At 36.0% G+C, this 72,089-nt stretch overlaps 3 protein-coding genes across 5 annotated transcripts; 2 read left to right on the top strand and 1 right to left on the bottom strand.

The window, feature by feature from the left end:
• Nucleotides 1-18,670: 18,670 nt before the first annotated feature.
• LOC141685828 (uncharacterized) lies at nucleotides 18,671-35,581 on the bottom strand. Its single transcript, XM_074490908.1, has 4 exons — nucleotides 34,354-35,581; nucleotides 33,634-33,793; nucleotides 20,169-20,194; nucleotides 18,671-19,444 (listed from the first exon to the last, which is right to left on the bottom strand). Exons 1-4 carry the CDS (start codon nucleotides 35,506-35,508, stop codon nucleotides 18,860-18,862), a joined length of 1,926 nt encoding a protein of 641 aa, XP_074347009.1. The 5' UTR covers nucleotides 35,509-35,581; the 3' UTR covers nucleotides 18,671-18,859.
• Nucleotides 35,582-55,489: 19,908 nt separating this feature from the next.
• Nucleotides 55,490-58,789, top strand: LOC141686739 (F-box protein At5g03100-like). Of its 3 annotated transcripts, none has more exons than XM_074491789.1 (4): nucleotides 55,490-56,782; nucleotides 57,221-57,388; nucleotides 57,689-57,919; nucleotides 58,178-58,789. In XM_074491789.1, the coding sequence occupies exons 1-4, from the start codon at nucleotides 55,634-55,636 to the stop codon at nucleotides 58,478-58,480; spliced, it is 1,851 nt and encodes a 616-aa protein (XP_074347890.1). In that variant the 5' UTR covers nucleotides 55,490-55,633; the 3' UTR covers nucleotides 58,481-58,789. The 3 variants fall into 3 exon arrangements, with proteins under 3 accessions (XP_074347890.1, XP_074347891.1, XP_074347889.1); XM_074491790.1 differs by having other exon boundaries at nucleotides 58,156-58,320; XM_074491788.1 differs by having other exon boundaries at nucleotides 57,689-58,789.
• A 1,068-nt stretch (nucleotides 58,790-59,857) lies between these two features.
• Nucleotides 59,858-64,994, top strand: LOC141687382 (uncharacterized). The gene is made up of 3 exons (XM_074492631.1): nucleotides 59,858-59,945; nucleotides 63,450-63,617; nucleotides 63,917-64,994. Exons 1-3 carry the CDS (start codon nucleotides 59,901-59,903, stop codon nucleotides 64,157-64,159), a joined length of 456 nt encoding a protein of 151 aa, XP_074348732.1. The 5' UTR covers nucleotides 59,858-59,900; the 3' UTR covers nucleotides 64,160-64,994.
• Nucleotides 64,995-72,089: the final 7,095 nt, after the last annotated feature.

Genomic DNA, 72,089 nt, shown 5'->3' on the forward strand with positions numbered 1-72,089 from the left:
TCAATCAGGAATCAAGAATTTGAGAAGAGAAACAATTCAGAAGGAATACAAGAATTTTTCTTTCGTTTTCGCCTCATATAATTTATCAACAGAAGAAGCTCATACGTATTCAAGAATTAAGAAAAACATATACTATCGTATTAGAAGAAGGAATGTCAATATTGATCACCTTCCACGCTCCGCCTACATCTGCCTTTAGGATCGTTCGAATACAGGTTCACGATTCAAGTCGCATCATTGCTTCGAAATGATGTCTGGAAATGCCTTCACACCAAATGCTTCAATAATTTGATCTTAATTGCGTCGTTCTGAGATCTAAAATCACTGCTTCAGATCTTATTTATGTCACGTAAAATACCCATCGATCACATAACGCCTCAATTTCGTCGATAGAAATACGATTCTTCTCCAACCATCTAGAAGATTCTTTCATTTTCTTCAATCACCCTCTAACCGCTCGAATCGCGAATTGCGTTAAATTTTTAACAATTTCTATGAATTGAGTAAATAATGTTTTAACATGTTGATTTAATTATTGATATTATTCAACAAAGTTCACTTTCATCCTTCACAAAAAACTTTAAACATTCTTCCTGCCAATGGTTCTACTTGGTCCTCCGAAATAGCAACACTGAGTCTAAATCCATTATCTTTTTAGGTCATTTTCTTTTTTTAATAACAAGAACATAAATAGTAATTCGACAACCAAATTGTAAAACTTATTTCGTGCATAAATTTTCCGAAAGTTTATTAAGAAAATCCTTTTCGAAAACTCATTTTAAAATTTTGAAAGTTAAATATTTGGCCGTCATTACTATATGAGTTACTTGCTATTTTCCTGATTTACCAATGAAATATCTAATTAAAAGAATGCCCATATAAGGGTCTCTCCACTTTGGTACCTTTTCTACTTTTCCCTGGGTTTCGTTCACATTTATTAGTCGACGAAACTTCATTTACCGTTGTATATCATTTTATTCGCAATTCCACCGTAACGCTGACATCTAGTACTGTCTTTGACATTCTTGTTATCGTCCTTGACGTTATGCTTACAACCACGCATGCGATTCGACGTTCTGTCTGTAGATAGGGTCGCACTTCCTTCCTAAACTTTCCTATATCTAGGAAGGTAGATATCATTCCTCGCGCAACGCCCACTATGTGATAAGAATTTTCTTGCAACGATGATGCCTTCGAAATGTGCAACGTTGGTTCTTCATCAGCTTCCATCAACCGGTTGCCTCTGACGTGGAGCTCGTCCTATTACCTAATTTTAAGTTAAATCATACCCAAAACTCACGAAGTTCTCACAAGACTCAATCGTATTTTCTTTAAAACCATATGAAAATAGGGTAACTACCCAATCTCCGTCGATCTGTCGATTCCTCATTACTGTAGGATCTAAGAACTCACTATACCTATAGCGTTGCGATATTCGCTTTACACTTTCTCAACAATCCTATCTTACCAACTCCATATCGGATCTGCTAACCCTAATTCACACTCAACTCATCTTAACATGAGTATGCCTAGGGTCTTTCCTATCTTGTACGGCCTACCACTCCTATCTTACTCTCACCTATTCTTATTTCAGTGACCAATAACCTGCAGCTCTGATGCCAACTTATAACAACCCAAATCCGGGGTCAAAATTTGGTGTCACGAAACAATCTTTACATAAAAGTAAAAAAATATTCAATTAACCCCTTGAATCCGGATCGTCTATAGGTTATGGTATTAAACAAGAATCTAACATTCTACAACTTACAATAACTAGAATACACGTGAAAATACCTTTGTCCTAATGTTCTTGTCATATTCTTCTAACTTCTTCAACTTCTCGCAGCGGAGATTTCTCTAACTTCTGTTGTCTATCAAAGCTATTCACTTTTATCCTTATCTGTTTCTGGCAGAAATAAGAATTTACAAAGCAAGAGTGAGGCAAAAATGCCCAGCAAGTATATAATTTGAGTTTCAAGCATTAATACCAAAGGAAAAACTTCCGGACAAAATCTCAAAATAATTTTAAACAATTCTATTTATTTGAGTGAGTTGCGCGAATAAACGTTGGTTGTCACCAGCCTCTAACTATAAATCCAAAAATGAGAAGCGATTCCCAGATTCTTCTCCAGAATCAGGGTTTTGTCTAGTTTTGGAATCATGAAAACCTTTCGAGAGAGAATGCCGTTAATGGCGATTAAAAACAAATTAGACTGGACACTAGTTCGCATCTATATCCTGCTGATCAGACAGGATACAGTGCAGATCTATACCTACCTGTATAGATCCAGTCAGGTCCCCAGGCTCTACGACCCATCTCAAGGCACCGGTCATGTCCCGGCCCTTAGGATTAAGTAAAACTCAATCCCCAAAATATCACTATCCAGCCCGTGGAGTATTTTGATATCAAATCATTTTGAATTCAAAACATCCCAATTCAGGGTTTGCAAATAACCCAAAAGAATGGGTATTTGCTCAAGAGAGCAATCGAATTATAGGAACAATAATGAAAAAGAATTGGCATAATAAGAGTAATTGCAGCGAAATGTAAAATATTTAACTATTCTAAACTTAGAATAGGAACAAAGAAATAATTGCAGTATTTTAAAAAGGAAAATCAGGAATACTTGCCTCAATAAACTTTAATCGCTAAAACTGGTTGACTTTGGTTCGATTTGAACGTTCGGCTTTACCGTCAAACTACTATCCCATTTTGGAAATGATCCCAACACTCAGGCCCTTCAATTTGAACTTCATTGATCTCCACGTCTAATCACTAGATCATTCCTAGTCCGATGTCGATACTCGGGTTTTCCGTCTAGGACCTACAGGGTTGAAATGCCCTTATTCAGATAACCGCTTAAGCTTAACATCAAATCGCTATCATATTCTACCCATAAGATTTCATAACCATACTCATATTTATATGTATTATTGAAATACATATAGCAATTATGGTTCACATCTTCGAAACTCGGTTCGGTATTTATTTTCGGAAAATATATATATATATATATATATATATATATTCGTCATTTTGAAAAAAACAGGGCAATCGATTATTTGTAAATTATTTTGTCTCAATCACACTTAAGTTTGTATAATATAACTATATATATGGTTATTCGACGTCTCCGATAATTATAGGTTACGTTCCCGTAATTTCGGTATTAATTTCCCGAAAATCGGGCAGCGTCTCCTTTGTTTATCGGCCTACCCGTTGAAATCAAATCGACGTCAAATCACAAAAAACAACCACAACACAATCCAATCCACAATCCAATTACCAATTCCAACCACCGATATGAATTCAATCATAATTTACTGTTATTCTTATCTTATTTTTCATTTCGTTTCGAAATTAATTTCTCAACTAATTTTATTTATTTATAATTTAGGACTCAGAATTAATTCATCACAGTCCACTGTTGACTCGTTAAAAGTTATCGTCAACAGCGGCAAAATTTATTGGTGCTGGATAAAATTCGGGTTTCCAAATAAATTCCGCCGATAATTTCAATCATTTCCCGCATGAATTTTTATTTCATGAATCGCAATCAATAATTTCTGCAGAAAATTATAGGAATTAAATGAATGAAATTTTCCTAAACCATTAATTCAATTCGAATTACTTCGAATTGAGCAAATACACAGCAAATCAACACAGTTGAATCAGAACTCACAAACACAGCCACAACGCGCACACGCGCCGCACCCGAACCAGAACGGACTAACCAGGAACGCAGGCAGCACAGAACAGGGGGGAATACACCATGACACACACACACAGACCACAATAACACACACACAGTCGATACACAGACACACACACAATCGATACACAGATACACACACAGTACAACACGTACACGGGCCACCTAGCCGAAGGAAAATTACGGCGGCGGCCGGAGAAGAAATCAAGGAGGCATAGTGGAATTACCGAAACAAAAGGAAGAGAACAGCGGAATAAATCACAGGACGCCACACAAAAAGAAAATAGGAGAGAAAGGAGAGATTAATCGAATAAGAGAGATACAAAGAAGAGAGATGAGAGTCTGAGAGGAGAGATTAGAGAGGGAGATCGAAGAGAAGGGATTACCCGAGAGATTGAACCTGAAAGAGAAAGTAATATGCGGGGAAGGGGGTGCAGGGGTTTTGTTTTATATTTTATTTTCGTTGTATCCCGTTTTTATTAATTTCCGACTCGTTTTTCGCAAATTAATGAAGTAATTGTGTGCCCAAAATTTGTCGGAAAAATTTACAATTATATTCCAGAAATATCAGAATATTCAAAAGTTATCAAAATAAAGTTTTCAAAATTTTCTTTTTAAATAAATTTAGAACGCGTATCAAACCCGCATTTAACGTATTAACGAACAAATGCGCGGGTGAATAAAAACTAGAAATTTCTCGAAACAATTTTAAAATTCTCGAAATATTTAAAAGTTAATAAAATAAAATTTTCAGGATTTTTGAAATATTTTGGAATTAAATACTAATTTTACGATTTAATGAAATCAGAAAATCATTTAAAGATAAATAATTAATAAAATATTGATTTCTAAATTTTATAAACCTCTAAAAATAATTAATAAAATTATGGAACAACAAAAATAATTTTAGAGACAACTTTAACATTTTTAAGAATAAATATTCAATATATTCACTTTAAAAATGAATTAAGTTCATACAACTCGATAATTAATTACAAAATTAATCTCCGCATTCAACAAATCACAAACAATTAATAATACAGCAACTCATAGCTGACAGAACCATCACACATTTTATTTATTAATAACTCAATAATTACATTTACATATCGGATCCGAAAATAGGTTTCTTAGCCGCTAAGTAACTAAAAAGACGATACGATTTTAATACCAGAATTGGATAATTATTAAAACAGAGCTTCCTATAAAACACTTTATACGAAAATAAGGTGATAATATCTCGCCTTTTGAAATTATGGAGTTTATCGATCTATAAAATGATTTCCGTATCGAAAATTTCACACCGGGACTCGTACAGGTCAAACCGTACCCCGGATCGAAAAAGTCAAAACATGAAAAGTGTTCAGAATTATCAGATTAGGTTAGGAAGGAGTTTTCAGAAAGTTTCAGGTTGTAAAAACGCAAAAAAATTGAAGTGGGACGATTTCTGATTCCAAAAAGTAATTTTATAATTATGTAAAAATAATCAATAATAATTCTATAAATTCTTATAAGATCATATAATAATCCAAAAATTACCAGAAAAATACCAAAATTATCTATATTTAATTCTGGATAATTAAAAATTAAAATATCATAATTTTATCAGAAATAAACATCCAAATATTAATATCAACCATCAAATAATTCACCAAAATTCATGTAAAATCACATAATAATTATTTATTGATAAAAATAATTACATAATATTTCCCAGATGTTATAATTGGCTTGTGACCCCCAAATCTAGACCCCGGGTTTGGAGGGCGTCACATTTATTTTAGCCCGAACACCGTCCATATCTACCCAATTACCGTCTCATACTCGCCTACAGTTGTTATATATAATTTTATTTTAGGGATTTCATAATTTTTATCGATAATATTACATAAGATAATTATGTCAAAATAATAAATTATTAAGTAAGGGAAATTAGGTTATTTTAGTAAGTATTGACCGACTATCAAATTTTTAATGCTTAGTCTAAACTCGTGCAATGCGTGGTTGTTTTAAATAATTGTAATCTCAATGTTAATATTTTATTAATTATGTTTGTCAAAACTGTAAGTATGTCAGAATAAGTAAAGTATAATATATCTTTTATTATATTATAATACCTATTTTATGATAATTAGGTTTTAGAAAAAGATAATTTAATAAACTTGCTCGAAAATATAGGTTCAATTCTCATCCGTAACAATTTCATATCAATGTTGGAGAACTATTCCTGGAAAAATATGTTTAGTTCAATCTTTGTTGTTGATTTGGTTTATCAACATTAGTTTTAGAGTTGTGAACAGGAATCTTATCTAATTCATGATAAAACTCTCTTTTTTCCGTCTATTTTTTTGTAATATTATAGAAGATAATTATATTAAAATAATAAATTAATTAAGTTGGGAACTTAGTAATTTTAGCGAGTACCGAACGACTACCAAACTTATTTTATTTCGTCTATTATAATATAGTATAGATTGTTAGATAGATAATTAGTATATATTAAAAAGAATTATTGTTCATAATATTTTTAGAGAAAGATTTGTTTTATTTGGAGAAAAAAAAAAAGCAACATGTTTTACTTAAAAAAAGGTATGGATTAAAAAGAAGAGAATTTACCAAAAATACTAAGTTTTCTAAGTTTATTTGCGTTTTTACTATCTTCTTTTTTTTTGTAAATATACGGAATAAACGAAAATCAACCAGATATGCAACTAGTTGAATAAAAAAATTTGGTTGATTTGAGGTTGCATGTAGTTGCATAAACTCGTCAAAAGTTGCATATAGTTGATTCCAGTTGCCAAAAAATCGTATTTTTGTAATTTTTTTTGAAAAAAATAGTATTTTTGCAAATTAAATAGTATTTTTGCAATTGTTTTTTAAAAAATAACAGTATTTTTGCAAAAATATTTTTAGACTTGGGTATATTTCAAAGAAGCCCTAAAAAGAATTGTCTAAAATATTCGTAGAGAATGAGTTGTTTTAGTTGGTGAAAATAAAAAAGATAACGTATTTTACTTATACAGATAATTTGTTATATATTAATTAAGTAATGACAATTGAGTAAAATATAAAAAAAATTAAAGGAAAGACAATTATGTAATTGAAGGAAGTACCATACCAATCAAATTTTTAATATTTCATCTATTATAGAATAGTATAAATTTGTTATATATTAATTAAGTAATGGCAATTGCGTAAAATATTGAAATTTTTTAAGGAAGAGCAATTATGTAATTAAAGGAAGGACCGTACCAACCAAATTTTAATGTTTCGTCTATTGCGTAATAGTATAAATTATTGCTAAATTAAGACAACTCTCGACTCAACAAATCTTGACAGAAATCAGTATTATAAAAAAATATTAAAAAAATTATTTTATATAATATTATAAATTTTTCACTCGAGTTAATTTTCTAAAATAGTGTATATTGCCGCCACAAAGCCAGCCTTAGTTAAGTAGTTAATATTTAAAGTTAGTGTAGTGGAATAAATTGATGAATATAATTAATTTTTATGTAAAAAACTTTATTATTTTGTGAATTTATGAAATGTATATCCAAAAAAGCAAAATGTACAAAAATGAAATGAATGCCAAAGATATCTAAAACGGTTAGTTAAAACATGATTAGCAAAAATTTTATTGAACCTATAAGCATTTTCACTACAACGGAAGTAGCTATAATTATTTTCACTACAAAGGAAGTAGTTATAATCATTAGGTATATTCATAATATTATTATTTTTATTAATTTTAAATATATAAATGAAAAAGTTTAATTATTTTTTTTGAAAAGGAGTTTAATTAATTATGTTTTATATTAGTGGAAAATAAAATAATATATTTAGTAAAAAGATATTTATTATAATATTATAACTTTTTTATATTTATATCAATATTTTAAGTAAATATTATAAAATAAAAATGAGTAATTATTATGAACATTACTTACATATAAAATAAAATAAAATATATGACTGAAACATATACTAATATATTAGAATTTTTATAAATTTAGTTAACAATAAAATAATTTTATCACACTTAATATTACATAACATTATTTTTTTTATAAATAAAAATACAAGAAATACGTCTATACATCTATAGATATAATAACTATGAAGATATATAAATATGAGATGACGTGTAATATTATAGATGATGGCTAACAATCAACAAATGTGGCGTGTGTGTTTGTTGGAATCTCTAACCGTTTTAGAGGCATAAATGTTGGTCTTTTAATTCGAGTGTTCCTTCCACTGACCTTATTTTTCCAACACGCTGATTTTCATTACCACAAATTAAGCAACTCGTATGGTTGCCTATTGAACATCCTCTTGCTTAATGAATAAATTAAGCAAGAGGACTGGTATATCTGCATGAGAAATGCAGGGAATGTATCATACATTGTGATATAAAACCTGAAAACATTCTTCTGGATACAAATATGTGCCCCAAGCTTGCAGATTTTGGTCTAGCAAAGTTGGCTGGTCATGAATTTAGTAGGGTTTTGACAACAATAAGAGGGACTAGAGGCTACCTTGCACCTGAATGGATATCTGGCGCATCTATTACAGTAAAAGCAGATGTGTACAGCTATGGAATGATGTTGTTTGAGTTTGTATATGGTAGGAGAAATTTGGAGCAAACTAGAGATGGGAAGGTAAACTTGTTTCGGGCAAGTGCTGCAGATGTGATAATAAATGGAGGCGACATCCTCACTGTTGGACCTTGGAAGGAGCCCAAAATAGATTAGATTATAATATCTTGTAATAGGCCCAAGAAGCCCACTTTGTAATAAATAGCCCATTTGGGACATGGTATAAATATAAGACAACAACCTCATTTGAAGAGGTTGGCTAATTAAGCAAAGAAGATCATCTCCTAAAACTATAGTCTAATAATAATAATATTATTGGCACATCATTTGGCGCTAGAAGGAGCTTTGCTTTAACAAGATCCAACCAGAAGATGATTGTAGAAGAGCTTGATCCGGGAACCGCCGGACCGACTCAGGTAAAGGAGTTGACGGCAGAAGTTGAAGCCGAAGTGTTTGTTCCCTCCACCTGAGGCTCCTCCAGAAGATCAATTTCTAGGATTGAAGGACTCACTCCAAAGGGACAGAAAAAGAAAAACTGTGTCAGATCAACGTTTTAGAGTTCAAACATCTAAAGGAAAAAAAGTTCTCTCGAGCGACGTTCGGCTGCATTTGGAAAAGAAAGAAAGGCTAAAAGCCCAAAACCAAGAAAATCCAAAAGATTCGCTTGATTCAGATGAAGAACTCGAGTTTCTAGAGCGCGAAGCTCAGAGATTGCAGGCTAAACTTGAGCGAAAACGCGAGATTCACCGTCTCCGTCGAGAGCTCCAACAAACTACAATTCAAAATGATGGACAAGACGATGAATTTTATGACGAGGATGATGCGGAGTATGAATATGAACCGTCGGCGGAGTCGACATATTCGCAACCTCGCGAACGTCGACAGAGGACAGTGTCATCTGCCGATGTCTCACATCAGACAGAATCCAAAGAATCTATATCTCACGAGGAGTTCGCTAAAATGCAGGAGGAAATCGCCCAGATGCGTACCTTGATGAGAAATCAGGCAGGGTTTGAAGCCGTTTCCGAGAGTCCCCTATCATTAGTGCTTGAGAAGGCGCGCATCGACAAGACGCTGAAAACGCCTGCTCTCGATCATTTCGACGGATCCTCGGACCCATTAGCATTTCTAAATACGTTTGATGGTCGCATGGCTTTCTTCGGCCACTCGTAGATCGCTAGGTGTCAGTTCTTCTCCACTTGCCTTCAAGGCACGGCTCTCCGATGGTACAGTAACTTGCCGCCTCGGTCAATCGACTCGTGGACAACTCTGAAAAACAAGTTTCAAGCCCGATTTTCCAGCAACTACAAAGGAATCAAAGTTACTGCATCCTTGATGACAATGCATCAACGCTCCGGCGAAAGTCTCAGGAGTTTTCTAACCCGGTTCAGAGAAGAGATAGCAGAAATCCAGACTTAATAGAACAGATGGCAGTCAATTTCCTGACAGCGGGCATCGATAAGTCTAGGCATGGCCTCCTTTTAGAAGAGATCTTTGAAAAAAGGCCGAAAACCCTACAGGCCGCGTTCCGGATTATAGAACACCGCATGATGCTTCAAGAAGCGGTAAGCTATATACAATCTCCACGGAGGTCGTCAAAATATGAACGACGCCGAAGCTACAGTCCATGATCCCCTGCGAGGGAAAGGCGCCGAGAGCGCCGTAGGTCGCCACCGCCTCGCACATCGGACCTTCCTCCGAGGGATAGAAGAGAAAGAGATTGGCAGCCCCACAATCGATCTGAAAAAGAGTTCACTAAACTCAACACCGAAAAAACGACAATTTTGGCGGTGTTAAAAACAAAACCGGATTATCGCCCTCCAAGGCCCATGAAACCAGGAAGACCCCCAAGCTCCAGATATTGTGAATATCATGAAGATACTGGCCATACAACAGAGCAATGTTTTCAACTTAGCAATCTCATCGAAGGAAAAATTCATCGAGGACAACTAGTCCACTATGTGCAGCACGATGATGAACCCAGACGTCACCATCGAGGCGAGGATGATCGTGTAATCGACGTTATTTTTGGTGGTATAGCTGCCGGGGGTCTCTCCCACAACTCTCGCAAGATTTATGCTCGAGTAGAATTTAATGTCAATCCCTCGGCAGCTAAACGCCCTCGAGCGAATTCCTCCCCAGTCATCTCTTTCTCCGACGATGATTATCGTCCCGATCTCATCGAAGGCCATCAAGATGCTCTCGTCATCACAACACGTGTGGGAAACAACACGGTTAAGAAAATGTTGGTCGATAATGGTAGCTCTGTCGACGTGTTATATCACCATGCTTTTTCCCGAATGGACATAGGGGATCGAAGACTCGAGAACTCCCGAACCCCGTTATACGGGTTTACAGGCAATGAGGTTCATGTGGTAGGAACCATCGACATGCCAGTGCTTTTCGGTTCCCCACCCTGTCAGATTTGGAAAATGGTCAAATTCCATGTGATTAGTGCTTCCTCAAGCTTCAACGCTATTTTGGGACGAACAACGATCACCGCACTCCGAGCTATAACATCTATCTCCGACTTGAAAATGAAATTTCCCACGGATTTCGGCGTGGGAGAAATGATTGGTGATCAAGTAACAGCAAGACAATGCTACCTAACCACTGTATCTCCAAGAAAAAAGGTTGACGAAGAATTTGATGTTAACCAGGTGCTTGACATCGACCCCAGAGACCTTGTGGAACCACCCACTAGCAATTCTTGCTCTCCCGCCGAAGAAACTGAAGAAATAGAAGTGATCGAAGGAAATCCTGAGAAAACCACAAGGCTCGGCAAGAATCTCCATGATCAATTAAAGAAAGATATCACGTGCCTTATCCGTGAGTTTTCTGATATTTTCGCCTGGGATCCAAAAGATATGCCCGGGATTCCTGAGGTTGTCGCTCGACACTCTTTGCACATCAGTAAAAACATCAAGCCGGTTAGGCAAAAACATCGTACATTCTCTGCTGAAAAAAGGGTAGCTATCGACCTGGAGATCAATAGATTGCTCGAGGCCAGTTTCATCGAACCAGTACAATTCCCCACTTGGATCTCGAATGTGGTCCTAGTCAAGAAAAGTAGCGGGAAGTGGAGAATGTGCATCGATTACTCAGATGTTAATAAGGCATGCCCCAAAGACTTTTATCCACTCCCGAACATCGATCAACTTATTGATGCGACAGCTGGAAACGAACTTCTCTCTTTCATGGATGCCTTTTCGGGGTACAATCAGATTAAAATGGACTCGCAAGACTGGCAGCAAACTGCATTCATCACACACCGGGGAGTCTTCGGATATCGAGTGATGCCTTTTGGTTTAATCAACGCTGGAGCTACTTTTCAACAAACGATGGATAAGATATTCAATACACAAATTGGGAGAAACATGCTGATATATGTCGACGACATGATCACGAAGTCGAAGGCTACCTCTGACCACGTCATAGACCTCCGCGAAACGTTTGAAAACGCGAGAAAAAACAACATGCGCTTAAACCCAGCTAAATGCTCGTTCGGTCTTACTGCCGGAAAATTCCTCGGGTTTCTGGTTACACAAAGAGGTATCGAGGCAGATCCATCCCAAATAAGAGCGATCTTAGAAATGGAAAATCCAAAATCAGTAAAAGATTTACAAAAGTTAACCGGTTGCATCGCCGCACTTCGGAGGTTTATCCCCCAATCGTTAAAAAGATGCCTCCCTTTTTTTCTCAGCAATAAAGGCAGCTTCCAAATCATCACACTTTGAGTGGAACGAGGAGTGCGAGAAAAATTTCTCCGAGCTAAAGGTATTCCTTACAAATCCTCCCATCCTCACTCGGCCCTCGCCAAATGAGCCTCTGAAAGTATATCTCTCTGCATCCGATGAAACGGTCGCGGCCGTTCTGATTCAAGTCAATGAAGGGAAAGAAATCCCGGTATATTACATTAGCCACTCTCTTCGAGATGCCGAAGTCAGATACCCGTAAGTAGAAAAATTGGTCTATGCCTTGGTTGTCGCAAGCCGAAAGCTTAGACATTATTTTCAGGGAAGGGAGATGCATGTGCTTACAAATCAACACCTGAAGAGGATTTTACACAAACCCGATATGACGGGTAGACTTGCCGCATGGACGATAGAATTAAGTCAGTTCTATATTGAGTATAAGCCTCGAACGGCGATAAAGGCCCAGGTTCTCTCAGACTTTGTTGCTGAGTGTCAGTTTCAGGCCAAAGCCCAAAGTTTCGACGAAAATCACTTAAGACCATGGTTGCTATTTATCGACGGATCCTCGACGGCTGACTCCGCAGGAGCAGGAATTATTTTAATAAGTCCGGGGGGATTCAAAATCCAGCAAGCTCTAAAGTTTGAATTTCTGGCAACAAACAATGTCGTCGAGTACGAGGCACTCATCGCAGGCTTAAAACTGGCTATGGATCTCGAAGCTGAAAATATTGACATATTTGGAGATTCTCAGTTAGTCTCCAAGCAAATAAGCGGGGAATTCAAGGCACATAATGAGAAAATGGCTCAATACTTGGTAATAACACAAGAGCTACTCAAGAAATTCTCCTCATGGAAACTTTCTAATGTCGACAGAGAAGAAAATCAATGGGCTGATCATTTGGCCAAGTTAGCCTCCTCGAGTCTTCCAATCAGTCCCAATCCAGTGTACGTCGATGTCCTAGCTACTCCCGCCATCGATGAGCGTTCTATCAACCAAATCCAGAACAACTTTGACTGGCGAAAACCGCTTCTCGAGTACATTATCGACAACAAACTCCCGAGCAAGAAACGCGAAGCTCGCTCACTTATGTTCAAGGCAAGAAATTACTGTGTAATTGGTTCGTCGCTGTACCGGCGCGCCCTATCTGAACCATTACTCCGATGTCTGACGTTAGAAGAAGCCCAGTTAGCGATGATCGAGGTTCACACAGGAATCTGTGGAGACCATCTTGGAGGAAAGAACTTGGCCCTCAAAATAATCAGGCAAGGTTTATATTGGCCCACAATTCGGAAAGACTGCGAAGAATATGTCAGAAAATGCCAAGCATGTCAGTTACATGGGAACGTGGATCACCGACCCACGACCAATCTCAATTCGGTCCTCGCACCGTGCCATTTCTTCCAATGGGGCATCGATATCGTAGGACCCTTTCCAAAATCTAAGAACCAGTGCCAATACATAGTGGTAGCGGTGGATTACGCTACGAAATGGGTCGAGGCGAAACCATTTTCAAAGATCAGAGAGAAAGAAATGATTGAATTCTTTATGGAATATGTGGTATTCCGCTTTGGAGTTCCGCGAATCCTAGTTTCAGATAATGGAACGCAGTTTGTGGGGGCTCAATTTGAAAAAACTTTAGAGGAACTAAAAATCCAACACATCAAGGCATCAGTGGCATATCCACAAGCCAATGGACTAGCAGAGGTAACAAATAGAACCATCCTACAAGGGTTAAAGAAGAGAATTGAAGAAATCCCCCGCTGCTGGGTCGACGAACTGCCAAATGTGCTGTGGTCCTACAGAACAACTCCTCGAAGTGCAACAGGAGAAACTCCTTTCCGTCTCGCGTACGGTGTTGATGCTGTTTTGCCTGTCGAGATTAGCTTGATTTCCCCCAGGATTGAGGTCTTTGATCCCTTTCTCGCAGCTGAAGGATTACGTTTCCACAATGACTTACTTGAAGAAACAAGAGAGGAATCTAGGCTTCGCATGATCGCTCAACAAGAGAAGACAGCAAGGTACTTCAACAAGAAAGTTAAAAATAGGCGATTTGAGGTGGGAGACCTTGTCCTTCGAGACTCCGCCGCGTCGCAGCCGACGATCTCAGGAAAATTCAAGTCAACATGGGAAGGCCCGTACAAGGTGTCGAAGGTCGTCAGCACAGGAACCTACGAGCTCTCATACCTCGACGGTCAACCAATTAAAAATGCTTGGAATGGTATCCACCTCAAAAAATTTTATCAGTGATTAATGCTCTATATAATGATTAAAAGTTCAAAGCCCCAGGGACTTACCAAAAATCAACCCTCGATGCAATGAGGGTCGTTATGAGACCCCCATCGAGGGAATTTAAATTACGAAGGCTTTAAGTTATTTTGATATCTTGCTTGTACTTTTAAGAAGACGAACAACGACAGTCGACATGCTAAGACCTAAACCACGTCGAGGGACTTCAAATTATAACAATTTTAACTTCCCAAGAGCTTATTTACACAAAGCAAACAATACAACACAATTCTCTCAGGGATGCACACTAGACGACATAGAAGTTGTTAAACACATTCTTAACGATTTCAAAACAGATATACGAAACAACAAAAAATGGGAAACTAACGCGATAGTGAAAAACAAAAAGCATAAATACAGATGTTTTTTAAACAAGATCGTTCATCTACCGCACAAAATACTTCAAGAAAAAATCCCAAAGAAAACCAGATCGTTGGAGGGTTTAAATAAAACATAGAGAACACAAGTAGCCAACAGCAAAAAGGAAACACGAGTCTTTGACAATAAACTTAAAGATACATCACTCACGCGGCATTCCCCGCCTTCAAGAACCACCAGCTGGATCATCAGGTCGCGAGGCAACAAGATCATGAATATAGTCCTCGAAAGAATGTCCCGACGTGTCGAATCCTGCATTGTTCATGCGGGCAACACACCGCCCATAGCCATCCCCAAGAGCATTAGCGATATCCTCCACAGCCTTCTCAACTTCAGCCTTAAGAGTAGCATTTTCTTTCACAATCAACTGATAGGACTGATCCATTCCATCAACTTGCCGACCTAAACCTTCGCACTTAACCCTCAGCTCGTCACGTTCCGATACAACATCTCGAAGTCTACCCTCGAGCTCAAATATCTTCTGGTTTGATGATTTCTCCAACGATTCCAACTCCGTAACACGCTTCAACAGGGTTGTGTTTGTCGATGACAAGTCACTCACTTTCTTCTCCAAATCCAGACAGCTAGATCCTAGTCTCTTTTTCTCTCCCTTCAACGCCGACACCTCGGCCTCCAACTTGCTTCGAACCTCACTCCCATCATCAGATTGATATTCATCCAAGACGTGCATGAAATCAGACAAAAACTGCAAGAAGACATATCCAAATATATAAAAAAAAAAAAGAGGGAGAGCTAAAGTAACTAGCTAACTAGACTAAACCAAAATACAAACTCCTATACAAAACACATACCCGACCAATTCGACCCTTGCATCTATCAGCAAGCTCATCACGACGACGACCGGTATAGGCGACAGAGTCTTGAGGAAGCTGAAATAACTTAAAAACTCGTAGAGGTACCGTCGAACCTCCGGTCCAACGTTCCGATGGCTGGATCTCCGCCCTCACCACCTCCTTCCTCGATCGAGGGTCAATTTTGTTGGTCATCAAGGCTCGACTCCCAATAAATGTTATAGTCTTGTTGATTCCACCACCTACAGTAACATTCTCAACAACATCATCTCCCCCAATGTTTTCTTCTTCTATCTCACGACGGTTCCTCTTGCGAGGGTTCACGTCGGCAATCACAGGATCAGGAACGACCTTCTTGGCATCATCCACCACTTTGTTACCTTGCTCATCTATAAGTTCGATAGAAACAGAATGCCCAACTGGGGATGGCCCACCCCTCGAAGATCCGGCTTGCATCCCATCGACACTCTTCCTCGAAGCGCGTTGAAACAACAACATCATGGCTTTATCCATCTCTTTGCTTATCCCACTATCCAAAATCTTCCGCAAAGATTCACCAGCCACTAAACAAAAAAAGAGAGAAGAGAAGAAAAAGTCAGAACACTCGTTAAACAAAAGAAAAAGGGAGAGAAGATAAAGGCGAAGTGAAAAATAAGGAAAGGGGAGGTCAAACCCCTTACAATCATGCATCTCTAAAAAACTCAAGTCTGCTAATTGCAGATGGGTATACACCGACACCAATCCCTGAAATTCATTCAATTCATTATCATCGCATTTCTCCAAATTATTCAGATAATCAATCGTCAACTTACTGACTTTTCTGCAAGGCTTCACAAATTCTAAATCGGGCCCCCCAAAATATAACCACCTCGAATGATACCCAGAGGTCGAGGATCGAACACTAACAATTTTAACTCTCCTGTAGGGACAATCGAAATAGACTTGCCCATCATGATAACGGACCGCATATATTGAGAAAAAAAGCTTGAAAGATGGTACCAACCCCTTATCGCAACACAAGGCCACAAATCCACTCAACTGTGCTATAGAGTTCGGTGTTAATTGACTTATTCCACAACCAATTGCCTCGAATATCGTCAAGAAGAAGGGATGCATAGGCAATCGAAGACCGAAATGAAATGCAATCATCGGTATCCCGTGCATCCCATATTCTGGCATCATCCAGACTCTCTCGTCAGCCGTCGGTACTCGATACCGATACCCATTTGTCAGATCCACGTATTGCCTCAACTTATCCACCGGCGGGTTCCTGGTGATGTAATGGCTTAAGTAATTCAAACTAGATTTCCCTCTAAATTCACTCATTCCCAACCGCAAACTTTCCTGCACTATCCTATTCCTACTCTCTACAGTTCTGGGACTCAAAGGCGGCGAGGGAAATGGTCCTACAGGAACGCCCTTCAAGAATTCATCATGATCAAGAAAGTCAAAAGAGCCGCATTGTTCTAAATCAGGAATGTCCAAGTGACCCAGATTAAGGGGCGATTCTTGGTCCCCTTCATCTAAGGGCCTCTTACCAGGGTTGCGGGAAAACTCGACAGGCACCGACGACGAACTTGACTGATCCATAGATCCAAGAACGATACAATGACAGTCTACTACTATGAGACAATGCATGACACAAATGAATTTAAGGAAGAAGAAAAGAGGAAGGAAGGAGACTTATAGAGAGAGAGGAATCAACTGGCACGCAGGGGATTTCCGGGGAGCTGGAGCCGCTTTTGTTGAGAAGGCTGGGTAGCCGAAGAGACACCTTCAGCCAACGTTAACAAAAATCAAATCAAAAAGTAGTACACACAAAAATAAATATATATATACATACTATCATGGGCAAAAATACACACCTAATAAGGACAAAATTCGTTATCAAAATTCGGTTCAATGTTTACTTATTTTTTACTTATTTTTTACTTTTGTTTTTTCTCTGTCCGTTTATTGTCACCTGCTAATGAACTTTTCAGGAAGTCAAAAGATAACCAGGAACAAATCTAAAGATGTTGTTTAAAAGCTGAGAGGGGGACAAATGTTGGACCTTGGAAGGAGCCCAAAATAGATTAGATTATAATATCTTGTAATAGGCCCAAGAAGCCCACTTTGTAATAAATAGCCCATTTGGGACATGGTATAAATATAAGACAACAACCTCATTTGAAGAGGTTGGCTAATTAAGCAAAGAAGATCATCTCCTAAAACTATAGTCTAATAATAATAATATTATTGGCACATCACTCACTATACTGGACCATAATCTAGATCAGACTGCTGACATAGAAGAAGTAACCAACATATGTAAAGTAGCTTGTTGGTGCATCCAAGATGATGAACATGTTAGGCCAACAATGAGCAAAATAGTTTATATTCTTGAAGGGGTTTTGGATGTGGACATGCCTCCAGATCCACGAGGACTTCAAGTGTTTGCTTATCATTTATGTAAACAACAGAAACTCAAAATCATTTATTGACAATGAAGATGATGTTGTTTTCTTTACTGATAAGACATCCTCCCCGGATTTGCATATACAGAGCAACCCTTCATGGGCATCTTCACTTGTCAAAGAGCAATACATCAACAAAACGATCTAAGATCCAAAAGATACAGGAACGCGCAGACAGATAATGGGAGGGATGTAGAATAATGCTGCAAAATGAAACGTTTCAAATGGGTGCTTTGAATCCTCTTTTCATAATTACGATTAAGTATATTGTCCAACATAAGCTTATGAATTCAGCCTTTAGTGCAGTTTTATCAAATGAGAGATTGCATTGAACTTTACCGGACACTGAAGTCTTCTAAAATAAGACATATAGAGCTTCCCATTAGAGAACTAGAGTTATTTTCAGAAATTTCACCCTTCAGGTGTCTATCATAACTTTCAATTCCACTTACCCTAAGAAGAATTATCAACATTTCTTCCATACGAAGATCTTTTTAATCCTAGTCACAAGAATCCAAAATTTCCAATCCTTCTACAGTTCTACTTGTGGAGGTAACCAGTCCATCCTAAAATCAAGATGGAGGAACTCTCGACTCTTGAGCCGATCCAAATGAATGCCCGAAGAAATACAATTCATCACTATGTTCAATACCATCATAAGCTACGTTTGTTGCCAATATACATTTCTTCTAACAAATACTGGTGAGTTATGACCCTTAACCATTAGGTATCGATCAATCTAAAGCGGAGTCCATGAAAAATAGGGAAACCAATTTTTCTCATAGAACGTTTACAAGATATTAAGGCAATAAGGCATCCAATCAGTTCCCAAACATAAAACCAATAGTCATTAGGAAATAATAGAACAAGAATGGTCGAAACAAAACAAAAAAAGTATGACACCTTAACATAAAGAATCAAGGACCAGAAAACATATCATCTCCAATGTTGCCAAAAAGGCTAGAGCCCACAGTTCCACCATCACCATGAATCTCTTTTATCGTATTTCTTCTAAGAGCATGCAGATCTTGTGATTTACTTTTAGCATCACCAATAAGGGAGCCAACTTCTTGAAACTTGTCAAGTAGGGGTTGCGAGAATTGTTGTTCAATATAGTTCAAACGGTCAATCAACCAGTTGACATTGAATGATCGTTGCAAGTCAGAAAATAAAGCCCTGTACTCTGTTATTATCTCAGCATCAATCTTAGTAATAGAAGTATTGGTAAAGGCTTTGACTGTGGCACACAACATATTTAGTTTCAATGTGCACAACTCCATGCTCTTGGTGGTAAAGCAATCAAAGGTTTCTGGGTACTTCTTCGCTATGCTATCAAGTAGGCTAATAAACTCATAATTAACCATATAGCCCTGCCATAACCCAAGATCACTGATCCCCTTTGTTGAGCTCGCCTGTCCATCGCTGGGAGTTGCCAATAGATTTTTTGGCAACAAGTTCTGAGTGTTTAAGCTCACAGGCAACATTTGAGGAATCAACTCATCCTACAAGAAATGCAAAACCCAAATTTATCACTCCAAAACAAATTATTGCAAGAAGCTTTGTTTGTATTATTGTATAAAAAGCTTTAAGTAAAAATCTTATCAGTAAATTACGGGGTTTGTACACCAACACAAGTGGATTACCAGAAAAAATAAGATTACCCAAAACAAGACCTTTCCTTCATGGTTCTGGTGATTTAAAAAATAGTCAAAGAACTAAATCACAGCATCACAGGTATTGAAGAACAAAAGTAAGATGAATTTGGGGTGCTAGTACTTGTAAGTCGTACCTTATGAAGTTAATTAAAAGAAGAGTTGTCTAAATAAGCTTCCATCACTTTAAAAGAACACGAGTTTAAACTGAAAATACTGCATTTAAAAAGGAGAAAATCTAACGATTTATCGGGCACACCACTTATTCTATCTTTGCCTCTTTCTTCATTTATGGTACAAAAAGTTGTTGCTAATAAGAAAGACGGCATCAATGTATACATAAAAAATACTTTTGATGATTCATCACGCACACCACTTATTCAATCTTCACCTCTTTCTTCATTTATAGTACAATAGCTTGATTTAGGCTACATAGGCATCCAGAGTTGGACATTAATATGCCCCATGATAGTGGGAGGGACTCCACAGAATGCAACATGCACAATATCAGCCTACAAAAATAAGACAATAAATGCAATAATTTATCGCGAAGTTAAAAAGATTCTTGAAGTACCTTCGGCAGTGTAGTGACAATGGTTGCTGTTATTCCCAGTGGACTAACAATGAGATTTACAGAAGGGGGTTGAATGTAAATCTCAAAACTTTTTCAAGTTTTGAGCAGTTTCTAAGGCTAAGTGTTTGAGTGATCAAATGTGTGTGAATTGCTTGAAGCTGATGCAGACAGATATATATTCAAACACAAATGTAATGAGCACAAAGAACTTAAAAACTTTTCTGGTGGATTTGTTGTTCCACCAGAAATGTGTTATTTCAGAAAATCTGTGATTCAAAGAATTAAATCACAGCTGCTTCCTAGTACAAACTAGATGATTTTCTCTTTTGATATTTCTAAACAGCTCAAGGAAAATTCATATCTAATTACTAGCTGCTACTTGGTTTATATATCACCAAGTTTACAAGTGAAGACAAACTGTAAAATACAATTGAAAAGATTCTTCACATATTTCTTCTTCATTTCTCTATCCAATGCAATCTAGGATAATCTGTAAATCTTTGAATACTTCCTTGTTTGCATCAGAATGGAAATGCTGCATTTTCTTGATTCCTCCTAGAGGCTTCCACATTCCAGTGTGTCTCTGTCAACCCATGTGCCTCTGTCAGCTTGTGAATTGTCACTATCAACTGCTAATGAACTAAGCATCCGTTGAAGCTTTCATCCGTTGATGCCTTATCCGTTGAGGCTTTATCCGTTGAAGCTTTATCCGTTGATGCATTATCAGTTGAAGTCTTTATCCGTTGAAGCACTTATCCATTGATGGATATTATCCGTTGAAGCTTTATCCGTTGATGCATTATCAGTTGAAGTCTTTATCCGTTGAAACACTTATCCGTTGATGGATATTATCCGTTGAAGCATTAGAGACATCCGTTGAAGCTTTGTTTCTTATCCGTTGAAGGTCTTCAATATCCGTTGACACTTCTTCACTTATACAAAATTACAAGGCATGAAATATTTACACTTAGCCCTCCTATTTGTACATCCATTAGTAGTCAACATGACTGATCATTTCCTAACAACGTCTAAGAATTACAGCTTGAAACCAGAGAGTAAAATGTGCTACAATACTAAACTTATTGCTAAGTAAAGCTACTCCTTCAACGGATAGCCAAGATGGTCTTATCCGTTGAGGCTACAAACACTAGATTTCTACTTAAGTATTTTGCTTAACTTATCATCAAACTAATACACATATTCCTACCAATCTCCCCCTATTTATGTCTACTAGAACTGTAGGCATAAATTTGGGTTTAGCTTGATGATAACAAAACACTTAACAAATATATAAACTGTAATAAAGCAGAAATTCAAAAGTGCTACAAAAATGTATATGCTGAGATGGAATTGAAGAATTACGTTATTTCCAAGGGTGCTCCTTTAGCCTGAGCAAATTACTTTCTTTTCCTTTGATCCCTGGTTTTCTTTCCTAGCCTCCTGTCATTCTCCTCTATTTGAAGTTGAAGTTGTCTGTAGAATTCAGCTTCATTTTCTTCATTGATATCTAACTTAGATTGCATATCCTTGAGAGTTTCATTACTGGCAATCTTTAGCTGATCTTCAATTCTGAAAAATCTTCTGACTCCTTTGTTGTCTCTGAACTCCATCAACCAATGAGGTGATTTGTGAATTGTAATTCCTCTTTCTTGAATGAGTAAAGTTCTAGGCAAAGCATTGGGCTCCCTCCAAGTTTTCCTTATGTTGGCAATCTTGTTGAGAATCTCAGTCTTGGCAGTCCTGGTAAAGCCAGAATCCCTTTGTATGACTGAGTAGACTCTAATCAAGGTAGAGTAGCCTTCATTCAGAATTCTGTGAAGAGGCCATGTTCTTTCCCCAGCTCCTTTGTATTTGAACACTAGTCTTTCTGGTAGCTGTCTGTAGGCAGCTATTCCCCTTACTTCCTCCAGCTCATCCAAATAGAGTTCAATATCTGAAAATTCTTTTATGTCACAGATGTGAACATAATCATCTTTAGAGGTTTGAGGTTTAGGTTTAGGCTTCTGTGTGAATTTGGTTGAGGCTTTAGAGGGTGTTGATTTGATTCTTCTTTTCTGCTTCTTTGATGGTGGAGAAGAGGTTAGGAAGGTGGGCAATTTGATGGTGTCCCAATCAATTGGTTCCTCCTTGGGAATGATTGTTTCACCATGAATGTTCATGAAGGGGTCAGGTACAATGGGTTCAGGAATAGAGGGTAGTGGTTTTGATATTGATTGGGTTTCTTCAGTCTTATCTACCTTCTTTCTCTTTGCATTGACCTTCTTTCTTTTCCCTTTCTGCCATTCTTCCTTACTTCTTTCCTCCATCTCAGTACCAACCATGTCCCCCATAGCTTCATCTTCACCTTTGTCTTCAATTTCTTTCTATTCTTCAGCCTGACTTGACTTTAGCTGTTTTTCAAGCTTTGCTTGTGCTCTTTTATCAGCCTTTAGCTGTTTGGCTTCTTCCTTCAACCTTTTGGTTTCTTCCCTCTTGACTATTGAGAATTTGGGATGTCCTTGCATCACACATATGCTCTTTCCCTCTCTGAAGATAATAGCCATGTTTCTCCTTACTGCCTCATCCATGGTCTCTTTGAGATATGCAATACTTCTACCTAAAAGCTTGTCCTCATCAGCTTTTGGAAGAGGAAAATCCACCTCTTTTAGAGGATTCTTTATAGAGTCCTTATTGGATCTGTTGTTGGGCTTGAGAACCATAGGTTGCAGATCTTTGGAAGAAGTTTCTCCATCCTTATGCCTCCCTACTGGCTTGAGTTCCATAATAATTGATTCCACTTTTGTGCTATGCTTCACAGATTGTGATTGAGAAGTTGTAGAATCAAATATTAGTTGCATCTTTTTATCAATCTTCTTCCTTTGCTCTTTGACTTGCAATTCAGCTGCTGCTATCTGGATTAGATCAATTCCATCTAGCTTTCCTTTGACTTGAATAGTTGGAGAAGTTGTGATGACAGGAACTAGCACTTGAGAAATCTGAACTGTTGTAGATGGCTCTCCTTCCCCTTCCCCTTTATTCTCCCCCTTTTTGTTATCATCAAGGTTAGGGGTCAAGCCTTGTGCTTGTGCCAGCTGCATGAGTAGATTTGTTTGAGTTTGTTGATTCTGAAGGATGGTGACCATAGAGTCTTCAATGATGTGAACCCTATCTTCCAATCTGGCCAGCCTCTTGTCAGCATCAGATGTTGTCCTCAATCTCCCCAACAAATCTTGTATAGTACCATAGGGTATAACTGAATCCAATTTCTCAGCATTGTAGGATTTCAGATCAGCAATGTCCTGCTTGAACTCATCCACACTTAGATTTTGCTGGTAATGCTGCAACTGCAAGAGATGCAGAGATTCCAGATGAGCTTGAAGAATTGCCTTGGTACCAGCATCTTAAGTCTCCTGAAGGGCCTTCTGAATTGTCATGACTTGTCTGACCAAAGTGACACCAAACTCTCCTGGTGTTGATGGTTTTGCCCATGCCCATTCAGGTGGATCAGGAACAGAACTTGGGCCTGCTACTCCCCCTAAGTTCATGCTCTCATTCAAAGAATTAGAGTCATCATCATTAGAATTTACTCCAAATTCTTCAGATGGCTCACCAGCTTGAGAAGGCAGCCTGTTGACAGCAGCTTTATCTCTGAGAAGAGATTCTGAAGTGTATACAATGTGTAGTGTATGTTCTGCCTCCACATTGCCCTGTGCAGCCAATAATTGATAGGCTGAAACAGGGTGAGTAAAAGTGTCAGCATCCAAGGAAATGTTATCAATGACAGCTTTGTAATGTTGCTGAAATTGTCTTCCCTTGTCTGCATCATCCACTTTCATTAACTCACTAGCAATGGCTGGATCCACCCTTATAGCTTCTGTACCTGCCTTTCTCTCAATTTCTCTCTGTTCTTGCATCAGGGGCTCCCCCTGGCTCACACACACCCTCACCCTCACCTTCTAAGGTGGCACTCCTCTCACTCGCTTTTGCCATGCTGGAAGAAATAGCATGCATATGGTGACTCTCAACCTCTCCTTTTGCCTGGGAGCAACCCAGCCTCTCACTCAAAAGATCACTCCCTTCCCTCAAACCTAAAAGTGATTGTACAGTTGCCATGTCCTCTACAGTTGGAATTGTTTCTGTTAAGTGTGTAGAGACCATCAACGGATAGGGAATATCCGTTGAAGTGGAAACTGATGGCATCAACGGATAACTGCTGTTAAGCTTATCCGTTGAAGAACAACCACTTGTCAATGGATGAGAGATATCCGTTGAAGAAGGAAAAGATGTAGATATAGAAAGTGACATAATTGTTGAATCTGTGTGGATTGATTTTAAGTGAGGTGACACAGATTCTGCAACTACATCTGAAATAATTGGCTGATGATCCAACAAATCATCTAAAAGATGATGATCACCAGGTTTTGAGTGGGGCTCCTCCCTGAGTTTTAATGAGGGAGAATCAGGAATTGATGTGAATATCATATCCACATCCAGAGAGGGTGTTGGAGAGTTTGATAAATGGTGTGTTTCTATATTGAGAGAATGGGGCTGTGATTCCACATTTGCTGGAATCACATCAAGCTGAATTTAAGAGGGCACAGATACAGGTGGATGTATCTGTGCTGTGCGTGTCCCTTGTGTGGAAACTAGGGTCTTGGCCTTCTTCTTCCTTGAAAAGGCTTTAAATGGTGAATGTGTGGCTTCAGTGTCCCTCCCTCTTTTGTTCTGTGTCCCTGGTTGGGGACTATTTTCAATAGTTACAACCTTTTGGGAGGATGCAACTATGGATGTGTTGGACTCCTTTTGAACCACCACAGTCTTTTGAGAGACTGTGGCTTGGCTGGTTTGGGTACCACTCACCTCTCCCACCTTATCCTGGGGGGCTTTTTGATGTTCACCCCTCCCCTCACCACTCACACCCTGTTCACTCCCTTCAGGGTTTATGGCAGTTGTTACAACTGTTGTCTTTTGAGAAACAACAGAGGTAGGTTTCTTTGACTTGACTTTGGAAACTTTAGATTTGGTGGCTTTGGTAGGAGCCTGTTTGGACAGAGACACAGGTTCCATAGCCACACTAGAAGGCAAAGAAACATTGGGGTTGGAAATAGTAGGAGTTAGAGAAGTATTTAGCTCACTTACCTGTGGTGCATTCATGATTGGCAAGTATACCAATGGCACTTGGCTGTTGAGGTTCATTCTCAAAATGTCTGCAAGGACCCTTTTCTCTTGTGCCCAGCATTTGAGTTTATTATTCTCATTGGATATAACCAAACCTTCAGCAACATGGTTAGCCAATAACATAAAGAATCTAGCATAGTAGATGTTATGTGGTCTATTAGCTTTGTTACCTAATCTGGAACCTAATTCTAGCATAACACAGTTGCTAAAATTAAAGTACCTATCAGAAACTAGCATATAGAGCATATTAACAAGAGATGAAGTGATAGCATCAAAATTGCTAATCTTCCCAGAGAAAACCTTAATAAAGGCATCTCCAAGAAAACTCCATTCTTTCCTAAGGCCTTTCCTTCTAATACTACCTAAACTAGCAGAATCAAAAGCATAGACTATGGAATCTAGCATAGCAGAGACATCGTTATCAGTGTGTGGTGTCATGGCATTATTCTCAGGCAATTTAAAGCAAGATTGTATATCATCACAATTAATGCAATAGTCCTTACCTTTGAGAGAGAAGGAAATAGTCATATCTGTGGAGTTGAACTCTACAGTTGTCCAAATCTCCTCAATCACCTCACAGTAGATGGTTGGGGCTTCCAGCATTGCCTAGCTTAGTTTGCAGTTTTTGATGAAGTCCATCATCTTGTGATAATCATAATGGGCTTCATTCTTTTCAACTAAGGCAATGAAATTGTTCTTCTCATAAACAAATCATGTTTGAGACATAATTTTGACTACTGGTGCCATTGTTGTGAGTAGAGGTTGCAGAGAAAAACTTGAGAATTTAGAGAGAAAGAGAATAAGAATTGCAAGAAAGCGTAAAGTGAGAATAAGAGTTCAATTGGGCTTTTATACTTTCTTGAATTAAAACATAAATAAAATGATTAAATGATACTTTTAAGTAAGTTACAGCCGTTCAAGAATAAATAAAACTGTAGAAATTCTGAAAACTACCTTAAATACAAATACATACAACACTGGATATCTGTATCAACGGTTGAGTAAAAGAATCAACGGCTGTAACTCACTTATAGTAACTGACGTGACACTTCAACAGATAAGGGAAATAGTTATCCGTTGATGAACAACACCATTTTATCCGTTGAAGGATAAAATTACCAGAAATGTATTTGTCTTTCAACGGATAATGAACATCCGTTGATGGAGCAATTTTGGCTTTCAACGGATAGAGAATATCCGTTGATAGGATAGGTCTTAATTAAAGCCAACTTTGTTCTTGCAGCAAATTCATTTCAGGCTCCAAGGCAGATTATATAAATGACATAAATTATGAATAATTAAGCATACCTAACTCACTTACTAATCTTGTGAATGTTGATTCATCAAGTGGCTTGGTAAATATGTCTGCAATCTGCTTTTCACTTAGAACAAAATGAAGTTCCACTGTACCTTTCATCACATGTTCCCTAATGAAGTGGTACTTGATATCAATGTGCTTGGTTCTTGAGTGCTGCACTGGATTTTCAGTAATGGTAATGGCACTTGTGTTGTCACAGAATATTGGAATTTTGTTAACAGTCAGACCATAGTCAAATAGTTGATTCCTCATCCATAGTATCTGTGCACAGCAACTACCAGCAGCAATGTACTCAGCTTCAGCTGTTGATGTGGAAACAGAATTCTGCTTCTTGCTGAACCATGATACAAGCTTGTTCCCTAGAAATTGACAGGTGCCTGTTGTGCTTTTCCTGTCTATTTTGCAACCTGCATAATCTGCATCTGAGTAGCCAATTAGATCAAAACCAGACTCTCTAGGGTACCAGATTCCTAGATTTGGAGTCCCCTTAAGATATCTGAAAATTCTTTTAATAGCCACTAAGTGAGATTCTTTAGGGTCAGCTTGAAATCTAGCACAGAGACATGTAGAAAACATTATATCAGGTCTACTAGCAGTTAAATATAAAAGTGAGCCAACCATGCCTCTATAACTTGTAATATCCACAGACTTTTCAGCCTTGTTTAATTCAAGCTTAGTTACAGTGGCCATGGGAGTTTTTGCAGGTGAACAATCCATTAAGTCAAACTTCTTTAAAAGATCATAAATATATTTAGTTTGACTAATGAAAATTCCACAACTAACTTGTTTAACTTGTAAACCAAGAAAGTAAGTTAGCTCTCCCATCATGCTCATTTCATATTTACTTTGCATTAATTTAGCAAACTTTTTACAAAGCTTATCATCTGTAGATCCAAATATAATATCATCTACATAAATTTGTACAAGTATCTTAGAGCCATTAACATTTCTAAAGAAGAGAGTTTTGTCAACAGTACCTCTTGTGAAGTGATTATCTAGAAGGAACTTTGACAAAGTCTCATACCAGGCTCTAGGTGCTTGCTTTAGTCCATAGAGTGCTTTCAACAGATAATACACATAGTCTGGAAAATTTGGATCTTCAAAACCTGGAGGTTGGCTTACATAAACTTCTTCCTCTAATTCCCCATTTAGAAATGTACTCTTGACATCCATTTGATAGACTTTGAAATTGGCATTAGCTGCATAGGTTAGAAAGATTCTGATGGCTTCAAGTCTGGCAACTGGAGCAAATGTTTCATCAAAATCTATTCCCTCTTGTTGAGAATAGCCTTTAGCAACCAATCTGGCTTTATTCCTTATGACAATGCCATTTTCATCCATCTTATTTCTGAATACCCATTTTGTGTCAATAGAACTCTTGTTCTTTGGCTTGGGTACCAGCTTCCATACTTTTTTCCTCTCAAATTGGTTTAGCTCCTCTTGCATTGCTAAAATCCAATCTGGATCCAATAGAGCTTCTTCCACTCTCTTAGGTTCCTCCTGTGATAGAAAGCTACTATACAAACATTCATCTTGAGTATCCCTTCTAGTTTGTACTTTTGATGAAGCATCACCAATAATCAGTTCAAAAGGTTGATTCTTGGTCCATTTCCTTTGAGGTGGTAGATTAGCCCTAGATGAGGTTGCCTCAGTATTGTCATAATGTGAGATAGAATGTTGATTTGTTGAAACTCCCCCTGAGTTGCTGATCCTTTGAAAGGAATTGGGAGCTCTATCAACTGATGAAGTGAATTGATTATCCGTTGACAGACTGTGATCAACGGATGCTTCATTATGAACTTCAACGGATGATGCACTTTGTCTTTCAACAGATGCTTCATCGCTTCTTTCAACGGAAGCTGAATTATGACTTTCAACGGATGCAACATTCTGTGCATTATCCAAAGGTAGATTCTGAATTCTTCTTGAGATGCCTTCTTCATCATTCTCATCTTCACTATCATCACAGTATATCTCAATGTTGTCAAATTTGAGTCCTTCATGATGTCCCTCATCTGTTAGTCCATCAATCTTTTTATCATCAAACACAACATGTACAGATTCCATGACAATGTTGGTTCTTAGATTGTAGACCCTATATGATTTTCCAGCAGAATAACCAACAAATATTCCTTCATCAGCCTTTGCATCAAACTTCCCTTTGTGATCAGATTGATTCCTTAAGATGTAGCATTTGCAACCAAAGACATGTAGAAAGTTTAAAGTTGGTTTTCTTCTCTTGAATAATTGATAGGGAGTCATGCATTTTGCCTGATTGATTAGAGAAATATTCTGAGTGTAACATGCACAGTTAACAGCCTCAGCCCAAAAATAAGTTGGGAGTTTTGACTCTTCAAGCATTGTCTTGCAGCTTCAATTAGTGATCTGTTCTTCCTTTCCACCACACTATTTTGTTGTGGAGTCCTTGGAGCTGAGAACTCATGCATGATCCCATTTTCTTCACAGAACAACTTCATGGTTGAATTCTTGAACTCAGTTCCATTGTCACTCCTAATATTCCTTACTTTGAAATCAGGATGATTGTTGACTTGCTTGATATGATTGATGATGATTTCACTAGCTTCATCCTTTGATCCAAGAAAATAAACCCATGAAAACTTTGAGAAATCATCTACAATCACTAGGCAGTATCTTTTCCTTGAAATTGACAATACATTGACTGGTCCAAAAAGATCCATGTGTAGAAGTTGTAGTGGTTCATCAATTGCAGATTCAAGCTTCTTACTGAATGATACTTTCTTTTGCTTTCCTTTCTGACAAGCATCACACAGTCCATCCCTTGTGAATTCCACTAGAGGCATTCCTCTAACTAAGTCCTTTTTGACTAGATCATTCATTGTCTTGAAATTCAAATAGGACAGCTTCTTGTGCCATAGCCAACTTTCAACTGGACTTGCTTTGCTGAGAAGACAAGTTATGGATTCTGCATCTGTAGAGTTGAAATCAGCTAAGTACACATTCCCTTTTCTAACTCCAGTTAGAACCACTTTATTGTCCTTTTTACTTGTGACAATACAGGCTTCAGAATTGAAGGAAACAGTATTCCCTCTATCACATAGTTGACTGATGCTCAATAAATTGTGTTTGAGACCATCAACCAATGCAACTTCATTAATGATGATATTTTCTTTTATAATCAAGCCATATCCCATAGTGAATCCTTTGCTGTCATCTCCAAAGGTTATGCTAGGGCCAGCTCTCTCCTTAAACTCTGTGAGCAGGGTGAAATCTCCTGTCATGTGTCTTGAACAACCACTGTCCAAGTACCATAGATTCCTTCTTTGTCCCTGCACACAACAAAATCAATCAAGTTGATCTTGGTACCCAAGTTTCCTTGGGTCCAGCCTTGTTAGACTTTTTCCTAGACTTCATTCCTCCTGCATCTTTTGACTTAGGTAACTTTGGGTCAACCTTGGTCTCAGATGTGGTTGGTTGAAGTGTAGGGTTAGTCACAGAATCATTTAACACATTTGATTGAATTTGATAAGGCATAGGTTGTGCAAACATGTTATTCCACATAGGCATATTGTATGGCATTTGAGGCATACTAAATGCAGTAAGATAAGGATTGTTAATATATGGCATGTTTGCAAAATGTGCATGGGGATTCTGGTGAGACATAACAGGCATAGCATGCAGAGGTGACATAGACATGTTAGGCATGGAGGGATTTGAAGGCATGTGAGCATTTTTAACAGACTTGCAATTATCAGATAGGTGATTAACGCTTTTACAATGTACACAGCTTTTTCTAGGAGCATACCTATCAGGTGTGTAATTGTTATGTTTATTAATCCCTACCTTCCCATTTCTTTTAGATTTTCTTTTAGTCTCCTTCTTATCCTCAACCAACTTAAGCCTATCTTTTAGCTGATCTAAAGTCATGTGTCCTATATTCATCTTACTGACATCTCTGGATGTGCTAGCTCCTTCTTTGACAAAGTTCTTGAGAGTTGAATCATTCTTTTTATTGAGATTATTTTAAAAGAACTTGCCTGTTTTAATTGATGAGCCTTCAACGGATGCTCCTTTTCTTCCTTCAATGGATAACTTTCATCATCCGTTGATTCCACATCTGTTGACAATCCATCAATTAATTCTAACTCCTTTTTGTTTTTCTTCCAGGCATCCTCACAGAATGATTCAATTCCCTGAACCTTTACAATCTGAACACTAACATCCCTAGATGTTTTCCAGGCCTTGATTACCTCTTGCTCACTTTCTAACTGTGTAGAAAGAATTTCTACTTTCTTAACAGCTTCTGCTAGTTCACTCTCAACAGTCAAGCATTTAAGTTTTATCTTTTCAAGCTCAATTACCTGATCCTCTAACATAGCATTCCTATCACTTAAAAACACATTATTCTCCTTGATCCTAGTGTTTTCTTTTGCTAGTGATTTAAGGGAAATACGCAAATGATATAATTCATTGGTCATATCATTTATGGCTTCATTGCATTCATGTTTAGAAAGCTGAGAGAGATCAGTAGTAATTACCTGGTTGCTTGATGAACTGGTTTCATTTTCATCAGAATTAGCCATCAGAGCTAGGTTGACATATTCCACATCATCATCTTCATTTACCCCATCTGCTGCCCAATCATCTTGAGTGAGAAAAGCTCTTTCCTTTTGTTTGAGCAAATCAAAATACTTCTTTTTGTAATCAACTTGCTCAAATTTCTTTTTCTCAGAATTTGGCTTCCTACACTCACTTGCAAAGTGTCCACTAATGCCACAGTTGTAACATTTGAACTTTGATTTGTCCACCATGTTTTTGTTTGGCTTAGTGAACTTTGTGTTTTTCCTGAACTTCATTTTTGCAAACCTCCTGGACAGAAAGGCCAAATGTTCTTTAATATCATCAGATTCATCCTGACTGGAATTGTCTTCATCCTCAGCAACTTGCTCTTTACCCTTGCTTGATTCTGATTTGCTTGTGCCAATTTTCAGACTTGGCATTATCTTCTCCTCATTCCTGGCTTCCATCTTCTCACTGTCAGCTACAAGAGTAACTGTTCCTCCTTTTCTCTTTCCCTTTTCCAACAGCTCATCCTGCTCCATTTCAAGTTCATAAGTCTTCAGAATTCCATATAATCTTTCAAGTGTGAAGTTCTTATAATCTTGAGAATTTCTCAAAGAGACAGTCATGGGCTTCCACTCCTTTGGCAGAGACCTAAGAAATTTTAAGTTGGAATCCTTGACTTGGTACACTCTACCATACAGCTTCAATCCATTCAACAGTTTCTGAAACCTGTTGAAGGTATCATTTAATGATTCACCTTCTTCAAAGTGAAAATATTCATACTGTTGAATAAGAAGCTGCATCTTGTTCTCTCTGACCTGCTCAGTACCTTCACAGATGATTTGTACAGTATCCCAAACTTCCTTTGCAGTTTGGCTATTGATGACATTGTCAAATATATCTTGATATAAGCCATTAAACAAAATGTTCATGGCTCTCTTATCCTTGCGGATTTCTTCCATGTCTTCAATAGTCCATTCTGCTTTTGGCTTGGGAATGGACTGTCCAACAGTAACTGTTGCAGTAGCAGCTGTGGCTACTTTGTGAGGGATGTGAGGACCATTTTCAATACAGTTGATGTAGCTTTCATCTTGAGAAAGAAGATGTAAATGCATCTTCACTTTCCAGTGATGATAATTATCTTTTTCCAGGACTGGGATCTTTACACCAATATCCTTCCTACTCATGATGTTAGCAAGAGGATTCTTCTGTGCACTCATGATGTTAGCAGAATAGATCTTTAACTCTTTGTATGTTAAGAGCTAGCTCTGATACCAATTGTTATTCCCAGTGGACTAACAATGAGATTTACAGAAGGGGGGTTGAATGTAAATCTCAAAACTTTTTCAAGTTTTGAGCAGTTTCTAAGGCTAAGTGTTTGAGTGATCAAATGTGTGTGAATTGCTTGAAGCTGTTGCAGACAGATATATATTCAAACATAAATGTAATGAGCACAAAGAACTTAAAAACTTTTCTGGTGGATTTGTTGTTCCACCAGAGATGTGTTATTTCAGAAAATCTGTGATTCAAAGAATTAAATCACAGCTGCTTCCTAGTACAAACTAGATGATTTTCTCTTTTGATATTTCTAAACAGCTCAAGGAAAATTCATATCTAATTAATAGCTGCTACTTGGTTTATATATCACCAAGTTTACAAGTGAAGACAAACTGTAAAATACAATTGAAAAGATTCTTCACATGTTTCTTCTTCATTTCTCTATCCAATGCAATCTAGGATAATCTGTAAATCTTTGAATACTTCCTTGTTTGCATCAGAATGGAAATGCTGCATTTTCTTGATTCCTCCTAGAGGCTTCCACATTCCAGTGTGTCTCTGTCAACCCATGTGCCTCTGTCAGCTTGTGAATTGTCACTATCAACTGCTAATGAACTAAGCATCCGTTGAAGCTTTCATCCGTTGATGCCTTATCCGTTGAGGCTTTATCCGTTGAAGCTTTATCCGTTGATGCATTATCAGTTGAAGTCTTTATCCGTTGAAGCACTTATCCGTTGATGGATATTATCCGTTGAAGCTTTATCCGTTGATGCATTATCAGTTGAAGTCTTTATCCGTTGAAACACTTATCCGTTGATGGATATTATCCGTTGAAGCATTAGAGACATCCGTTGAAGCTTTGTTTCTTATCCGTTGAAGGTCTTCAATATCCGTTGACACTTCTTCACTTATACAAAATTACAAGGCATGAAATATTTACACTTAGCCCTCCTATTTGTACATCCATTAGTAGTCAACATGACTGATCATTTCCTAACAACGTCTAAGAATTACAGCTTGAAACCAGAGAGTGAAATGTGCTACAATACTAAACTTATTGCTAAGTAAAGCTACTCCTTCAACGGATAGCCAAGATGGTCTTATCCGTTGAGGCTACAAACACTAGATTTCTACTTAAGTGTTTTGCTTAACTTATCATCAAACTAATACACATATTCCTAACAGTTGCTTTTGGAGATCCACCAAGTAAGTAGCATCTGAGGTAAGCAGACATACTCGATTCTTCATATCCAGGTGGTACCTTCACATATATTAAATTGTGGAATGGAGGAAGAGAGCGGACAAGAAACTCTGAAACAATCGTAAGTGCCTACAAAATAAACAGATAAAATTGAGTAAAACATCAACCTTAAATCAACAGCAGTCAACAAAGATAGCTAGCCAGTTGGCCATGGGTTTCCTAACTGCACTGTATGCTTCTGCAGATAAAAGTCACTGTAAAACATAAACAGAAGTAGAAATTTATGTTCCTCTAAAGAAACACATGATTGCTACCACTGTGCGCTTGATAATTTCATAGTCGTAATTAAAAGCATATATGTATTTTGAATAATCTGTCAATATCATATCACTTTTGACATATACTTGCGATATAACATTAAAGCCTAACATATTAAACAGATGATTAGTACCACAATCATAGATATGACTGGGAGGGAATAGGAACCTCTTGATAAAGGTTAGGATCAGAATTATAAATGACCAATGACCGACAAACAATCAAAAAGAGAACAATAGCTAGTATCCCAAAAATGAACCAGTGCAGTTTTTATACCAACCAGTATTATCTAATATCTTGAACCAGAGATGGTAAGAAACGGGGTAAATAACTAACGATTACAACTTCAAAAGAAGTATATATGAAGTTACCTTTATGGTCTCCAAGTCAAGAGTAAGAGTCCTGGCATTACCCAGTGCTGGAAACATACGATTAACCTGGCGAAAATACTTTTTCATCTTCTTTGTTGGTTGAATAGTCTTGCATTCAGTGCTATCCCGTAGTTTAATATTCACATTCTCCAGCTCAGTAACTTCAAGTCTCATAGGTAAGTAACCAACAGAACTGAAATTGACAATTTTCCGTGACAAAATGATGATCTCACAGTCATGAAGAGAGGTGGTGCAGTCATTGATTTCTAGGTTCACCAATTCCGGAATACTCATATAGCAGAAATCCATTATTCTATCCCGGAAAAACAATGTGAGATTCCGTAGATTGACAAGTTGGAGAAAAGAGATGCTCGCATTTGCAGGAAAAGCTACACTATCAAGCGTGAGGCTTGTTAAGGCTGGAAAACCCCTGACGTTTGAGGGTAAACGACATCTTGCCAGATATAGAGTTGTTAAAACAGGCAAACAAACAGATTGTGGTAACTCAAAAACACCAGAGAGTAACAAATCTCGTAAAGAACGCAAGCATGTCAAATATGATGCAGGAAAACTTATGATAGGCGAGACGTTTATCAAGTGTAGGGTTTGTAGAGCAGGTAAATTCCAACAATCTGATTCCAATATTGCATCAACATATAGCCTCAATTTAAGTTCCGTTAGCGAATTAGAACTGAAAGTGGTTAACGCAATTTCATGATACACATAATCCAAATTTAGATGTCGAATATTGCCTAAAAATGCATAAGCTAATGCATTGTAAACCAAAAGCCGAGGCTGTAGAAAGCCAAAAGAGAGGTTGAGTTTGAGCATCTCATAATCATGATTTCGGAAGGAAAAAATATGATTAATAAAATTTAATTCGGTAACTGAGCTAGTAAAGCTTAAACCTCCCACGTAATCGTGCCTCCTAAAGTTGAGGAAAGGGAGAGTAGTCCAAATAAGCTTCCATCGAGCGCTGGTTTGAACTGCTAATCTCGCGTCCAAAAACTGTAGAATGTGATAAATAAGCTCATCTGGTAACCCGCTTAACCTGTCTTCACCAACTTGTTCTTCTTGTTCATTCGTAGTTGTGTATTTCAATTTATTCGTCATCGTCAGAGGAGCAGTAATTGTGTATTTCATTTTCTTCTTCATCAGAGGAGGAGCAGTAGCACAGATCTACTTTTTCATTCTTCCTCCTTTCTCACTTTTTATACCTGTAACAATAATATCCCCGATCACCTGACAGGAAAGGAAAATAATATCCCCGGTCAAGCAGATTTTCAAATATTCCTTTGGATTTTAAATATTTAGAGATCTTATATCTTAATTTTGACAAATTACTAAATATATATTATATCTTAATTTTGACAGATTACAATATCTTATATCTTAATATATCTTAATCTTGACATATCTTAATTTTGTAGAACAAATCTCGATTTTATTGAAAAAAAGTAACCAAAAGGAGGAGATGGAGATAAATATGGAGATATAGATGGGTGGAAAGAGCGGAAAAGAAGGTATGGCGGTTAAGGTTAGAAAAATGTAGGCAACCGACTCTCATGTGAGAGAGAAAATATTAGATATTTCATATGATCAAATCTCTAATCTTTCTTCTATTAAAAGAGAACATTAGGGCCGAGCAAAATCGAAACCGAAAAACTGAACCGAACCGGGTAATTTCGGTTCAGCTTGGTTTGATTTTTTTGCAAAATTTCGGTTATTTCAGTTTTTCGGTTTCGACCAAAATAAAATCGGTTCGGTTCGATTTTTAGAATACCGGTTCGGTTAAAACCGAATTAACCGAAATATATTTCTACACTATTTTGAGTTATATTTTATATATAACATATTTATTAAACATGTACATATTAATACTAATATTATTAGTTATTAGTAGTAGCACCGTAAGATGACCTATAAACTAGTGTATAGGTCTTTAATCTTCAATAATCAAACGGTGTTTGCAATTTTATAGTATATTAAACATTTTTTTGGTTTTTTATTTGTAAATTTTAATTATAAAATAATTTTTTTAACTATTTCGGTTTTTTAGAAACCGAATCGAATAAACCGAAATAATTCGGTTCGGTTTTCGGTTCGGTTAATATATAAGATCGGTTCGGTTTTGAAAAATACAATAATTCGGTTTTCGGTTAATTCGGTTTTTGACCGAACCGACCGAATGCTCAGCCCTAGAGAACATGGTGATAAAATTAAAACATGGTGATAAAATTTATAAGATTTTTTATTCTTATTGGAAAGTATAGGGAATCGCTTAAATCATATGTGTTTGTTAATCATACACATATTAGGTATGCTTGTGTATCTTTAAACAAATAAATATTTGGTATTTTAATTATTGAGACTTACTAATAATATATAATCATATATTTTTTTATATTTACTATTATAATAATCCAACATAACCATAATATTAATAAGAATTTTATTTTCGTTGCAAGATAATATCTTAATTTTGACAATTTACTAAAAATGTCTTATATCTTAATCTTAACAGATTACTATTATGTTGCTAGGTGATATCTTATATCTTAATCTTAACAGAATACTAAAAATATTATGGTGCTAGTTGCTGTTAACCGTAATAGCTTATTTTAATAGTTGATTTGAGTTAGCTGACTAAGCGGTTAAGAATAACTTTTTTTTTAAATAGATGTTTTAATTAATTTTTTATGTTATTTACTTGAAAAAACTCCTCCAAATAGTTTTTTAGATAAAAATCTTTTTTTTCCAAATTTAAAGCAGATTTCATTCATAACTTGAAAAGAGACTCAATTGAGACAAACCTTAACTGATCATGCAACCAGGTTGAAAAACAAATAGAGCTGAATAATTAGCCGTTTCGTTTCCGGATTGCTTAACAAACTAAATACAAATAGTCTGAAAATTAAAAATGAAGGTATGGTTTCTTGGGCAATCCAGCATGCATTTCCCCTGAAAAACAGTAGCTTCACAATTGACCCTCACATTAATTCCATTGATAAAGCAATGTTCAGAGGACTCAGTTGCAACAACTGAGTTTAGAGACCTCATGTTATGAACAAATATTTTTTGTGAGAGATGTGCACATGTCATTTTCACCATCGTTCCAAGCGCAACCCAACTATCTACCTGTTGGACACCAGATATAGACCTGCCGAAGATGTTGTTGATGCGAAATATCCAGATCTCCCAATACACCGTCAAATTCATTTTCAACACAACCACCACGTCGCACAAAACGACACACATCGCATAAAGACAATCAAACACATAAATAATAACTTAAAAAGAAAAATACGAAAAAAACTCAAAATTCAAAAGTCTCGAAATAACACCAAATTGTAATATGTTGTTAGATCAGAGATTTTGAATCCAAAAATTGAATTTTATTATAAAATCCAAACTCTTGTCTTAGTAGATCTGAAAACTAAAGTGAAGAACTGTAATGATTTTTTCGAATTTTGTAGAACCAATCTCGATTTTATTGAAAAAAAAGTAACCAAAAGGAGGAGATGGAGATGAATATGGAGATATAGATGGGTGGAAAGAGCGGAAAAGAAGGTATAGCGGTTAAGGTTAGAAGAATGTAGGGCGGCCGACTCTCATGCGAGAGAGAACATATTAGATATTTCATGTGATCGAATCTCTAATCTTCTCTTCTATATATAATAAGAGAACATAATGATAATATTCATGAGATTAAAAAGTCTCATTAAAATTACTAATTTACCTTTAAATTTTAAATTTATATAAAAAAGGTTGTTGCGAGGAATTAAACCTGAGTCTTTACATTCACAAACACATCACCTTACCACTACACCACACTTTTACTTAAGTTTTTTATCATACACATAATATGTGAGTGTCGTAAATAGCGACAATTTATTCAACTTTAAACATGATTACTAAAATATTAAAATATTTGTAGAGTTAGTTTTGAATAATTGATTTTGAGACACAAAGTTAAGCATTGTACATAAACGGATCATTCCTTTATTTGTTAAACAAATTTTATTTTGAAAAGTATATCTCATACATTTTTAATATATATTTTTTAATAAAAAATAAATTGTACATATAATTAATTTTTTTTATATCTTTAAAAGAGATACACTTATATAAATAATATATACGTGTACTACATATTTAGATAAGTTATAACTAGCGTATTTTGATTTATTTCGAATTCAATATAGGAACTTGACCCATTTTTCAAAAAATACTCAAAATTTGACTAATGACCCGTTCGTAAATACCACATCAATACCTAGGTTTAATTTAAATTACGAGTTCGACTAGAAAATCTTACCAACAAAGAAAAGTTTTGTGATATCTTATGTTGGTAAAAATTAATATCTTTGAGGTCTTTCTTGAATCAAGTTAATTGATAATATGTATCAAAATTAATAGCTTCAAAATCAGAATTTTACCCACTTCGAAAAAATACTTGAAATTTGACTACCTGACCCAGCCGAAAATACATCATCACTATCTATGTTTAATAAATTTATTACGAGCTCGACGAGAATATCTTACCAATAAGAATAAATTTTATAATATCTTATATTAAAAAAAAATTAATAATTTTGAGTTCTTTATACGATCAAGTCAATTGATATTATATATCAAAATTACTAACCGACTGATTTTACATTATTACATATGGAACTTGACCCAATATTTAAATATATTCAAAATTTGATATGAGATGTCACAAGCTTCATTAAAACTATGAAGGTATACTAAATCGATTTATTTATTAATGTTTCACTTTTAAAAATATTAGGTTTAAAATATTATTCAATGATGGTGAATTTATAAAGAGGTCCTCCTAAAGTCCTACTTTTTCATTCTCTTTAGAAAAAATTAAACTACAACTATAAAGTAAAATTATTAATTTTCATTAACATGTTATTTGAAAAATGGTACGACATTTGATGCTTCATCATAAAAAATAGTTTATTTATTGTGTTATTTATTTAAAGATATATTTATATTCAAATATTTGTGAGACATATCCTAAATTTTATATTATTCAATTTGATATGGTTATTATAAGTAATCAGATACATAAAATTCCTATTTTTTTATGGATTTTTGGAGTCCAAAATCCTAACTTTATATTACAATCCAATCTAATGGTTCAGGTTTTATGTTTCTAATAATTTAAAAACTAAAATAATAAACTACATGATATAAGCGTGTGTTATGGTGTTATATCATTAATGTTCAACGAATTGAATATTTACGTGTTCTACAACGTGAATACGTATATTCTTCAAACTGCTCATGTTCTAATAACAATGTTCTGCAATGTTCAACTTGTCAAATGTATGAGATTTGCAAGATATATTTATTAAAATAGTGATATTTGTAGAACATGATTTACATTATAATACGTTTTACAAAAAAAAATTATACTATTTTACTTGCAGAACATATATGGACTCCCGTACTCAACTAAAAACAAGGAATTAATAGAACTTAACTCAATATATATATATAAGAAATTTGGAAATTTATAGAATTCAATATTTTGGAAAAAAATATATTTAAAATTAGCAATAATAAATTTACAAAAAAATATTTAGTGTTGGAAAATATTGTAAAACTATTTTGAATTATTTGAAAAAAGGTTAAAACTATAATATATTGTATTATTTGATTTAATCCATGGTTATGCTATCTAAATAAAAAAAATTAATGTTAACGATATTTTGAAAGAATTAACAACTTTAACTAATATTTTTTAAAAAAATCATCAAATTGAAAATATTTAATTGTAGAAAAATAATATATAATGTTATCAACTTACTATAAAAAGAAATATTAGAATCATAAATGAAAGAAACTTCAAAATGATTTGAATGGTGATATTAGTGCAAATTTATATTCAGATTCTTGAAAAAAAAACTTCTGAATATCAGTAGTTATCTTTACGATATATGAATTACTTTTATGTCACATCCATGACTGATGCTCTATTAAGTAAAAATAGATATTGTTTGATTATCAGTGCTACTACGACTATGATATATAAATAATTGTAATTTATTTATTAGATAATTATAATTTTTGAATAATCATAAATACATGTTATTTGAGTAATTTACTGAATAACAATAAGGTATGTACATGACGAAGATATCTAGCATATAAATAAACGAGACCAACATAATTTACTCGAAAATATAATAAATAATAATTTACATACATATGTGTGACTTTATCTTTACCGATATTAAAAGATTCAATTTTAATGATGTATATAAGAGTCATTGATATATATACTAGAAGAAAATAACAAAAGTCTTCTATTTTCTGAAAATAAGAATGACTTAAATTTAATTTTTTTTCAATGTGTTAAAAACTAAGTAGATTATGTCAATTTTAATATACGAATTAACAATTATTTGACATCTTATAAAATTAACTTTGTATAATAAAGAGGATAAAAGCTAAGTACACGGCCGAGATCAACTTTAGTAATGAATTAAGACATCATCAATAATATTAAATCAACATAAACGTTGAATTAAAAAAATAACATTTTTCTTAAAAAACAAACTTATATAAATTATAGTGTAATTTCTACTTTGTTGAATATTATCATTACAGGTCTTGACCACTTTAATTATGCATTACTAATCCTTTTAAATTAAACAAGGTAATTGTAAATTAGTAATGACTTTAGTAATAAAATATCTCATTACTCCGGCCTCTGGGTTTATTTGACCAAAACTCAAAAAATTTACTTGACCATGTAATATACATATATGTTAAATTTTTAGTTTCTTTTTATAAACATATTGACAATATTTAATGGATTAACTTCAATCTTTTCCTTTTACACGTACATTGACTACCCTGCTTGTATTTGTTTGGTAAATATAAATTACACGACACAAACAAGAAAATATGTATTATGATTAATGATATATTAAGAACGTTATGAATGTTATTAATGTTTTACATGAAAATTATACACATTGATAAATACTCAACTTGTATTTGATATGTTTTAGACGTTATACAATATTTATCAATAAGAAAACGATCAAGAATTTTACTAATATAATTGTATGGTGTACAAAAAAATCTAGAAAATGACCCGTGTCTAGCACGGGTTATTATGCTAGTTTTTTTTATTACAAGAAAACATGGTGATAAAATTTATGAGATTTTTTATTCTTATTGGAAAGTACCGGGAATCGCTTAAATCATATGTGTTTGTTAATTATATACATATTAGGTATGCTTGTGTATCTTTAAACAAATAAATATTTTGTATTTTAATTATTGAGACTTACTAATAATATATAATTATATTTTTTTATATTTACTATTATAATAGTCCAACATATCCATAATATTAATAAAACATTTTATTCTCGTGAAATGACAGATTTACCCCTTTATTTATCATCCTTTAAAAAAATATTGTTAATAGGAATCGAATCTACCTGTGAAGGTAATCGGTCCATCCTAAATATCAAGATGAAGGAACTCTCGACTCTTGAGCCGATCCAAATGAATGCCTAAAGAAATACAATTCATCTCTATGTTCCATACCATCATAAGCTACGTTTGTTGCCTATCCATTTCTTTCAACAAATATTGATGAGTTATAACCTTTACCCATTAGGTATTAATCAATCTAAAGTGGAGTCGATGAATAAAAAGGAAAGTAATTTTTCTCATAGAACATTTACAAGATATTAAGACATCCAATCAGTTCCGAAACATAAAACCAACAGTCATTAGAAAATAATAGAAAGAATGGTCGAAACATAACAAAAAAGCATGACAACTTAATATAAAGAATCAAGGATCAGAAAACATATCATCTCCAATGTTCCCATAAAGGCTAGCACCCACAGTTCCACTATCACTATGAATCTCTTTTATCATATTTCTTCGAAGAGCATGCAGATCTTGTGATTTACTTTTAGGGATTGCGAGAATTATTGTTCAATATAGTTCAAACGGTCAATCTACCAATTGACATTGAAAGATCTTTACAAGTCAGAAAATAAAGCCATGTACTCTGTTAACATCTTAGCATCAATCTTAGTCATTGAAGTATTGGTAAAGGTTTTGACTGACACACAACATATTTAGTTTTAACGTGCACAACTCCATGCTTTTGGTGGTAAAGCAGTCAAAGATTTCTGGGTACTACTTTGCTATGCAATCAAGAAGGCCAATAAACTCATATTTAACCATATAGCCCTGCCATAACCCAAGATCACTGCTCCCCTTTGTTGAGCTCGCCTGTCCATCGCTGGGAGTTGCCGTTATATTTTCTGGAAACAATTTCTGAGTGTTTAAGCTTACAGGTAACATTTGAGGAATCAACTCATCCTACAAGAAATGCAAAACCCAAATTAATCACTTAACCAAAACAAATTATTGCAAGAAGCTTTGTTTGTATTAAAAGCTTAAAAGTAATATAATATCCGTAAATTACGGTGTTTGTACACCAACACAAGTAGATTATCAGAAAAAATAAGATTACCCAAAAGAAGACCAAATCATGAAGCATATCAACTAGATAACATCTAGCAAATATTATGAAAAAAAAGAATTTACATTTACTGTTATTATGCATGATGAAGTTTTGATGGTAAAGGAAAGAATAAAGTGAATAAATTTATCTCCGTTTGAACAACAATTTCACACGTAAGATGGAGATTTAACCAATTGATTTGAAATTGTTTATCCATTATATCTCTGTGTAAAAGGCTTTATGCACTAAAAGTGTTCAATAGGGGAGCCCTTGGCTACTAAAGCAATTACATGCACATTTCTGAGAGAACTCGAACATAGGGAATTCAATTAGTAATTAGTGAAGAGGAAAAATTAGGGGAAATCTGAAAATCTAAAACATATGCAAGTTCCCTCAGTCTTGAAACTGAATCATTTACACAAGGCTAATCGAAATCTCTACTACTGAACAATTACAAAATATATGCAAATGTTAATGATCTCAGGGAAAAAATCTAAGAACTAAAGATGAAAAAATAAGAAAGAAGACGTAGATGTATATGTATAAATCCGGAACTAAATCAGGTTGTTGTTAAGATGATACGCCAGCATGGTACAAGCCTCACCAGATCAATTCCAACAATGTCAAAATTTGCCCTTGCTTTAGCCTATAGTACAACATCACCAATTGGCACATTACATAGCCTAGTAAGATGTAACATGAGATACAAATGAATAACTTCAAAACTTAATCACTTTGGGATAAACTATAACCCAGTCAGCCATTATGTTTGTACTGAAAAATAAGGTGACATTCCGTAGATTGACAGGTACAGAGATAAACTCGCTCCTATTTGTAAGGAATACTACATCATCCAGTGTAAAAGTTGTTTAAGCTAGGAAATCATAAACTGTTGAGGTTGGCATGCACTTCGCTAGATAGAGAGCTGTAAAAGAAGACCAATTAACATAATCTGGCAACTCAAAACTGAGAACTATAAGAGTTCTTCAACAAGGCATGCACATCAGATATCTTTTTCAAGCCGGTAAGTACCAATATCTTGGGGGCAATATGCACCTTTCTGCATGAGAGTTGTCAAAGCAGGAAAACTAAAAGAAAATATGAAGTCCATACCATCAAGAAAGAGAGTTTGTAAAGAACGCAAGAAGATCAAACATAATATAGAAAAGAAAAGGGTAAGGTTTCTAAAGCAGGTAAATCCTAACAATTTTCTAATCCAACTATTACTTATTACATGGACTCCAGAGTGAGTTTCTTTAGGGAAGTAGAACTGAAGATAAATTATTTAACATCACCAACACCAAACTCCGGTATATCCACAGTTATTTCTAGAAGATTGTGCACAATAGTGTAAGTTATAAATATGCAAACCAAACTTAAAATGTGGGGAAAATTGAAAACCGAGATTCAGCTTCAATGCCTTTCGTTCATGGTTCTAGTGACATAAAAATTAGTCAAAGAACTAAATCTCAGCATCACAGGTATTGAAGAACAAAAGTAGGATGAATTTGGGGTGCTAGTACTTGTAAGTCGTACCTTATGAAGTTAAGTAAAAGAAGAGTAGTCTAAATAAGCTTCCATCACTTTAAAAAAATACGAGTTTAAACTGAAAATATCGTATTTAAAAAGGAGAGACCTGACGATTTATCGGGCACACACTTATTCTATCTTCCCCTCTTTCTTCATTTATGGTACAAAAAATTGTAGCTAATAAGAAAGAAGGCATAAATTTATACAGAAAGAATACTTTTGGTGATTTATCAGGCACACCACTTATTCTATCTTCACCTCATTCTTCATTTATAGTACAAGAAGTTGTTCCTAACAAGAAAGAAGGTATAATGTAAACAATAAAGAATACTTTAATTTCATCTGTCACCATAAAAAAAATTATGGATGTTAAGATGATACGCCAGCATGGTGCAAAAGCCTACACCGGACCAATCCAATAATGTCAAACTTTGCCCTTGGTTTATCCTCTAGCACAGCATCACCAATGGACACATTACAAAGCCTAGTAAGATGTAACATGATAAAAGCAACAACTTTTAAATTTTATTGAACAACGCTTGTTCTTTATTTCCTTAGTGCCTTCAGAGGTGAAATAATATACTTATCCACAAAGGAACATCTATAATGTCTAAAAGGATGTTGGAAAAAGGAATTTCATAAGGATGTTTAAATGTATTACCATCTAAATTTGAACACTGAATAATAAAAGAAACATTATTTCCATGAATTTTATGGTCACTGATCATTGTGTTAGGAGGAAATACACACATATTCGAGATTCAATTTTACCAATATGGAGGACACACACAACAATATGTTTGACATGGAAAACCCACATTCCAACTTGTATTATTAATCAAAATAATTATCAATAATACATTAATACATAACACCTCAATGGTGTCCCAAACTGATACTTGAGCCAACCAATGCTCAAGCATCTCTCACACGACACCTAAGACGACTACATCTCTTAAGCATACATCAAAACAATAACATGAATATGTATATATAGTCATTACAAACTTAGCCAATATGACATACCTAATATGATTACAATAATAATTGTATGCCCATACAATTATTACTCATTCCCATTATGATAATAATTGTTAACACATACAATTATTACTCAATCCCATTATGATAATAATTGTCAACAAATACAATTATTACCCAATCCAATTATGTCTTGTATCACCAAACCCATATCACATATTGGGTTTAACCCCAACAATCCTCCCCTTCAACCCAATACTCTAGATCAGGATGAATGGTAACCATCAAAACATCCGTTCGTTCGCCGATGCCTCCCCTCGAACAAGAATCCATTCATCTCTGCTTCCAACTTCTGAGAATCACTAAGGCCGTGTAGTGACCTCCAATAACTCCAAACTACCGTTCTTCATCCTAACGGCATATCCATCTACAAAATCACGTGCATCAACCACGAGTGCCTCCTTTCAGTATTGAGTCATCTGATCCTTGCTTTCACAATCCTTCGGCCTCTTTTGAAGAACATCACTAGTATCATCCAAAAATTTCACTTGGTCGATCAACCATCAAACCATTAAAACTATTGCAATGATCCCGTCCATCTTCCACCTCGAGACCGAACGAATTGATCCACGGTGCACGTCAACCGCCATACCGCACGTAACTTTGTCAGCAAATCCATCAACGTACTCCACCATACCAATTGAACCTCGAACGTTCCTCCAACCCAATTCATCACGAACCTCGAACCTCAGCTCCTGATACCACTTGTTAGGAGGAAACACACACATATTCGAGATTCAATTCTACCAATACAGAGTACGCACACAAACACACAACAATATATTTAATGTGGAAAACCCACATGCCAACTTGTATTATTAATCACAACAATTATCAATAATACATCAATACATAACACCTCAATGGTGTCCCAAACTGATACTTGAGCCAACCAATGCTCAAGCATCTCTCACACGATACCTAAGACGACTACATCTCTTAAGCATACATCAAAACAATAACATGACTATATATATATAGCCATCACAAACTTAGCCAATAAGACATACCTAATCTGATTACAATAATAATTATCTGCCCATACAATTATTACGCATTCCCATTATGATAATAATTGTCAACACATACAATTATTACTCAATCCCATTATGATAATAATTATCAACAAATATAATTATTACCCATTCTAATTATGTCTTTTATCACCAAACTCATATCACATATTGGGTTTAACCCCAATACATTGTTCACTGTTCAGTGAGTAAAATATAAGTTGAGGATTACCATTGTGGGAAGCAATAGCTGATATATTGGAATCTAGCTGATGTACACTATAAACCTGGGTACACTACACAGTAGCTAGATGTAGGCTATATAGGCATCTAAAGTTGGACTTTAATATGACCCATAATAATGGGAGGGACTCCACATAATGCAACATGCATAATATTAGCCTACAAAAATATCAATAAATGCAACAATTTATCGAGAAGATAAAAAGATTCTTTAAGTACCTTAGGCAGTACAGTAACAATGGTTGCTTTTGGAGATCCACCAAGTAAGTAGCATCTGAGGTAAGCAGACATACTTGATTCTTCATACCCAGGTGGTACCTTCACATATATTAAATTATGGAATGGAGGAAGAGAGCGGACAAGAAACTCTGAAACAACCGAAAGTGCCTACAAAATAAACAGATAAAATTGAGTAAAACATCAACCTTAAATCAACAACAGTCAACAAAGATAGCTAGCCAGTTGGCCATGGGTTTCCTAACTCCACTGTATGCTTCTGCAGATAAAAGTCACTGTAAAACATAAACAGAAGTAGATAATTATGTTCCTTTAAGGAAACACATGAATACTACCACTGTGCACTTGATAATTTCATAGTGATAATTAGAAGCATATATGTATTTTTGAATAATCTGCCATATCATATTACTTTTGACATATACTTGCAATATCACATTAAAGCCTAACGTATTAAACATATAATTAGTACTACAATCATAGATATGACTGGGAGGGAATAAGAACCTCTTGATAAAGGGAAGCACATGAGATATATCTTCAAGTTATCATAAATTAGGTCAAAGGGTATTGGAGGATCAGAATAAAGAATGACCAATGACCGACAAACAATCAAAAAGAGAATAATATCTAGCATGCCAAAAATGAACCAGTGCAGTTTTTATACAAACCGGTATTATCTAATATCTTGAACCAGAACTGGTAAGAAACGGGGTAAATAACTAATGACTACATTATCGAAAAAAATATATATGAAGTTACCTTTATGTTCTCTAATTCAAGAGTAAGAATCCTGGAACTACTCAGTACCGGAAACATACGAGTAACCTGGCAAAAATACTTTCGCATCTTCTTTGTTGGTTCAATAGACTTGTACTCAATGTTATCCCGTAGTTTTATATTGACATTCTTCAGCTCGAAAACTTCAAGTCTCATTGGTAAGTAACCAACAGAACTGAAATTGACAATTTTCCATGACAAAACGATGATCCCACAGTCATGAAGAGAGGTGGTGTAGTCATTTATTTCGGGTTAAATATCAAATTGGCCACTCAATAAACTTGGATATCTCAAATTCACCACCGAAAAATTCGACGTCTCACTTAAAACACATTAAAAGACATAAATATCATCCATACCACTACGTCCTGAAACTAACGAACAATTTAAAAACGTCGTTTGCCACGTTAGCATAACGGCTAGTTTATCCAAATTGGCACCCAGCTGGCTCCTACATTCTCTAAGTCAGATATAACGGGCATATTCCCAGTCCCTCACCCCCAGTTATATATATATGTATATCTCTATACTAGGATTCATAAGAAAAAATAGATTTTCAATTGGGTTCATTGTTAATTAAAGTCCTATGTCAAACATATCAACAAGTTCGTCCATGGATTCATTTCAACAATGGGATCATAAGGTGTGTTGGTGCGGGAAACGGGTTAGGCAAAGGATTTCTTGGACTGTGAGAAATCCTGGTAGAAGATTTGTTGTTTGTTCTAAAATGAAGGTAATCGTAATCATTATTTTTGTTCATAGTTGTTATTAAGCTATAATCCTGAATATACAAGCTAACTGATTTTTTTGATATAGGATATTGATGGGTGTGACTACTTTGATTGGAGTGCACCTGAATTTAGTTGGAGAGCTAAGGATGCTATTGGTGAAATATTGAGAAAGAAATCTCTTGTCGAGGAAAGACTACACATTATTGAGGGCAAGTTGTCTAGGAAAGCAATGAAAAAGGCTAAGCTTCAAAAAGAAAAAAAAAGACAGTTTATGATCTTTTCTGTGATTCTTGTAATTTTAGTTAGTATGATTGTCATGAACAAGTCATTTTATTAGTTTAAGAGTTCTGTTAGGATGAAATTTGTAATGTTCATTTAGTTTGAGTTCTGTTAAAATGAAGTTTGTAATGTTATCTTTTTTCAGTTCAATAATCAATGTTATGTAATGTGAAGGAAGGATAAGCATAATATTTAATTCAAAAGTAAGAATTGCAAAATTATAGTTTCATATCCAAAATACATCTCCATAATATTGTCAACTACACATGTAGCTCATGATTAGATAATTAATGCATAAAATTCTAAATAGATAATTAAACTGGATCTTAGTCTTCATCTAGTCGAATAGCAGTTTCTTTGGTGTTCTGGAATGTGAACTTGTCTACCATAGCAAGTTTTCCACTCCTTCTAGGTTGAACTTCATCAGAAATTGCCTACCTTCTTGGTTGCACAAAAGGAGACCTTGATGGCCTCTTTGGTTGCACTCCATCAGACCTTGATTGCATAGCAGTGAGTACATTCCTTGTGCTCATACTTCCTCTTACATCCTCTAAATCAAATTCTCTAGCATAATCCTCTAAATCATGAAAATTAAATACATCCGGATCTACATCATTAACTACATCAATCAATCCACCAATATAATCACAGTGTGGAACATGAACAAAGCGACCATGATGATGAACATATACAGTTGTATACATTCTGATTGAAAAGAGAAAGACAAGAGATTTACCTTACAAAGCGAAAATCAACCCGCCCTAAATAAATATGAACAGCGTATCTTCGATCCAATTAGCTGATTAAGAAGTTACAATTTCATGACCCAATTCGTTTTCCCCCAATTCTATAACCCTGACTAGTCATATGTCTGTAAAATTACTTTTATATGTTAATATTAATTTATGTTTGTTTTTATTATTAATTTTATTATTAATTACTAATATCTGACTTGGAGACATGTAGGAGCCAGCCGGGTGCTGATTTGAATAAACTAGCCGTTATGCTGACGTGGCAAACGGCATTTTTAAACTGTCCGTTAATTTAAAGATGAAGCGGTGACAAATGATTTTTATGTCTTTTAATGTGTTTTAAATGAGACACCGAATTTGTCAGTGGTGAATTTGAGATATTCAAGTTTATTGAGTGACCAATTTGATATTTAACCACATTTATTTCTAGGTTTAGCACTTCTGGAATATTTATATAGCAGGTATTTATTAATCTTTCCCGGAAAAATAATGTGAGATTCCGTAGATTGACAAGTTCGAGAAAAGAAATGTTAGCATTTGCAGAAAAATCTACACTATCTAGTGTGAGGCTTGGTTAGGCTTTTAAGGGTAAACGATATCTTGCCAGATATAGAGTTGTTAAAACATGCAAACAAACAGATTCTGGTAACTCAAAACCACAGAGTAACGAATCTCGTAAAAAATGCAAGCATGTCAAATAGGATGCTAGAAAACTTATCATAGACCAGACGTTTATCAAGTGTAGGGCTTCCAAAGCAGGTAAATTCCAACAATTTGTTTCCAATATTACACGAACATATAGTCTCAATTTAAGTTCCGTTAGCGAATTAGAACTGAAAGCGTATAACGAAATTTTTGATACACATAATCCAGATTTAGATGCCAAACATTGCGTGATAATGCGTAAGCTAATGCATTATAAACCAAAGATGGAGGTTGTTTAAAGCAAAAAGAGAGGTTCAACTTGAGTAGATCAAAATCGTGATTACGGAAGGAAAAAAGATTATTAATAAATTTTAACTCGATACGTGAGCACTGATTGTTGTCTAAACCTTGCGTGTATTCGGTGAAGTTGAGAGAAAGCAGAGTAGTCCAAATAATCTTCCATCGTTTCGAGAGAGCACTGGTTTGAACTGCTAATCTCGCATCCAAAACCTGTTGAATGTGATAAATAAGCTCATCTGTTAAACCACTTAACCTGTCTTTACCAACTTGTTCTTCGCATTCATTCGTAGTTGTGTATTTCAATTTCTTCGTCATCATCAGAGGAACAGTAGTTGTGAATTTTAATTTTTTCTTCATAATCGGAGTAGCAACACATCTACTTTCTTCTTTTTGTTAAATCCCAAATCTACTTTACTTTCTTCTCTTCATTTTTCACTTTATTCTTTTAACATTAAAACCCCGTGTATACTTACTCCCACCAGATTTTAATTCATTTCTTAGTTTTTTCAAAAATACCCATGTTACAAAAAATATTTTATAAAATACTATGTACAATTTGCAGCAACCTCTTTTACAATATCTGAAATATTGTGTGTAATTTCAAACAGTATCCTCCTCCAACTTTATTTGCAACATTAATCGTATTTTTATAAATAATTTTAAAAATATAAATATTTTTTATAAATCTCCTTCTTTTAATTCCCCGGTAGAACATTCCTACTTCAACTACACCGCTTGTAAAAGCCATTCTTAACTTATTTAACAAGGATTAGGATGCATGATGAGTGGTGGGAACATTGACAGATGTGATACATATCCCTAAACTGAAGAAAAACCTTATTTATGTTGGTACTTTGGATTCTGGTAGGTGTAAAATTGTTACACATAATGGTGAGATGAAAATTATTTAGGGTTCTTTGGTACCGATGAAAGGTATTTCTCAAGTAAATCTTTATTCTCTTTTGGGTACAACGTTGACTGAAAGTGCAACTGTTGCGGCTACTGGTAGTGGTAGAGACCCATGTGAATGAACTCGGTTATGGATAGGCGGCTTGGGCATATGTCGGAGAAAGGTCTAAATTATCTTGGTGAAGAGGCTTTGTTGAAGAACATGAAAAAGGCTTGCATGAATTTTTGCGAGCATTGTGTGTAAGATAAACACAACGGGTTTTGTTCAAAACAAGCAAACACAGAAGTTGAGGTATATTGGAATATGTGCATAGAGATGTGTGGGGTCCGACTCCAGTTACTTCAAAAGGAGGCACGAGGTATTTTTTCACTTTTGTTGATGATTATTCTAGGTATATGTTTGGGTTTATTTCATGAAACATAAGTGGAAAACAATGGTTGAGAAGAGTACTGGTAAAAAATTGAAGACACTGAGATCCGATAACGGTACAGGGTATACATATGGTGCTTTCAAGGAGTTTTGTGATCAGGAAGGCATTGTTAGATACTAGACAGTGAGGAAAACGCCACAGCAGAATAGGGTCGCGGAAAGACTTAAATGCACATTGCGGGAAAAATCAATGTGTATGTAATCCTATGCTGGTTTGCGTAAAGAATTGTGGGCAGAGTCAATTAATACAGCTCGCTGCTTTGTTAATCAGTAACCTCGTGTATCCCTAAATGGAGATGTACCTTACAAGGTATGGTCAGGAAAACATGCAGATGGGGGACTTAGAATTTTCAGTTGCATGGCTTACTATCATATTGAAGAGGGAAAACTTGATGCGAAGGCCAAGAAAGCTATATTCTTGGGGTATCCACAAGGTATAAAAGGTTATCGTCTTTGGTCTATTGATGATTTTAAGTTTGTAATCAACATGGATGTTACGTTTAATGAGGATACTATGGTAGCTTCTCGAAAACTAAGGTGATTGGTGGTAATAACATTGAGACTTCTAAATCCTGTGTGGTTGAGATAGTATATAAAGATCATTCAGGTTCTAGTCGTATTCAACAGGAAGATCATGGTTATATTTATGATGATGAGGATGATGAGCTTGAGTATGAGACTCTTTTGTATAAAAATATGCAGGCACACGAACAATAACAGTTCGGGTAAAGTTTGGCTTCGGCTAGGCCAAAACGGGCATATAAACAGGTTCAAAACTTGGGTCAGATAAGCATTTAAAACACTACGGGCAGGTTAATGCAGTAGAGTATGCACTCTCGGTGGAGGAGGATAAGCCTATCTTATTTAAGGAAGCTATTCGGAATAGTAATAATGAGAGTTCTTTGGTCGCGATGGAAGAGGAGATGGAATCTCCACACGGAAAGCAAACTTGGGATTTAGTCTCATTGCATGCGGGGAGGAAGTTTCAACATTTTTTGGAATTTCTCAATATCAACAGGTGTTGATTTTCTTTCGGGACGGTGTTGGGGTGAGGTGGAGATTTCACTTCATGATGAGAACTACAGTGGCTTGATCCCGACTTTGGGTACGTAGGCAACTATGTTAACAATGGTGTAGCCGGTTGGGGTTTAGATATCGAGGTATTCATAGTTTTCTTGGATCGCCCTGAATTTTGGATAGTGTCTTCCTAGCTCAGGTATCTAAATTCTGAACGGTGGAGATCGGATTTGGAGGTCCTGAAGATAGTGAGGGTAGGGATTTTTGCATCGGGTGTGGATTAGGTCTCCGTGGTGCGGCGATTTGAACCGGATATATCTGGCCCAAAAGGTATTTTTGGGTTAAGTCTTAAACTAGCCCCATGGTTATTATGATATGTAAATAATAGTGAATTAGCTAGGTTTTTGAGTGGCGTGTATTATATTGTATACAGAGTATCAATGTATACAAAAAAAGACTCTTTCACTTGGCCAACAAAAACATCTTCTTCTTTGTGATCTTCATTTTTTTCGTGTTATAGTCTATAACTTTTGTTGGTGGAACTCAATGTGAGTTATACTTAATAAGTTTCTTTCAGGTGTTTTATTCCGATGCGTCAAGAATGGTCCCTGGTTTGGGATCTAACAATCAGTATTAGAGTTTCAGGTTATAACTGTTCAAAAATAATCAGACGGGGTCCTAGAATGGACCTAGGAGGAGGAATATGGGTTACCCAGTATGAGATCAAGGAAAAGGAAGGTGGGTCTTCCAGTAGGGGCTTGAGGAAGTCGGAAATCCAAAAGGATTCCAGTATGAGTCCAGGGGAAGCAGATTACACAATCAGGTGGCAGATTCGGCAGGTGTCGAGTCGGATGTGTGAAGGGGAGATTGTTAGGAGTTGTTCCACATCGTTTGTAGGTGGGGCAGATTGCTAGAATATAAGCAGTCAGATAACTCCATTAGTATGAGGACTTTTGGGATGTGCCCGAAAATAAACTCATGCGGACTCGGCCCAAAGCGGGTAATATTATACTAATGTGGAGTTAGGTATGCTCAGCAAAAGCCCAACAAACATGCAATGAAAATTAGATGCAGCAAATGATCAATATTATTTTCATACATACGGGTAAATAGTTGGCACTCCGATCCTTGTACTTCTAAGTAACTTTATCACATGAATGTTATTCTTGCACAAAATGCCACAACAAGATTCAAATGTTAAGGTTCATAGAACATGAATGTTATTCTTGCACAAAATGCCATAACAAGATTCACATGTTAAGGTTCATAGAACAAATGTGAAGTGAACGCAAGTAAAAAATGCGTTTTACTCCAATACAAAAGGCCATTTCCCAGACAAAGATATTTCAGATTATTTTAGCTTAAATTTTGATAGAAACGTCGAATGCCTGAAATTAAATTAAGAACAATGTTATAAGAAACGAAAATTTACATTAGTTGGTAGAGAAATATTTCAATAATTAATCGGATAAAATGATGATCAATGCATTAATACAAACACAAATTATTATTTAAGAAATATTAATAGGGAAAAAAGAATCTAAATATCACAATAGAAAAGTATTCTACGAGTTCACCTAAAATTCACAATTTTTAAATATTAAATTAAAAATCCAACTATACGTATGTTAGTATCATGTAAAAAGAAGTAGGTATGCAAATTTTTGAATGATTTCATTGTTTGGATCAACCACTTTATAACAAATAATAATCATTAAATCTCTACCGTTCATATTATATAAAAAAATAAAATCATTATAAAATCAATACTATGCCCCAAGAATTTTAGTGGAATTTTTCCTAAAATTTCATTTTAACCAATTCTTTATATTCGTACGGTTAAATCGTGCAAAATTGATGAATGTGATTTTAAGCGACACTGATAAAAAAATAGAATATCGTGCCCGAACCAGTGTTTTAAAAAGCGGAAATCGGGATTGTTAGGTGGAGGGACCTTTCGGTGATTAATCGGATAACCGGTGATTAATCGGAGTATTAATCCGAAGTAATTTATTTAATAAATAATAATAAATAATTATATTTAAATAACCTTTCATAAGATTTATAAAAATAAAACTACATATCATTCATTCAAGATTTTCATAGTTAGAAAATTACGACTTACTAGTTCAAACTTAAGATTTAAAATAAATCGAGTGAGGGTAGGACAAAATAATACAAATGTGAAAGATGTAATCATTGTTGAATAAATTTAGAATATAAGATTGTGAATCGATTGGGTAAGCGAGTTGAGTGTTGAGATTTGAGAGTAATTCAAATAGGGATTTGTGCAGAGAATTTAGGGATATAAGAATATACGATTGTTTCTGTATGTAAAAGAGTCAATATATTAATATATTAATATTAATATATTAATATTAATATTAATTATTAAATGTTAAATATTAATTTTTATTTTTAAAAAACTATATTTTTTCTTAATTTTTTTTATTTTTAAACTTTGACCGATTTAACTGATTTTTGACCCGATTCGACCGATTTTTCCCGAACAACCTGAGTTTTGACCGATTTTAAAAAAAATGGTAGTTTGACCTGATTAACGATTAATCAAGACGGGACCCATCCGAACTCCGATTAATCGGTTAATCGGCTGATTTTTATAACACCGGCCCGAACCCGTAATAATCTAGTACGACTCTTTCATACCGCAAATTTTTTACAAACACCAGATTAATCCCTTGAATACTCGTCTTATTTGACCGAGTGAGTAAACTTTACCAAATTGCAAAAATGAGCGACCACCACTGTTTACTTTAAAATTAGGGTTCTTTCTCTATTTATTTTTTTATAAAATTAGGGCTACAATCCGGTGAGATTCTCTAAAGTAAGCAAGAATGAATCAGACAAACAAAATGGAAGGTGAATCAAAGAAAGCAAGAATCACAATTGAAGATGAAGCAGACAGAATCAGTAAATTACCTGACGAGCTAATTCACCAAATTCTCAAGTATGTTGATACCAAATTAGCAGTTCAAACCAGCGTTCTCTCGAAACGATGGAAGCTTGTATGGACTACTCTCCCTTTTCTTAAATTCATATGGGATTACCCTGATTCACGGAACGCTAGTGTTAATAAAAACAATGCTAAGTTTACTCGTCATGTTTTGAATCGTCGAAATCATCGTACTTCGCTTTCGTATTTGGAACTTAAGTTCCTCACTCCTGGTTTATTGGCTAAGTTTGTTAAGTATGCTATTTCTCGTAATGTTGAGTATCTTAATGTTCATTTACGATACAAGCATAAGCTGGTTATGTTATCGAGTTTCAGCTCTAATTCGATTAGGAAACTTAAGTTGAGAATGATTCTTGAATGTAGTGTGTGGGGATCAGACTGTTGGGATTTGCCTGCTTTAACCAGTCTACATTTGAGTCGTCTTGCTATCTATTATGAAAATCAGAATTTACCGGACGTATGTATAAGTTGTTTGCCTGCTTTGAGAAATTTGTGTCTTGATGATTGGATTTTGAAAGAGTCGTCTTTATCTTTCGATTGGCCGGCTTTAACGACATTCTCTCTGATTAAGTGTGAGTTGCCCGAAAAGGTTTGGAACTTCCCTAATTTGAAGAGTTTAGAGTTTCACGATGTGACATTTCCTAAAAATATGAGCGACATATTTACTGCGCTTGTTAGTCTACAAAATCTAACATTATATTTTAAAAAGGTTGCCCTGAAAGATTTTTTTGTACCTTGTCCTGAATTGGTGAACTTGGAGATCAGATGCCGCTTCTACCAGTACAGCGAGAGTTATAAAAGTAATATTGTGGTTTCGGCACCAAAACTCAGAAATTTCACTTCTGTTGGCATCTTTACAGTCAAATTTGAAGTTTCTGATTTGGAAAATGTAAATATCAAATTGCGGGGTTGGATTGATGATCAAGACTTTTCCCCAAACCAGTTGAAAGAATATCATGGACGATTTATAAAAATGCTACCGGGCCTTGGTGGTGCCAAGATCCTGAATCTTGAGTTGGAGACCATAAAGGTAACTTTATTTTAAATATAATTATAATGATATCATCATTGTCCTTGTGTTTGCTTTTCCATGAAATATATACTTGATATGTGATATTATAACTTATGGTGTGGGTAATTTGAGTATGCCTTCTACATCTTCAGAAAATTTAAACATTCATTGGTAAGAGCCCGGTGAACTTATATATATTGTCTCTCATGTTTGTCTGGCGGACACTGGTTATCGACACTGGTTATCTTTTCTTAGTTAGCCTAATATGGATTATCTTATTTCTCAATAGCTTATTGAGTGATCTTTTTTCCTTCAAATTAGATACATCCGGAAGAAAAACACATGATCCTCCTTACCTTTTTTTTCCATGTTGGTGCATTTTGAACTGCAGATCTATATTACAATTTACTTCACCATTGTTTTATATCTGATTGTTTCTTTTCATATTTTTTGTAGGCATTTTCATCAATCTCTGCCTTTCTTGTAAGTTATCCCTCTCCATTTTATAACTTGAAGTATGTGAAATTACCACATGGATGTGAAGAAGCAGCTATTTCTAGCAATTTAAGAAGCTACTTACTTGGTGCCTCTCCAACAGCCACCATTGTCACAACACATTTTGAGGTATTTATTGAATCGATTATCATTCTCAGTGCCCGGCGCATTTCTTGTCATATATCTCATAGGTAGAAACAGTGCATGACTACTTTATTACTCATACAAATTACTAAGCATATTTCCTTGACATTATTGTCTTCTGGTTGGGGAACCAAAGCATCGAATGGTTAATTACACTGCTGTTGCACTAATGTTTAGTCCTAAATTCTTCTTTCAAAATTTATGTATTATATGAATATGCTTCTGTATTTTATCTCAGTGCCATATATGTCACCAAAGTTTCTATTTTTTTTTTAACTTTTTCAGAACATTATGAATCCTCATACAACAGCCTCTGTGACATCTCAAAATGTGGTGCTACAAACGCCTTTGGTTGCTCCAACCAAGGTGCTGGTTGATTATAGAAATATACCTAAATCGGTTTGCACTGAAACTGTGGGCATGGGGATGCAAGATCATGTGGTGCAGAATTCTGTACAACATGATGACAGGGTCAGGAATGTTGGTTCCTCAGTTGACGTGACCGACAATGATCATGTGAGTTCTTCTTCAGGAAATATTGATTTTGGGTTATGGAGGGGTCATGCTGTTAACTCTGAATTTGTAATTCTACTTAATGCCATAATGGATAAGTACCCAGAAACCTTTGATCACTTTACAACCAAAAACAAGAAATTTAGTACAATGAAGCTAAATATGTTCTGCACCTCAGTATATGACTTTGCCAAAATTTCTATGACCGAGGTTGATACTGAAACGGTTGCTGAGTACAGGGATGTATTTGCTGACTTACAGAAATTGGGATTTGATGTAAGTTGGCTTGTGAATCGCCTGAACTATGTTGAACAGCTCTGGATATCGCAGCCCCTACTTCCCGAGCTTCATGCAATTGACTGTGATATTAATGATGCCAAAAGTAAATTACATGATTTGCAGTTTAATATGGATGAAACCAAATATAAATTGCAAAATTTGCAGACTCTTCGTGATAAGAAGATGCAAGAAATTCAGAAAGCTTTTGGAACTATGGGTGCAAACCTTGCTGTTGGCTACATTGGAGATGATCTGTTGTCTGTTCCCTTGTTTACTCAGAGTTAGTTGTATGTTTGAGGATTGTTAGGATGCCTTGGTATCTTGTCTATTGTCTGGTCCTGGAGTCTATGCAGTTGTACTTTTCTGGTTTCGTGCTTATGGACTTTGTATTGAACTATTAGTAGTGTTTGCTTCCCTACTATTTTTCATGAAAATGTTTGTTCTGATTGTACAATATCTTGCAAGATGCTGCTTTACTTCACATTAGAATTTTCTAGAATAATTTATCATGAGTGAAGCTACAGCAGGGGTATAAAGAAAAAAAGTATATCTTGTACTCAAAGAAGTAAACCCATTTTATATTCTTCGCTTTTATTTTCTTGTGTATCACATTTTTTTTTATTCTATATACCTTCTCTAAATAAGTTGAATAAAGATGTTAACCTTCGAGCATTAAGTGGTCATGTATGACTAAATTGAATCGTCGCTTATAAAAATTCTTGTGTACTGATAACTCTGTTTTTTCCCGGGTCTTCTCCTTGCTCACGTATGCTAGAGCCCTAACTCCGTTTCTTCCCGGGTCTTCTCCTCGCTCACGTATGCTAGAGCCCTGTCCGCGTGGCAGGTTAACCTGCTAGGTCGGGGACTCTACAAAACAGAACCGGAGGTGAGGTTGTTTCCTTTGGCAACTCCGGCGTGAGAATAAGAATGGGGTTTCTTGAAGAATAAGAAGAGGGAAGAAGTCTATGTATAGTGATGTGTGTATAGGTGTGTAACGGTCAAATATTTTTCCACCTTTAAAACCCTCTTTTTGGGGCTTTTTATAGGTACCAAGATTTAGGATTTTTGGGGTTTGTACCTCTTCATCCTAGCATTTGATCATTCTTGGTTGGTGAGTGATTGGACGGCTTGGATCGGCTGTGTGGTCAGGTGTCTTTTCTCCATCAGTGTAGCCTTGGGATCTTTACATATGGACGGCTGGGATGTAATTGTTCCATTTCGGATAACATGAGACAGTTGACATTTTTATCCAGCGCCACGTGGCACCGGGGACCACCGCACCTTGGGCCTGGGGTGGTTTCTTTCTGGGTTTTTGCTTTGTTTGGGCTTGATTAACTCATCGCCTATCATGTATCACATTTTTTTATTCCAATAAATTAATCTGTGTACACAGGTTAAACTTTCACAGAGAGCAGGTGATATGTTCGTTGTCACTGTTTTAAAGGTTTCGGAGTTGGAAGATTTAGTTTGCTACTCAGAATCAGCCCTTATATTTAGCACCATTCTTCATTCGTAGTACTGATGAACCTTCCATCTTGAAAGCAACTCAAGGTCAGACTTGTGATAAGATTGAGCGAAATCAAAGTGAAGATGAAAATTTCTATGAGGCATCAGAGACTCTTACTGATCCTGTTGATAGTCGGAAACTTTCACTTGGCAAAAGCAGGCTACTCAAGCTGTTAGGATCTGTTCTGTGGTGTGCAACATGTGGAAACTATATCAATCTGACATGAAAAAACTGACACTAAAGGTTAGGGCCCATTTTGCTTAATTTAAACAAAGTTAGTTGTTGCTTAAAGTTAATACTCCTATATAACTCGAAAAAAAAGGGCTAGAAGTCATTTGTATATCTGGCACGTAGTTGAAGCCATTCAACTTATCTGGCACCTAGTTTAATTATCAAGTATTAATTACTGCGTCTAAATATATTAAGTGAGTCATTGATTAAAAAAATTGACTCAAATGAGTTACTCATTTGAATTTTTTTATAAAAACTATTACTTTTACGTTGGTCGAAATTCTTAAAAATATTATATATTGAGTTTTACACATTTTTTATGAATGCGATTACATCCAAATAAAAGATTCCGAATAAAAATAAATAGTAGATAGATTTTTAAAAATCTAAAAATATTATCCAAAATAATAGAACTCAGAACCTTTCATTTGAATGTAATATCATTCATAAAAAATGTGTGAAACTCAATATATAATACTTTTAATAATTTCGACTAAATATTTTTTATACAAATTTTTAACTGGGTGACTCATTTGAGTCAGTTTTATAATCAGTGACTCACTTAATATATTTGAACGCACTAAGTGACCTATGATAATTAACTCAATTTATATATCTGAGAGTGTGGAAAAGAGCTTCATAATATGGGACTCTAGGAGCCTTGACAAATTTACTTAAAAGTTGGACTGTATAACTCAAATCAAGTCTGGTGTTGGTAAGAAAAATTAATTTTCCAACTACGGACCTGTACAATTCTGCATTAGCAAATAATGATTCTTCATGAGCTGTCAATCAAAGATCAAGAGGAAGAGGTGTTAAAGCTTTCTTGGATAAATCCTCATCAACATGTTGCAGAATTTCCTTACTATACTTTGTCTGGCTCAGAACAGTCCTAGAACAGTCCCTTGTGGGAGATACGAAACTTCAATACCTAGAAAAAAAACACAACACACCATGATCCTTAATAGTGAATTTAGCATGTAGATGGTGTTTAAGAGCTTCCATGTTGCTGAGTTACTGCCAGTGACAAGAATGTCATCCACATAGAGAGCAACTATAGTAATATCAATTTTGTCCTTGCAGATAAACAGACTATAATCCAACTTAGACTGATAAAAACCTTGAAAAATCAGTTCTTCTACTAAAGTGTCATTCCATTCTCTGGAAGTCTATTTAAACCATATATGAATTTATTCAACTAACAGACCTGATTAGGATAGTGAGGTATCCCTTCAGGAACCTTCATATAAACTTCTTTTTTCAATGTTCCATGCTAGAAAACATTGTTGACATCAAACTGGTATAACTTCCAATTTTTTATGTGTAGCCAAAGTAATTAAGCACTTATCAGTATTCATCTTCACAGTAGGAGAAAAGGTTTCTTGATAATCAATACCATATTTCTGTGTGAACCCCTTTGCTACTAATCTAACTTTGCATCTTTCTAAAGAACCATCAGATTTTATCTTGACCTTGTATACCCATTTACATCCTATTGGTTTCTTGCCCTTAGGTAAATTAGTGAGGATCCAAGTATTATTATCTTGAAGTGCCTGAAATTCTTTCTGCATAGCTTCCACCCATAGTGGATTACCAAATGCCTCTAAATAAGAAACGGGTTCACTGATAGTAGTAGAATTATGAAATATAAAATGACTGGATGGAAGCTCTTTTGTAGAGATAAGATTACACCAATAAGACTGTGATGTGGAAGTAGAAAGGTAGTGATAGTCCTTTAGATAAGGAGTAATTTTAGTTCAAGTGGACTGTCTAATGGGAATAATAGATCTTGAGTGAGCAGCGGAATGAGAATGAATTGATGGAACAGTACTGGCAGAGGAATGAAAATGATCAGGAGATGCATAATGATCAATAGATGAAAAAAGATTAGGAGAAAAAGAGGTATTGTAAGATGTATGATGATCATGAGATGAAAAATGATCAGGAGATGCATGATTAAGAGAAGATGATATAACATGATCAAAATTAGGGATGAGCGCGGTGCGGGCGGTGCGGTTTTTTCTCAAACCGCACATGCGGTTTGATCAAATTTTCAAACCGCAACCGCACCGCGTACCCTCCAAAACCGCATAAACCACACCACAAAAATGCGGTGCGGTGCGGTGCGGTTCACTGCGGTTTATACATTACAAGTTCGAAACTTTTAAATAAATACAAAACTTAAATTAATTAAATTTTCGAATAATATAACAAAGTCGTCAATATTCTTCAATAATACAGATTAGAAATTCCACACTGTAAAGTTTAACGTAGAAGCTTGGCTCGGCAAATTACATGAGTTCACTATTAAATAGGTGACTTTGTACCATGTGTCTCATTATTTTTGAAGAAACACAAATAGGATGATCACCACACAACAGTTGAGCTTGCAAAAACAAGATGATCACTAAGCAAGCACTCCTAGTATGTTAAATGGAATCAAACTTAATAAATGGAATCATGAAATATAACTAATATATATATATATTAAATATTGCGGTGCGGTGCGGTTTGAACCGCATTTCAGAAATTTAAAACCACAACTTGCACCGCACCGCGCGGTTTATTAAAATTTCAAACCGCAACCGCACCACGAAAATTAAAAACCGCGTTTTGCGGTGCGGATTGGTGCGGTGCGGGCGGTTTTTGCGGTTTTATGCTCACCCCTAATCAAAATCATACATGGAAGCATTAGTGACAATTGAGAGAAAAATAGATTCTTTATATGTGCTAAGATCATAAGCATGAATGAGATGAAAAGGAAAGTGATTTTCATGAAAAATGATATCCCTAGAAATAAGGATAGTGTTTGTTGATAAATATAAAACTTTATAGCCTTTCTTTTCTGATTAGTAGGATAACCTAAAAAGACTATAGGGGAAACTCTATTATCAAATTTTGATCTATGAATCTTAAAAGTAGATATATAACAGAGACATCCAAAACATCTGAGATAATATAAATCAGGTGAAGTATTGTACAACTTATAATAAGGAGTTTGTAAATTGATACTTTTTAAAGGCATTCAGTTCTTATCATAAGATAGGTGGCACAAAGAATGCACTCCCCCCAAGGTTTTGCAGGAACTTTAGATTGAATATACAATGTTCTAGCTGTTTCCAGCAAATGCCTATGTTTCCTCTCTGTTAGGAATATGTTGTAGCCTTGATGATATTTTGCCAAAAACACCTTAGTACATTTAATTAAGTATAATTATAGCTTTCAACGGATAATCTTACTCTATCATCCGTTGAAAGAGTAGTTTATGTTTAGATAAGTTTTTGTAGCACATTCCTTAGTTATCTTTTCTTAGTTAGCCTAATATAAATTATCTCATTTCTCAATAGCTTATTGAGTGATGTTTATTCCTTCAAAATTAGATACTTCCGGAAGAAAAACACATGATCCTCCTTACCCTTTTTTTCCATGTTGGTGCATTTTGAACTGCAGATCTATTTTACAATTTACTTCACTGTCGTTTTATATCTGATTGTATCTTTTTATATTTTTTTGTAGACATTTTCATCAATCTCTGCCTCTCTTGTAAGTTATCCCTCTCCATTTTACAACTTGAAGTATGTGAAATTCCCACATGGATGTGAAGAAGCAGCTATTTCTAGCAATTTAAGAAGCTACTTACTTGGTGCCTCTCCAACAGCCACCATTGTCACAACACATTTTGAGGTATTTATTGAATCGATTATCATTCTCAGTGCCCGGTGCATTTCTTGTCATATATCTCATAGGTAGAAACAGTGCATGACTAATTTATTACTCGTACAAATTACTAAGCATATTTCCTTGACATTAGTGTCTTCTGGTTGGGGAACCAAAGCATCGAATGGTTAATTCCACTGGTGTTGCACTAATGTTTAGTCCTAAATTCGTCTTTCAAAATTTACGTATTATATGAATATGCTTCTGTATTTGATCTCAGTGCCATATATGTCACCAAAGTGTCTATGTTTTTTTAACTTTTTCAGAACATTATGAATCCTCATACAACAGCCTCTGTGACATCTCAAAATGTGGTGCTACAAAAGCCTTTGGTTTCTCCAACCAAGGTGCTGGTTGATTCTGGAAATGTACCTAAATGGCTAAATCGGTGTGCATTGATACCGTGGGCATGGGGGTGTAAGATCATGTGGTGCAGAATTCTGTACAACATGATGACAGGGTCAGGAATATTGTTTCCTCAGTTGACGGGACCGACAATGATCATGTGAGCTCTTCTTCAGGAAATATTGATTTTGGGTTATGGAGGGGTTATGCTGTTAACTTCAAATTTGTACTTATACTTGATGCCATAATGGAGAAGTACCCAGAAACCTTTGATCACTTTACGACCAAAAACAAGAAATTTAGTACAATGAAGCTAAATATGTTCTGCACCTCAGTATATGACTTTGCCAAAATTTCTATGACCGAGGTTGATACTGAAACGATTGCTGAGTACAGGGATGTATTTGCTGACTTGCAGAAAATGGGATTCGATGTAAGTTGGCTTGTGAATCTTCTGAACTATGTTGAACAGCTCTGGATATCGCAGCCCCTACTTCCCGAGCTTCATGCAATTGACTGTGATATTGATGATGCCAAAAGTAAATTACAAAATTTGCAGTTTAATATGGATGAAACCAAATATAAATTGCAAAATTTGCAGACTCTTCGTGATTAGAAGATGCAAGAGATTCAGAAAGCTTTTGGAACTATGGGTGCAAACCTTGCCGTTGGCTACATTGGAGATGATCTGTTGTCTTTTCCCTTGTTTACTCGGGGTAGTTGTATGTTTAAGGATTGTTAGGATGCCTTGGTATCTTGTCTATTGTCTGGCCCTGGAGTCTATGCAGTTGCACTTTTCTGGCTTCGTGCTTATGGACTTTGTATTGAACTATTAGTAGTGTTTGCTTCACAATTATTTTTCATGAAAATGTTTTGTATTGCTGGTACAATATCTTGCAAGATGCTGTTTTACTTGTCATGAGAATTTTCTAGAATAATTTATCATGAGTGAAGCTATAGCAGGGGTATAAAGAAACAAGTATATCTTGTACTCAGAGAAGCTCCAGATAGTAAACCCATTTTATATTCTTCGCTTTTATATTCTTGTGTATCACATTTTTTATTCTATATACCTTCTCTAAATAAGTTGAATAAAGTGGTTAACCTTCGAGCAATAGATTGTCATGTATGACTAAATTGAATCATCGCTTTTATATTCTTGTGAATTGCATTTTTTTATTCCAATAAAATAATCTGTGTACACAGGTTAAACTTTCACTGAGAGCAGGTGATGTGTTCATTGTCACTGTTTTTAAAGGCTTTGGAGTTGGAAGATTTAGTTTGCTGCTCAGGGCTGGAGTATCTCAGGATCAACCCTTATATTTAGCACGATCCTTCATTCATAGTACTGATGAACCTTCCATCTTGAAAGGAACTCAAGGTCAGACTTGTGACAAGATTGAGCGAAATCAAAGTGAAGATGAAAATTTCTATGAGGCATCAGAGACTCTTCTTGATCCTATTATCAAGTGCAGTTTTGAAGAAAACTCAGAAGATCAGCCCCATGCTTTTAGGATCTGTTCTGTGGTGCGCCAGATGGGGAAACTATATCAATCTGACATGAAAAACCTGACACCAGAGGTTAGGACCCATTTCGCTTAATATAAACAAAGTCAGTTGTTTGCTTAAAGTTAATATGTAACTCGAAAAAGAAATTACTTGCAAGTTATTAAACATCCGTTTGGATAGTTCATTGATAATGTAAATTTTATGGAATTTTAAAAAGAACGACAAAAAAGAAGGGCTAGAAGTCATTTGTATATCCAAACATATTTGTCAACCTGAACTAAAAATGAAACCCATGTTATCCGTCAGTTTTAAGTAAAAATTAAGTTAATCTTGAAAATTGTACATGTTTTATAACGTGCCTCTCTTTCTAAAGGTTCCTTCAAGTCAAAGACGTGTGTTTTGCACAGGGTGAAATTGATTGGAGAGATTCTCGTAACCAACACAGAGCCATTATCAAATCAAGGGATCTTTGTTCATCAGATTCTACTTCTGCTGAGCGGAGATTTGTTAAACATACCATAAACTTTACAAAGCTTTAAAGCAGTAAACAAGAGTCGAGGAGGCGATGTACATTGTCCATTGTCCATTGGCGGGTTTGGTACCCAAAAAAACCTACCAATTACGCCTACGATGACAGCGTATCCTGTAAATTAAAAAAACTGTGTGTAAGTATGGGTTTTGATAGATTTTGGGCAGTAGATAGTTGTGGTAGAAGTAATGGATTAGCTCTACTTTGGGATAGAAGTGTGCAATGTAGAGTATTTGATTCTGATAAAAACCATATTGATGTGCATATTTTGAGGAGTAATAGTCCGGTTTGGAGGCTAACGGGCTTTTATGATTTTCCAGAAAGGTCTCACAGAAGAGATTCATGGGAGTCTATCAAAAGATTGACAAATAAATCGTCTCTGCCGTGGTGTTTGGTAGGGGATTTCAATGCATGATAAGCGAAAGAAAGGTGCTCACAAACATCCTCAAAATCTGATAGATGGATTTAAGAACGTTATTGAGGAATGTTGTTAACTGAACTCGATTTGGTTGGTGGCAAATTTAAGTGGGAGAAGAGCAGAGGTTCAAATGAGTGGGTTCAAGAAAGAATAGATCGTGCATTTGCTTCTGTATCATGGTGGTAATTCTTCCCACTCTGTAAGTTATCAGTGCATCACACAATATACTCTTATCATGATCGTATTCAAATTGAACTTTATAGCACAGAGCATTCGAGGAAGAATTTTCGGTTCCGGTTTAAGAACACTTGGTTAAAGGAGAAATCATTTCATGAAGAGGTGACAAGACATTGGCAGAAGTTAGCTCCTGTACGTTGCTTACCGAAACTGTTGGAGTTGTCTAGTTTCATGGAAAAATGGGGTCGCAAATTTTTCAATAAGTTTCGTGAGAAAATAATTAAGCAAAAAGCAACTCTCAGTTTGTATGAAGATTGTGCTAATGAGGAACAAACGCAGAGGTATTTTGAGGAGAAAGGAAAATTGGAAGAGCTTCTAATGCATGTGAAAGCATATTGGAAGTAAAGGGCAAAGTCATTTTGGATGTTAGAAGGGGAACCAACTCCAGATTCTTCCATGCTTATGCAACTACTAGAAAGAAGAGAAATGTCATCACAAAGCTAAAGAATGACTCTGGTGAGATGGTGACTGACCAAAATGAGATGTGTAGGATAGTCAAGGAGTATTTTATGGATCTTTTTGGTGAGAGTGAAGTGATAAAAGAAGAAAATACAAGTCAATGTGAAGTCACAGTCTCAGAAGTGCAGAACAGGAAGCTGGTGGAAGATTTCACTTTTGAGCAATTTTCGATAGCTGTTAAACAGATGCACCCGGATAAGAGTGTTGGACCAGATGGACATAATCCGGCTTTCTATCAAAATTTCTGGAATCTAATGGGTAAAGAAGTCTTCACGAGTTGTAAAAGGTAGCTATATGAGCTCTCGTTTCCTGCGAATCTGAGTGACACTACCAAAGTTTTAATCCCTAAGAAAGATGATGCTGACTCTATGAAAGATCTCTGGCCAATAGCGTTATATTACGTCTTGTATAAAATAATAGCCAAAGTATTAGTACATTGTCTTACGGAGTTATTGTCGGGTATCATTGCTGAGAATCAGTCTCCATTCGTTCTCAATCGAAGCATATCAGACAATGTACTTATAGCCTTTGAGCTATTACATTACATGAATCAGAAAAGAAAAGGCAATAGGAGAAGTTGCTCTGAAACTTGATGTTAGTAAAGCTTATGATATAGTGAGTTGGAGATTTTTATAAGTATCAGATGAAGCAGATGGGGTTCTCTAAAACATGGGTTTCATGGATCATGTTGTGTGTCATGACAGTATATTACTCAGTTAATTTCTATGGATCTTAGATTAGCTCAATTACCCCCTTGAGAGGATTACGCCAAGGTGACCCTCTGTCACCTTATTTAAAGGGTTATCAAACTCGATGAAGCAATCAGCTGCAGAAGGTAAGATTAATGGGTGTTGTATTCATGCACAAGCTCCAGCAATCACACATCTCTTATTTGCAGATGATAATTTTCTATTTTTTTAAGGAAACACTGGAGGAATTTAGAGTGATCAAGTCAGTTTTACAAAAATATGAAGTACAGTCGGGTCAAGCGATTAAAAAGTTTGATGAGAGTGCACAATGATTTAAGTGAAGGCAGGTATCTAGGTCTTCCTTCGCTTGTTGGTAGGTGTAGAAAGAGGGTATTTAGTTTCTTAAAGGATCGTATGTGGAATAAGATCCAAGGATGGAGTGTGAAATGTTTGTCCAAGGCAGGGAAGGATGTTCTTCTACGTAATGTCGCTCAAGCAGTTCCACCGTACGCAATGTCATGTTTTTTAGTTTCGAAATCATTATGTAAGGAGCTCGAAAGAATGATGAACATCTTTTGGTGGGGATCGAAGGAGACAAGCAGAAAAGGTATTAAATGGCTATCTTGGACAAATACGAGTATGTCAAAGAGTCTGGGAGGGTGGGTTTTAAAGACTTGTATGGGTTTAATTTAGCGTTGTTGGGAAAGCACTGTTGCCATTTTAGTAACAACCCAAACTCTATGGTTGCTAGAGTATTCAAAGCTAGATACTTCGTGAATATTACTCTGTTTGAAGCTGCAGGGGGGGGGGGGGGGTGAGCTACATCTGGTCAGGGTTATGGCAGGCTAAGGAAGTGCTGAAAAAAGGCTTTACGTGGATGCTTGGTGATGGGGAGACTGTTAGGTGTTCAAGGACCCTTGGGTTAAGGGTAATGATCATTATATGGTGGATAGCTCGTCTACTAATTTCTCGAGTGATTTAGGCCTTATTTGGATTGGGGGTTGAGGAGGGAGGGGTTGGGTTGGGGTGGCTAGATTGCACCCTTACCTCAATTCAAATGTAGGTGTGGAGTGAGTAGGGGTTGAAACCTTGATGGTTTCGGCTTAAAGTAAGGTTGATTTTTATCATGTATAAATTATATATTGAAAAATTAGTGAATGTTTTTAAATTTATCTACAAATTTTAACTAAATTTAAAATATTTTTAAACAATTAAAAAAAATTCAAAAAGAAAAAAATGAAAAAACTTTAATATAGAGAGAGAGAGTGAGAAAAAGAGAGAGATAGGATGAATAAAAAAAAAGTAAGCAGCCAACACCCCAAATTGGGGTGTTGAAAAAGTTTAATTTTTGTATTGTAAATTAACCCCTTTCAACCCTTGATGAACCCTCACAAAACCCAATCCCTACTTTGACAAACTTTCCCAAACATGGTTCTCTTGAACCCAACCCACTCCCTCCCAAACCCCCATCCAAATACAGCCTTAAAGGTTAGTGATCTGTTTGCTTCTGGTGTGAGAAGATGGGATGTTAACAATGTAAATAATTTATTTTCCGATTGTGATGCCAAGTTAATATTGGCAATACCTGTCGCAAGAAATCAGGTCTCGGATCGGCTAGCCTGAATGAGCACTATTGATGGAAAGTACACGGTAAAATCTGGATATAGGTTCTGGCGCCAGCACTTTAGTGAATGTAGGCAGGAGTCTATGTGTTGGACCATGGAGTCAGAGTAAGAGGCCCGAGATGAATTTATTGTAATAAATAGATAGGATTTAGTTCAAGGCTCATTAGGCCCAATTATACTAAAAAAGCCTCTTAAAGTTTTCCTATAAAAAGGGAGTTAAGACTCATTTGTAAGGGTTGATCAATTAAATAAAAAAAAGACTTCCTTAGATATTATTCTCATATATTTGATAAATATTCGGGTACATAATTTGGCACTAAAAGGAGTTTTATTCTGAAATCCAACCAAACCATGATTGTAGAGGAGATCGATCCACAAGAAGCAGGACCAGTGCTCCCAACAGAGACCACGGCGAAGATCCCCGCCATTCCAAAGCATCACGATGATCAGGGACCGTCAAAGCAACCGGCGTTACAGCCGAGATGTTTGTTTCCTCCACCAGAGAAATCTACTCGCGGCAAATCACTGGATCCAATTGTCATAGAGCAACCAGCGAGAAAACGCAAGTACAAACTGGACCAGCGTCGACGAGTTCAAGCATCAAAGGGCAAACAAGTGCTCTCTAACGACATGCGCCTACACCTGGAGAAAGTTGAACACATAAAGTCGCAGGAGGCGGAAGAACTTGAGGAGCCACTGTACTCCAATGGAGACCTCGAACGCCTGGAGCAAGAGGCTCGCCTTCTACAAGCTAATCTAGAGCGACATCGTGAAATTCATCGACTACGGCGAGAGCATAAACAGACAACGATAGCGAATCAAGGTTTGGGAGATCAATACTCCGATGACGAGGATGATGAAGAGTACGAGTATGAACCTTCCGCTGAATCGACGTATTCGCAGCCTCGCGAATGCCGATAGCGTAGAGTGTCATCGACCGACACCTCCCAAAAAAGTGAATCCACGGAAACTATCTCCCACGAGGAGTTTTCTAAGATGCAAGAGGAAATAGATCAAATGCGAAACTTAATGTGCAATCAATCGGGGGTTCGAGACTGTCGCAGAAAGCCCCCTCTCCTTGGTACTTGAGAAGGCACGCATTGACAGAACACTAAAGAATCCCTCACTTGATCATTTCGACGGTTTGAGCGATCTCCTCGCATTTTTGAATACTTTCGACGGTCGAATGGCATTCTTTGGACACTATGAAATTGCTCGATGCCAATTCTTCTCCACGTGTTTGCAAGGCACGACCCTCCGTGGGTACAGTAATCTACCTCCCCGATCCATCGACTCATGGTCTATTTTTAAAAAAAAATTCCAAGCTCATTTATCCAACAATTACAAAGGCATAAAGGTCACAACATCCTTAATGACCATGCACCAAAGGTCAAACGAAAGTTTCGAAAGTTTTTTGACTCGATTCAGAGAAGAAATTGCGGAAATCCCAGATCTCATAGAACATATGGCCATAAATTTCTTAACGGTAGGTATCAACAAGTCTCGGCACGGCCTTCTCCTTGAGGAAACATTCGAAAAATGCCCAAAAACTCTGCAAGCCGCTTTCCAAATCATCGAACACCGCATGATGCTGTAGGAAGTTGTATACAGTCGCCTCGAGGCTCATCGAGATATGAGCTTCATCCCAACTATAGTCCAAGGTCTCCTGCGAGGGAACGATGACAAGAACGCCACCACTCTCCGAGAAACAGAGAAGTGGAGCTCCCCTCAAGAGATAGGCGAGAGAGAGATTGGCAACCTCGTCCCCGTCCAGACAAAGAATTTACCAAACTCAATGCTGAAAAAGCAACAATTCTGGCTATTTTAAAGACAGAACCCGATTACCGACCACTGAGGCCAATGAAACCCGGTAAACCCCCAAGATCCAAGTACTGTGATTACCATGAAGACATAGGTCACACAACAGAACAATGTTTCCAATTAAGCAACCTCATTGAGAGTAAGATTCGTCGAGGACAACTACTCCACTATGTTCAAAAAGATGATATGCATCGACGCGATCATAGAAACGAGGATGACAGGATCAGCGACGTAATTTTCGATGGAGTAACAGCTGGGGGCCCATCAAACAACTCTCGCAAAGCCTATGGATGAGAAGTTTATAATGTCAATCCAATGATGGTAAAATGCCCACGGGCAAACCCATCCCCGGTCATATCTTTCTCCGATGATGATTATCGTCCCGATCTCATCGAGGGTCACCAAGACGCCCTTGTCATCACGACAAGGGTTGGCAACAACACTGTAAAGAAAATGTTGGTAGACAACAGGAGTTCAGTCGACGTCCTATACCATCATGCCTTCTCACGAATGGACATCGGAGATCGAAGGCTTGAAAATTCTCATACTCCCTTGTATGGTTTTACCGAGAATGAAGTCCACTAGGCAGGAACGGTCGATATGCCTGTGCTTTTTGGTTCTCCCCTTGTCAAATTTGGAAAGTGGCAAAATTCCACGTTGTCAGCGCCTCCTCGAGCTTCAACGCTATACTAGGGAGAACCACGATCTCCGCTTTACGGGAAATCACGTTCATTTCTCACTTAAAGATGAAATTTCCCACAGATTTCAGAGTCGGAAAAATGACTGGAGATCAGGAAACAGCGAGAC

Source organism: Apium graveolens, chromosome 9 (assembly GCF_009905375.1).
Source record: "Apium graveolens cultivar Ventura chromosome 9, ASM990537v1, whole genome shotgun sequence".
Classification (NCBI taxonomy): domain Eukaryota; kingdom Viridiplantae; phylum Streptophyta; class Magnoliopsida; order Apiales; family Apiaceae; genus Apium; species Apium graveolens.

Excerpts from the sequence above, each read along its gene's own strand:
- LOC141686739 (XM_074491788.1), top strand. The coding sequence starts at position 55,634 with ATGAATCAGACAAACAAAATGGAAGGTGAATCAAAGAAAGCAAGAATC. Across the intron at positions 56,783-57,220 it reads TTGAGTTGGAGACCATAAAG|GCATTTTCATCAATCTCTGC; the intron begins GTAACTTTATTT and ends TATTTTTTGTAG. Across the intron at positions 57,389-57,688 it reads TTGTCACAACACATTTTGAG|AACATTATGAATCCTCATAC; the intron begins GTATTTATTGAA and ends TAACTTTTTCAG.
- LOC141685828 (XM_074490908.1), bottom strand. The coding sequence starts at position 35,508 with ATGAAGAAGAAAATGAAATACACAATTACTGCTCCTCTGACGATGACG. Across the intron at positions 33,794-34,353 it reads TTGACTTGGAGACCATAAAG|GCACTTACGATTGTTTCAGA; the intron begins GTAACTTCATAT and ends TTTATTTTGTAG. Across the intron at positions 19,445-20,168 it reads TTGTCACTACACTGCCGAAG|GATGAGTTGATTCCTCAAAT; the intron begins GTACTTCAAGAA and ends CATTTCTTGTAG.
- LOC141687382 (XM_074492631.1), top strand. The coding sequence starts at position 59,901 with ATGTGGAAACTATATCAATCTGACATGAAAAAACTGACACTAAAG. Across the intron at positions 59,946-63,449 it reads TGAAAAAACTGACACTAAAG|ACATTTTCATCAATCTCTGC; the intron begins GTTAGGGCCCAT and ends ATTTTTTTGTAG. Across the intron at positions 63,618-63,916 it reads TTGTCACAACACATTTTGAG|AACATTATGAATCCTCATAC; the intron begins GTATTTATTGAA and ends TAACTTTTTCAG.